The sequence below is a fragment of the Momordica charantia genome, assembly GCF_013281855.1.
Source record: "Momordica charantia cultivar OHB3-1 chromosome 8 unlocalized genomic scaffold, Mcharantia_2.0 BLBB01000008.1, whole genome shotgun sequence".
Taxonomy (NCBI): domain Eukaryota; kingdom Viridiplantae; phylum Streptophyta; class Magnoliopsida; order Cucurbitales; family Cucurbitaceae; genus Momordica; species Momordica charantia.
Window position 1 is genome coordinate 23,078,560 of NW_028275166.1, and position 72,089 is coordinate 23,150,648.

Genomic DNA, 72,089 nt, shown 5'->3' on the forward strand with positions numbered 1-72,089 from the left:
ATGATCGATGTAGTAGTAGTTATAAGTCTTATTATTAATATTCAAATTCAAAGTGATGATGTTTTTCATCTTTATATTTTGGGTAATTGCATTGGGTGGCAAATAAGTTTTATATATTTAACAATATAGCAGTCGATCTTCGCAATTTCAATTATAGCAATTTTTTGAAAATTCTGATTTTGAATATTTGAGTATTCTCAAATTGCCCTTCTCAGATCTCACACGCAATTATTCATCGTTCGCAACTTTTCTTCGTTCGTAACTTTTCTTTCGTATATCAATTCTTTGTCGTCTCCTTCGATTAATTCTTCATCTTCATGTTTTACTTCTTCTTCATAGTTTCGTATATCAATTCTTCATCTTCAGGTATTACGGCTTCTTCTTGTTTCGATTTTAGCTTCGTATTTTTCTATTCGTCTTCTTTTGATTTTTGTCCTTCTTCTTCTTTCGATTTTTCTGTTCGTACTTTTTCCAGATTTTTGATGTGATGAAATTGATATAGATGTAATAGAGGAATTGTAATATTGAATCATCGAGAGGATTTTGTTTGTTTTGAGCTTCGGTTTCAGTATTCGTGAAGCTTCTTCTTCGATTTTCTGCATGTTCGAAGTTCAACAAATTTATGTTCGTATTTTTACCAGAGTTTTGATGTGATGAAATTGATACAGATCTAATAAAGGAATTGTAATATTTAATAATAGAGAGGATTTTGGAATTGTAAGAAATGTTAGATTTTGGGATTGTCAGAAATTGTAATATTCAATTTATGTTCGGATTCACTTCTCAATTTCTATTCAATTTTACTTTTTCTACATCAGTGTATTAATTGCTAAATACATTGAATAATGTCTATCAGTGAGGTATATCACACTGACAGTTTAGGTATATCTATAACTGATATACTCAATATATGGTATATCTCCAACTAATATCCTCAATATATGGTATATCAGCTGGTTATATTAACTGATATATTTTGACTGTTTGTTTTCCGTTTAATAAAAAAGAGAATATAAGGAAATTAAAAAAAGAAAAAAAGAAAGAAAGGAAAATAAAATTGGAATTTTAGTTGGTAGGGTATTTTGGTCATTTCGCAAGAAAAAAAAAGAGAATCTTGGAGGTGACACGTGTGTGACATGTGTTTAGAAGAAAAGAAAAGAAAAGAAAAACGAAGAAAAGAAGAAAGAACGAAGAAAAGAAAGGGCGAAGAAAAGAAGAAAGAAGGAAGAAAAGAAAGAAAGAGTAACAGAGAGACAACGAAGGAAAATAGAAGAAAAGGAAAACGAACAGAGGGGAGTTTAGTTCGTGGGTGAGATTTTGTTTCAGAGAGAAGCAAAATTGATAAGTCAATGTGTTTGAGATTATGGAATTTGTGAAACAAGAACTAGAAAAGGTAGAAATTGAAAGTTTGGTTGTGGGTTTTTCTCCAATCTCTTGTATATTCAAGAATTTTGTTAGAAGAGTTGTTGATAGCAGATTTGTGTAATAAATGTTTTACTCTTAAGTTCTATGTTAGAATTCTGAACACGAATTTCGAATTTGTTGGGGCCATGGATAGCGAAAGATGAAAAATGGAATTAAGCTAAAAGGAACTGAAGATAGAAATTGAAGATGTAATTGAAGTCAAGTGGAAAGGGGTTCCTTAGTTGAGAAAAAGAAAAAGGAAATCAGGGCAGAGAAAGGAAATAAAAAAAAAATTGAAAAGGAAGGGAAGAAGTTGCAGAAGAATAAAATGAAAGGATGTGGGTTTTGGAAAAGAAAGAGGAAGAGGAAGATGGAGAAGAAGGGAAGAGAGAGAAAGATAATTTGAATAAAAATTAAATAAGAAATTAAAAGAAAAAGAAAAAGGTGAAATCGTATGAAGTGAAAGGAAGAGAAATTCAATGGGTTTTGGTGGGACCCACTTGTAAATAGTATGAGAGAGGAAAATGTGGGTTGTTAAAGAAGAGAGAGAATGAGTTATAAAATTGGATTTTTGTGGATTAATTTGGAAGATAATATAATTTCAATTGGAAACAAGAATATGTTGAAGTTAAATTGGATTAAAGCATGAATTAATTTGGTATTGAATCGATATTTTAGGTCGAGCAGAAATTGGAACAGAGGACGACCGAGTTTGAAGGATTTGTGAGTGGTTACTTTACTAAATGTTTTGGTTATTATTGACTTGTGAGTGGTTATTTTAGTAAACGTTTTTGGATATTATTATTGACTTGTGAGTGGTTACTTTATTAAACGTTTTCTATTACCAAGTATTACAGAATTTATGAGAAATTATATACTATGTATGATTTAGCATTTCTGCTAAGAATGAAAGAAAATGTGTTTGTTCTAGAATTTAGAATTGTTTATGAGAATTTAGAAATTCTTTATGAGTTTAAAGAAATGTTTAAAGTTTGTGAAGTGTTATTTAGAAAGAGATTTCAGAAAATGATTCTAGAATTTCATGAAATGTTCTTAGAAAGAATGATTTTAGAAATGATTTGAGAAAGAAAGAAATGTTCTTAGAAAGAAGAAAAGAAGAATTTTAGAACAGTTTATGAGATTGAGAAAGAAGTTTTCAAACCACCATGTTATTGTATCCAGGTGATTACCCGTATGCTATGTGAATTTGTTTCTATAGTATACCCAGAAATAGAAAGTCTTTGGGACCATTTTACTCCACCTGTTGAGAGAATTATTCTGCTATGCGTATTGAGATTACTCTATGCTAGTAGACCAAAATTATTCTGCTGTGTGTATTGAGATTACTCTGCCTCAGTAGACCAGAATAGAATATGGATACATGTGTGGTGTTCGATTTTATCGATCTGTTTTATGTTTGAAGAAGAATGTTTTATATGTTTTAAAATGTGTTTTGGAGCATGTTGAGAAGTTGGCGTAACTAGGTCGCAAGGGATGTAGTGGAATACCGGGGCGATAAGGGCCAAATCTGGATTCCGAATCCTGGTCCGAATCCTGGACTTGGGAGCGTTGTCTTTTCGGTTTGCCTAGAAAGAAATTGTTGTTACAAGTTTGATTTTGAGAAGTTTACTAAGTTTTATGAAATGTATAACGTTGCTCTAGTTTTACTCGAGTTTTATGGAATTTTAATGAGAATGTTTGTACTTCAGTTTTATGACGTTTGCTTTGAGAATTGAATTTTCAATTGTTTATGAAAGAAAGTTGATGAAATTATTTTTTTATTAACTTACCACTCACTGAACTTACCACTCACTAAGCTTCCCAGATCACTGTTTATGTTTTGTTTTTTCCCCCAGGCTGTACCTGAGTAACTGAGTTTTTGAGTTTCAAGAAGAATTTAGTTCAGCTTCTGCCACCCAGGATAGTTCAAGAGCTGCATATCACTTTGTATGTAATTTAGTTGGTTTGTAAGAAATTTTATCCGTATACTGTTGATAGGAAAAGAATGTATAGAATGGATGTAAGAATGGTTGTTCTGTAAGTTTACTACTCTTATTGTACATCCATATTCAGGGTTTGTTAGTCAAGGTTCAGGTCAAAGAAAGAAAGAAGTTGACCATTGACTTCGTAGTTAGTCGGGGTCTGTGGTCGGCGCGACTCGTTCTAGGACTAGTAGGTGTTTTGGGACGGGTCGTGTCATTATCGCTGCTATTTATTTTATGTTATTTGTTGATTGATATACTAATATCATTAATGTTTTATATTTTTGCAGTATCTGTAGTTATAGACAAATCTTGCAATACTTGTTTTTCACAGTGGTGAATGAGATGATAGTCATTGCTATATCAATTACAAAACTATTGGGATTTTAGTTGACGAAGATATGATTTTTCAGAATTTTAGGGATTTGATATTGAATGAAGTGAAGTTGGATCCATCAATGTGTTTTGTCCAGTTTTAGTTTTATTAAATTTTGGTAGTAATGAAGTTCAAACTGTTGTTGAAATTAATGAAAATAAAGATGTTGCTTGGTTTTTTACTTTGGTTAAGGATGAAAGTACAAGATATCTTTTAGTTTCTCATGTAATTACTATGCCTCTGGAGGAGCCTAGTGTTATTAATTCTAGAAGTGAAAATTTAAGGTTGGTTGTTGCTTCTTCTACTATAATTTTGAGAGATTTTCAAGTTTATAACAATGTTAATATTATTAGTATATCTTTTACATTTCATCTGAAGGAGAAGGATCTATTTGTAAATAAGAAACTTTATCAAAAGCTTTTCACTTTATGACTATAAAGAATAATTTTCAGTTCAAGACTTTGAGACTAAACTTCAAATTAGTTGAGTTTGAATGTGTTCAGAATGACTGCTAATGGTATGTTAAAGCATCTCGTTACAAAGGTAGTGAACTATGGATGATTAGAAAGTATGTTAGTGATCATAACTGTTGCATGGACATAGTTCAATCTTCTCATAGACAAGTTTCATAATCTTTTATTGGTGATTGTATGGTTGAGAAATTTAGATTTAGTTCTTCTTACTGTTAGACTCCAACATATATCATTCATCTTATGGGCATAAATTATAGAGTTGGTATTAGTTATAATAAAGCTTGGAGGATGTAGACACCGTATTTGGTTCGACTCAATATTTATTTATCTATTTATTTTTATTTTTTAATTATTACTTTATTAAGTTGTATTTTATTTGTTTTGGTTTAAATTATCATAAGTTTACTTTATTATAAGTTTTAATGTAAAGTTTTAATTAAAAGTAGATTATGTTTTGAAAGGAATTTGGTTATTATTATTTATTATTATTTTAACATTAAGATTTTATTGAAAAAAAAAAGGATTGTGAAGAGATTTTTTTCCCCTCTCTCTCCTTTCTTCTCCCTTCCCTATCTTTTCTAGTCAAAACCACTATAACGTGGCTTTTCTTCACGCTCTTCCTCCCTCTTTCTCTAATATTAGCATAAGTGACCGTTGTTTCTTTTAGTATTTAAGAAAGGAGGGAGCACACCGAAATGGGGAAAAAATAGAGAGAGCGATGCAGCAATAGGAAAACCCCTCTCCCAACTCATTCTTTCTTCATCTTCTTCTTCCTCCTTCCCACACTCAAACCCCTCTCCCAAGTTCACATCTCTGGCGAGTATATAAACCCTCGACAGCTCTCCTCCCATGACGGCAATGTGAGTTGCAGGTTGCGTAACCACGACTCCTCTCGAAACCCCAACAACCGACGCCTTGACGCGAACTACTCCTCCGACGGCACCAGATCTACAACACCCACAAAAGGTGACGCATTCCTGGTAGGTGACGAGTGGCGATGCAATCCTCCGACGACACCTGTAGCTTCCGACGACCAAGACTCCGGCAGCACGATGGCAAAGCCTCTGGCACCGACAGACCTATCAGCGACGTAGCAAACCAGAGAACCCCAACACCGACACGACAGGACTTCGGCACATGCCTTCATCTTTTGGGCTACCCATTTTCTGGCTACGGTGGGTTATGAAAGATAAGATCCTTTCAAAAAAGGAAAAAATTTTATTTTAAACCAGGTAAATAAAAGATGGTTTTATTTTAAGTTTTAAACTTTTTTTTATTAAAATGCAAATAAAGCAAAAAAAAAAAGGTCTTTTAAAAATAAATGGAAAATTTTCTAAATAAATTTCTTAAAAAAGGAGAAGAGTAGATTTTTTTTTTAAATGATAAGGTGGTAACAAGGTGAATTTTAAAATAAAAGCTTATTCTAAAGTTTTATTTTGTTTATTTTTTTTTTAAATTTCTTTATGGATAATGATGAAAGATCTTGTTTTGGTTTTTTTTTTAAATAAATATCTTTAAATTAGTAAATGAGCAAAAATAAAATTTTTTTTAAGGAAAGTCTTGAAATTAAAATATTTAGAAAAAGTAAGGTTTTAAAAGAAAATAGGACTTTGTTTTAAAATAAAAGAAATAGATTTTTTTTTAACTAAATTTTGTTTTGAGATAAAATGAATTTTAAATTTCAAATGGTTTTAAAATAGTTTATTTTTAAGAGGATTTCGTTTAAAAAATCTTTAAAATAAAAAATTTTCACTTAGAGTTTTCTTTAAACAAAGTTTATAAATTAAGGTTTTTATTTTAAAAAGAAAACTTAATTTACATCTTTAGGTATTAGCATAATGGCAATATGCTTGATTGTTGACACTTACAATCCAACTTTCAAGCCTTCTTATGCTCCTTATTTATTATTTTTTTAATCATTATTTTTACTAAATAATCATTTCAAAAACTCCAATGACGGGAATTGGAACCTTCCAATATTTTCGAGGTTTCAAAATTTTTCTAATGGCATTCGTGCCACTCATACCTATTAATTCATATCTTATTACAAGGTGTGAATTAATATAACATGGGACATTTCAATCAAAACACAAAAATATTTTTTTTTCTTGGACTAAATAAAATAATAGGATAATTTATGATAAAATGTGGTACCGTTTTCGAACGGGTGTCGTAGGGTGCTAGCACCTTCACAACGCTCAGTCGACTCCCGAACCAAAATCTGTTTTTTGCACACCAAGTTTTTAAAATAGATGACCAATCACACCTCGTAAATGATTGGTGGCGACTCCAAACCCTAATCTCGAAAGAGACTCTTCAGGGGATGACGTCGGCCGCTCCGCGTTGCGATGACGTTGCGACAGCTTGGCGACTCCACTGGGGACATATTGAGAGTCAAGCAATATTTTTGTCATTTATTATCTATTTTAAACTATTTTGGTCCATCATTTTCTTTTTGTGTGTGCACATATTGTCCTTATTATTTGCTTTTATAATTTCGCATTATCATGCATCTCACACAATACACGAGCCTGCTACCCAGGCTTTACCTTTAAGATTAGATCGGTGATTGAGTAGTGTGACCTTCATGGAATTTCGGTTCCCGTGCAGGCGCATGAAATTCTTCACTCAAGTTGACCATACTGTGAAATCGTATGGAAGATTTAGGGCCGTTTTTCTTCTAGGTTGTGTAGACATTAACTTTACACTCATTTTAGCATAGAATTTAGCTAACTATTTATTTTTTTATTTTGTTTGCGTTGGTGTTAGTAAAATGATTCATTTAAAATAGTTTCATGCATTTACATAAGTTTCTCATTTCTCACTTTATTTATTTTTACTATTATTATTAAAGTAATCGTTATTTAAAAAAAAAAGAGTTTCACAACTTTCCCTTTTCCTTTAAAATTATTTTCTTCCAAATTGAGCAAAAATTGACCTAAGTCTTAAATCATTAACATTGACAGTAAATTAAAGCATGAAATCTAGTAAGGCTCCTACACAAGAATGGAAAGAGCAAGACCAAGATTCTATCTGTCAATGGTCAGAAGGTATGCAGCATACTAATGGTGACGCATTATCACAGAATGTCATCACGCCATTTCAAAGTATAACGTTTTCAAAAAATCAGTTGGGTGTCTTGAAACGTTTATGGGAAGGCTTAAAACCAGACAGAAAGACCCAGTTCATAAAAAAATATGGCCACATAGCACAGCTTATGTACGTGCGAGTCAACTTCTCAGTGTTGAGAGCATTAGTTCGACATTAGGATCCGGCCTATAGATGCTTCACTTTTAGCTCAATCGATATAACCCCAAGTATCGAGGAATACAACATTCTCTTACAAATACCACTGCAAGAAAAAATTGAAGCTATTCCTATAATGATGGGTTTACATTGAAGAGGGTAACATCACTGCTTGTAGGGAAGATATCTACTGGTGAGGTTGAAAAACATGTGAAAAGGAAGGGAGAAAACACATGTTTGCCGATAGAATATATCTTAAGTCTTCAGCAGAGATTCGTTAATGAAGAAATGGAGCTATCGTTGTTAGCTCTATGCTTATTCAACTTGGTTTTGTTCCCTAAAGTTAGTAGGTACGTTGAAGAGCGAGTGGTCAAACTATTTGTCAAGGTAGAGATGGGGGTTAATCTCGTAATACCCATCCTTCCAGAAACCTTCCAAGCACTAAATTTTTGTAGATCGAGAGGAGCAGGAAAATTTATAAGCTGTGCTCAGCTGCTATACATTTGGGTCCTCAGCCATATAAATTGTCCAACAGAGTTTAAGTGTCCTCAGGTCAAATTTTCAAGATCGTGGAGTAGATTACAAAATCTCATCCTTGAATTCAACTAAGGGTATTGGAGTGAAATCCACCCAAGGAAAGAAGAGTGGAGCATTTTCTTCGCAAGACTAAGACCAGAACATGTGGAGTGGAGGGCCCAATGGATGTTAACCAAACCCATGATGTATAGGTATGGCAAATTTCACAGTTTACCGTTATTGGGTCTATGGGGATGCGTATCTTATGCCCCATTAATGGTGTTGTACCAGATATGGGTATGTCAGTTTATCCCAGCCACACATGATTTAAAAAACTCTAAATTTGCCTATGATGTTGGGTTTTGCAAAAACAAAATTCAAGAGATCGTAAAGGCGTGGAAAGTGATTGTCAGAATTCAAAGTGATAATTACCACGATAATACATTTGAAGGATATGAACAGTGGCATTCGCATAGGGGAAAAACTGTGGTGTACCTACCAACCGACAGGGCAAAGGGAAGCTAGAGGTTCCCACTAGGAGAATTCTTACCGAAATGAGCCCAAATCAGTCCACTCAGTGGAAGGTTTGCAGGATAGAATACGAGCTGCGAGAAAGGAACCCCACATTAGCTAAAGAAAGACTACAACTAGGATTCAATCAAAATCTACCTCGAAGCATTGAGCTAGAATTACAGTAGGCAAGAAGGGAGGTCAGTTACCAAGGTAAAGAAAACAGACCATTGGAAGTAGAAGTTCGGGACCCTAACAGAAGAATGTACGAAGAGAGCTCATAGGCAGCCCTAAGGGCACGAGACAATCAAATATCACAACAAATGGCTTCTCTACAAACAGAAATCATGTCCCTTCGTGAAAAAGCCATTGTGTTGGAGGAGAAGGAAGTATAGTTAGCTCAGTATGCTCAAGAAAATCAAAGATTAAGGGAAACTGTTCAGGCGCTTTTGAGTCGTCTCGACAAAACTCAAAATACTACTGATTGGTTAATGCAAGATTATGTCCATATCAAGGAACAATACAACCAAATAGGGTATGAATTAGACCATGCGAGACGTGATAACACATTATTACGTCATAATTCAGAACATGTGCTCACCCAAGTCAGACAGGCAGCTCGTACGGCAGATGGTTTAGTTGAAGAGGCATGAGCTCTCACGTCTGCCATTGCCCCTATGCAGCTGAATTGCAAAAGCACACTCAAGTTCTTGGGCAAACTTTGGCGAGATCTAGAGCATTGGGGACAGTTTTATTGACACTCTGCTTTAATGTACTTTCAGTTTCATGATTTAAGCATTAGGGTTCAAATTTGGCATAATTGTTGCTTTCTTGCAATCTTTATTTATTTTAATCCAATTTATAATAAAACCACAAACTTATTTATTTATGGTTTTCTTTCTCTTTCTTTTTGTCTTCTATTTTTCTAACAACAAAAGGGATTGTTCAAGATAACTTCTTGCTCACCAGTACCACATCGCCAGACACAGGGCAAGATTAATGATGGAAGATCGAAAAGTTGAGCAGGAGAAAACAAGGAAAGATATTGAGGAGTTGCATAAACAGTTAGATGTCATCCTCCTCGTATTGGAAAACGGCAAGGCGGCTGCGGATCCTGCTACATCTAGCAATCCCGTCCATGAGTCGCAAGAAATCTCGTCTTATCCACCTGGTGGTACGGTCCACCTCTTAGGTCAGTGGCAGAGGGTTTCATGCCACAATATACAACGTACAACCCTCTGTATGACGTCCCAGTTGGTCACTATCTGCATCCCTTTGTTAAGGGAGCTCAGCAAATCCCAACCAACATCATTTTTCGAAAGCCCGAGCAAATTATGTCACCCCCTACAGTGCTTAATCTAGGTGGTCTCCCAGCCAAGACAGACCCAGTCGGACAAAGTACCCCCAATAACAAGAAGTTCAAAGTTCTGAAGGAAAGATTAAGAGCAATAGAGGGGAGAGACGTTTTTGGGCAATATTGATGCCTCTCAATTATATTTGATATCTGGATTAGTCATCCCACAAAAATTCAAGGTGCCAGAATTTGAGAAATATGATGGTTCTTCTTGTCCTTAGAACCACTTTATAATGTACTGCCGGAAGATGACAGCGTACGTCCAAAATGACAAACTGTTGATACACTACTTTCAAGTTAGTCTATCTGGTCCAGCTTCTCGTTGGTACATGCAGTTAGATAGCTCTCATGTCGGTTGGTGGAAGAGTCTGACCGACTCCTTCCTGAAGCAGTATAAACATAACATAAACATGGCTCCAGACCGCTTAGATTTGCAAAGAATGGAGAAGAAGAGTACATAAAGCTTTAAAGAATACGCCTAAAGATGGAGGGACACGGAAGCTCAGGTTCAACCTCCTTTAACTGATAAGGAGCTATCTTCTATGTTTATCAACACTTTAAAGCAGCTCTTCTATGATTGGATGATAGGAAGCGCTTCCACTAATTACTCTGATATTATGACCATCGGAGAAAGAATTGAGTATGGGGTCAAACATGGTCGATTAACTGGTATAGCTAATGAGACATCAGCCACAAAAAAGGCAAGTTCCTCGAAAAAGGAGGGAGAGGTGCAAATGGTAGGAGCAGATCGACATTCTTGGAAACAACAGCCGTACGGTCGAACACCACGATACGCTATGTATTATTACCCAACGCTATACGCGTAATCATCCATATGTAAATAATGCAACTTCACATTACTCCCTTATGCCTCTCAAAATTTTCGACCCCCGGCCAGTCAAAATTTCCAACCTAAGAGTTAATAGCATAATACATTCTATACTCAAGGGCAGCAGACTAATAGAGGGACACGTAAACAGACTCAATTCGACCCAATCCCTATGACTTATACTGAGCTTCTACCTCAGTTATTTCAGAATAATCAGTTGGCGCTTGTACCTGTAGATCCGATCAAGTCTCCATACCCAAGATGATACGATGCAAATGCTCGTTATGACTATCACACAGGAGTTGTAGGACATTCAACAGAGAACTGCACTGCATTGAAGTATAGAGTTCAAGCTTTGATCAAGGCAGGTTGGTTGAACTTTAAAAGAGAAAATGGGCCTGATGTAAGTAATAATCCACTGCTGAATCATCAGAACCTCCAAATAAATGAAGTTGAATGCCAAGGGATCGAGTCAAAGAGTAAGACTGCATAAATTACAACCTGTATGGAGGAACTCTTTGAAGTTCTCTTGGGCGGTGGATATGTATTAGTGGAGTACCTATGCCCAAACCTCAAGTATAAAGGGTATAATTAAAGTCTGATGTGCCCGTTAAACGCTGGGGCAAAAAGACACTTCTTAGAGCAATGCAACCGTTTTCAAAGGAGAGTTCAAGAGTTGTTAGACTCAAAAGTCCTTATTATTGCAAATTCTCACCAGAAGGAAGGAATAAATGTTGTGGAGGATGTTTCGGCTGCTGAAAGCTCAAATTCCTCTCTTAAGCCAAAACCTCTCACCATCTTTTACCGTGAAAAGCCTGATGCACCCAGCAGCAATCGAAAATCGATCACTATCACAGTCTCAACTCCTTTCGTGTATAAAAGTTCTAAAGCAGTGCCTTGGAGATATGAGTGCAAGGTAACTGTCGGGCAAGAGGTATCATCTCCTTCACTCTTAGTTGACAATATCATCAGAGTAAGAAGTTTGACACGAATTGGGAGATGTTATACACCGGATAGCTTGCTTAAGCACACGTGAACGGGCCTACTAGTGAAAAGAATAAAGAGAAAGCAAGTGAGAAGAAGAAAGAGAAAGTTGAAGAGAATAAAAAAGAGAAGGCCAAACTCAACGATGATGTCTATGATGAACTGGTGAAAGCAGTTGTTGTAAAGGATGCAAGTCCTAAACAACTTGTGTTTGAAGAAGAGACTCAAGAGTTTCTAAAGCTAGTGAAGCAAAGTGAATACAAAGTTATTGAACAATTAGGTCAGACACCCGCAAAGATCTCTATATTGTCTTTGTTGTTATCCTCTGAAGCGCATCGGAATACACTATTGGAGGTCTTGAAGCAGGCTTTCGTTTCACAAGACATCACAGTGGAAAATTTGAGCAACGTTGTTGAGAACATAACGGCATCTAGCTTCATCACTTTTACAGATGAGGAGATACCACCAGAGGGTACAAGACATAACAAAGGCTTCTCCACATCTCAGTTAAGTGTAAAAACTTCCTAGTAGTAAAAGTCCTTGTTGACAATGGATCGTCTTTAAACATAATGCCGAGATCCATGCTAGAGAAGTTACCGGTCGATATGTCCCACATGAGGCCTAGTATTGTGATAGTAAGAGCTTTCGATGGAGCTCGCAGCGCTATTGTTGGGGATATTGAGATCTCGATCCAGATAGGTCCTTGCACCTTTGACATAACATTTCAGGTTATGGACATTACACCAGCTCATAGTTTCTTGCTGGGGCGACCGTGGATACATTCGGCAGGAGCAATTCCATCCACTTTACATCAAAAAATTAAGTTTGCAGTTGACCAAAAGTTGGTGATCATATTGGGACAAGAAGACATTTTGGTCTCAAGACTCGCTTCGATTCCATACATTGAAGCAGCATCAGAAGCTTTTGAGTCATCATTCCAATCATTTGAGATTTCAAATGCTACAACTCTATATGGGAGGTTTGGAGGACCTAAACCACGACTATTAAAGGCTGCCTTTAAGGGAGATAATGGAGCTTATACAAGCTGTTGAGGATGGCTAAGAACACGAGGAGGTTCGAGCTAGGGTATAAGCCAAATAGAGGTGCCATCACCAGAGTGCAGAGCCGTAAAAAAGCAAACGTCTGGCAAGATTTGAGAATAGGGAGTATGATTACCCAAGGAGGACTATTCCACCTCTCAGCCACCCTTTCAAAAATGCCGACATAATCCATCAGGAGTACGGTGAGAGTTCTGTAGTAGCAGCAGTGACAGAAGAAAGAGAGCAAATCAGACCTTTTGTCTTCCCGTGTCTAGACAGTTTCGAGTTGAGCAATTGGAGCGTGTTAGAGCTACTGTCTTTTGTAAATAATAAGTCAAAGTAATTGTTCATTCCCCCCCCCCCCCACCAATTTCTTAATTAATAAATTAATTTTCTATCCCCTGTACATTTTATTCAGACCTATCATTTATCTATAATTCTTCCATATCAATAAAGTTTAAGTTCATTCACTTTGTTTCTTTCCTTTGCTATTTTTTTGGGCCAAATTATTCATTTGTTTCATTTTCCTTTCTTTTCTCCCTTATTATGTCTTAAGCAGTAATACTGAAATTGAATGTTATAATGATTCGAAATACAAGCTTGATACACCTATATACAACGTCAAGTCTGATGAGGAAATGGATGATGAGCTCTTTGCTGAGTTATTAAAAATGCTAGAAGAAAAAGAAAAGATGTTGGGATCTCATGAAGAATTAACTGAGATAGTTAACTTGGATCACAAGCCAAGGCAAAAAAAGGTTAAAATAGGCACTAATATGTCTTCAGAGAGTCGCAAAAAGTTGATAGAGTTACTCCATGAATATGCTGTTGTTTTTGCTTGGTCCTATCAAGATATGTCTGGTTTATATACAGACATTGTAGTGCACAAATTGCCAATCAACCAAGAGTTCAAGCCGGTGAGGCAGAAGTTACGAAAAATGAGACCATATATGTTGATCAAGATAAAGGATGAAGTAAGGAAACAAATTGACACAAGATTCCTTATGGTATCTAATTACCCTGAGTGGGTGGCAAACATTGTCCCTGTATCAAATAAAAATGGACAAGTAAGAATGTGTGTGGATTATAGAGACTTGAATCGTGCAAGTCCAAAAGACAACTTCCCGTTTCCTCATATCATGTGTTGATGGATAATACTGCTGGATTCTCAACCTTCTCGTTTATGGATGGGTTCTTAGGATACAATCAAATCAAGATGGCACCTGAGGATCGTGAAAAAACCACATTCATTACGCTATGGGGAACTTTCTGCTACAAAGTTATGTCGTTCGAGCTAAAAAACGCTGGGGCAACCTACCAGCGTGCCATAGATACCCTCTTTCATGACTTGATGCATAAAGAAATTGAAGTTTACGTGGATGATATGATTGCCAAGTCAAAACATAGCGAGGAGCACACAGTTATTTTAAGGAAGCTATTTGATCGATTGAGGAAGTTCAAATTGAAACTCAATTCCAACAAATGTATATTTGGGACAACCACTGGAAAACTTCTGGGCTTTGTAGTAAGCCAAGAAGGTACTAAAGTTGACCCGGATAAAGTCAAAGCAATCTTAGAGATGCCACCTCCACAGACGCAGAAGAAGTTAGAGGGTTCCTAGGACGACTCAATTACATCGCAAGGTTCATATCTCACTTAACAGTAACTTGTGAACCCATCTTTAAATTGCTCCGCAAGAACAACGATGGTGTATGAAGTGAAGATTGTCAAGCAACATTTGATAAGATTAAGCAGTATTTATAGGACCCTCCAGTTCTTGTGCCACCAACTCCAGGACGACCCCTCATTTTATATCTCACAGTGACTGAAAACTCAATGGGATGTGTACTGGGGCAGCATGATGACTCAGGCAGGAAAGAGCACGCCATATATTATTTGAGTAAGAAGTTTACTGATTTTAAACTAGATACTCTCAAGTAGAAAAACCTTGTTGTGCTCTAGCTTGGGCTACCCGACGTCGAAGACAGTACATGTTGTATTATACCACATGGCTCATTTCAAAGATAGACCCCATAAAGTACATTTTTGAAAAGCCATCTCTCTCAGGTCGAATTGCAAGGTGGCAGGTTCTCTTGTCCGAATACGATATTGTCTATGTGACTCAAAAGGCCATTAAAGGGAGTGCTCTGGCTGACTACCTAGCTCAACAACCTATAAATGACTACATACCGGTGAAGTATGACTCTCCAGACGAGTATATCTCTACCATAACCATAGGTGAGGAAAGTTTAGACCCACAAACTTGGACCATGATGTTTGATGGTGCCTCTAACGAGCTAGCTCATGGCATAGGGGCTATCTTGATATCACCCAAACGAGATCTATACCCTCTTACCGCTAGGTTATGTTTTGACTGCACACATAATATGGTTGAGTATGAAGTATGTTTGATGGGTGTTCAGGCTGCTATTGATATGAAGGTCAAGAAACTCAATGTTTTTGGGGGATTCTATGCTAGTAATTCATCAGCTAAGAGGAGAATGGGAAACAAGAGACGCTAAGTTTTTGCCTTATAGACAGATCATAACATAATTGTCACAAGAATTTGATCAAATCTCATTTGATTATTTGCCAAGAGAAAATAATCAAGTAGCAGATGCATTGGCCACATTAGCAGTGATGTTCAATTTAAAACTGAATGAAGAGGTCCGTCCGATTAAATTTGGGAGGAGAGATGTCTCAGCTTCTTGTATGAGCATTGAGAAAGAACCCGACGGCAACCTTTGGTTTCAGGATATTAAGCAATATATCAAGAATAAATAATATCCACCCAATGCTTCAGAAAATGATAAACGCACCCTCCGCAAGTTGGCAATTAAGTTTTTATTAAACGGAGAGATACTTTACAAGAGAAACCATGTCACAAATGTGGAGACATTTGTATTAAATATGCAAGACTCATGTGTATTAAATATGCTAAGTTGGCAATTAAGCTCTTAAGTTTTTTTTAAGAGCTGGTTATAACTGGCTGACTGTAGAGACAGATTGTATTAAATATGCAAGAAAATGTCACAAATGTCAAATTTACTCAGACAAGACTCATGCTCCTGCTTCTCATTTGCATACTTTGACAGCTCCTTGGCCTTTCTCTATGTGAGGCATGGATGTGATAGGACCTATCGAACCTAAAGCATCAAATGGGCATCGATTTATTTTGGTAGCCATAGATTATTTTGCTAAGTGGGTAGAAGCAACTTCTTATCGAGATGTGACAAAATGAGATGTAGTCAAATTCATCAAGAAAGAAATTATTTGTTGTTATGGTCTTCCTGAAACCATAATTTCTGATAATGCAAGGAATTTGAACAATAAATTGATGAGCGAGCTTTACGAGTAGTTTAAGATCAAGCATCTCAACTCAACTCCTTATCGACCTAAGATGAGTGGTGTAGTGGAAGTTGCCAACAAAAACATAAAAAGAATCGTTGAAAATATGACTGTAACTTACAGGGACTGGCATGAAATGCTTTCGTTTGCCTTATATGGTTATCGCACCTCAGTCCGTACTTCAACTGGGGAAACGCCATTTTCATTAGTTTATGGTATGGAAGTTGTTCTCCCCGTTAAAGTAGAAATTCCATCATTGAGAGTTATCATGGAAGCTAAGTTACAAGAGGCTGAATGAGTCCAAAGGCGTTATGAGCAGCTAAATTTTGTAGAAGAAAAGAGGTTTACGACATTATGCAGATGACAACTTTACCAAAGAAGAATGATGAAAGCCTATGACAAGAAAGTGCACCAAGAAGGTTTAGAGAGGGGGATTTGGTTCTAAAAAGAATCCTTCAGTTGCAGAAAGATCATCGAGGCAAATGGACCACAAATTACGAAAGACCATTTGTGGTGAAAAAGGCTTTCTCTGGACGAGCATTAGTTCTGGCCAACATGGATGGCAGCGAGTTTTTAAATCCAGCCAACTCAAATCATGTTCGAAAGTATTATGCATAGTTTCCAATGTATTTCGGAAAATTTCACTTTGATCTCAGTATTTTACTTAAAAGACATTTTGTGTATCCATTCTCTATTATAACCTACAAATTCGAACACCATTTTTGAGATGTGTGTCCTTTGCCATAATTAGAAATATCATTTATAAAGTCTGTTCTCTCTTCATCCTTCCTATTTATGAATGACGGTAGTTTACATTAATGTTCTCCAAGGTCACTTGTTATTCGAGGGGCATAGGAAGCCTAAAGATAAAGATATTTGTTCTTTAGAATCATCGGGACAAATATGACGTTACAAAGTTATCAGGGGCAAAGTCATCATCCCATTTAAGGAGTTTGGCCAAGTCTCAGTTCGTCTGTGTACTCTCAATCCAGTAGGACTTTGAAGGGAAACGAAATGTGGTGACCTAGCTATCTGAATAATCCAAAGTTTATATTACAAAAGCAAGTGATTTCACTCTATTTTTCACATCCAAGATAAAATTTCTTGTTATTATCATGCATCAAACACACATTTCATGTATTGCTACATGCATTCTATACATTTTCCTTGAAGAAGTCTCTAGAAAGCCTTGGGGCAGGAAATTTCGTAACGGTTCATTTTTGCTCAAGCAAGCGTGTTTAATTAATTTGTTGGTTAAATCGAACCCGATCGAAGTTCGTGGTCGAAGCCGATGTCAAGCCAAGTTCGTTGCCTTTTAGTTTTCCGTTGGTTAAATCGAAGCCGATCTAAGATCGTGGTCGAAGCCTGTGTCAAGCCAGGTTCGTTGCCTTTTAGTTTTTTGTTGGTTAAATCGAACCCGATCAAAGATCATGGTTGAAGCCTGCATCAAGTCAGGTCCGTTGCCTTTTATTTTTCCATTGGTTAAATCGAACTCGATCAGAGATCGTGGTAGAAGCCTGTGTCAAGCCAAGTTTGTTACCTTTTAGTTTTCCATCGGTTAAATCAAACCCGATCAAAGATCATGGTCGAAGCCTGTGTCAAGCCAGGTCTATTGCCTTTTAGTTTTCCGTTGGTTAAATCGAACCCGATCTAAGATCGTGGTCGAAGCCTGTGTCAAGCCAGGTCTGTTGCCTTTTAGTTTTCCGTTGGTTAAATCGAACCCGATCTAAGATCGTGGTCGAAACCTGTGTCAAGCCAGGTCCATTGCCTTTTATTTTCACGTTGGTTAAATCGAACCCGATCAGAGATCGTGGTCGAAACCTATGTCAAGCCAGGTCCGTTACCTTTTAGTTTCCCGTCGGTTAAATCGAACCCGATCGAAGATCATGGTCGAAGCCTGTGTCAAGCCAGGTCCGTCGCCTTTTATCTTTTTTCGGTTAAATCGAACCCGATCCGAATCGAGGTCGAAGCCTGTGTCAAAATAGGTCCATTGCACTTGTCATGTTAGTTAAATAGAAACCGATCCAATATCGAGGTTAAAGCCTGCATTAAGCATGTTTGAGATCCCGCCTAGTGTCAAGTTGGGCCTTTCTCTATCTTGCATTCTTTAATAAAAAATTTTACCTTCCAAATACTTTGTCTTTTTTCCTTTGTGTACCCTTTCAGTTCTTCAAGAATACACAATGGGGGGCAAGCTTAGACACCGTATTTGGTCCGACTCAAAATTTATTTATCTATTTATTTTTATTTTTTATTATTACTTTATTAAGTTATATTTTATTTCTTTTGATTTAAATTATCATAAGTTTACTTTATTATAAGTTTTAATGTAAAGTTTTAATTAAAAGTAGATTATGTTTTGAAAGGAATTTGGTTATTATTATTTTTTATTATTTTAACATTAAGATTTTATTTTAAAAAAATTATGAAAATATGTATATCAACCCCCGGCGGCTCTCTTCTCACGGTGGCAACGTGAGTTGCAGGTTGCGTAACCGTGGCTCCTCTAGAAACCCCGACGGCCAACGCCTCGACGTGAGCTACTCCTCCGGCGGCACAAAATCTACAACACCCATGAAAGGCAACACATTCCTGGTAGGTGATGAGCGGCGATGCAATCCTCCGGCGACACCCGTAGCTTCCGATGACCGAGAATCCGACAGCACAATGGCAAATCCTCCGGCACCGGCAAACCTATCGACGACATAGCAAACCACAGAACCCCAACACAGGTACAAAAAAACTTGGGCACACGCCTTTATCTTTTGGGCTACCCATTTTCTAGCTAGGGTGGGTTATGAAAGAGGTCCTTTTTCAAAAAAGAAAAAGATTTTATTTTAAGTTTAAAACTTTTTTTTAACTAAAATGCAAATAAGGCAAAATAAAAGGTCTTTAAAAATAAACGAAAAGTTTTCTAAATAAATTTCTTAAAAAAGGAGAAGGGTAGATTTTTTTTTTTTAATGATAAGGTGGTAACAATGTGAATTTTAAAATAAAAGTTTATTCTGAAGTTTTATTTTTGTTTTGTTTTTTTTTTATTTTTTTAAATATCTTTATAGATAATGGTGAAAGATCTTGTTTTGGTTTTTTTTTTAAATAAATGTCTTTAAATTAGTAAATGAGTAAAAAGAAATTTTTTTTTTTTAAGGAAAGTCTTAAGATTAAAATATTTAGAAAATGTAAGGTTTTAAAATAAAATAGAACTTTGTTTTAAAATAAAAGAAATAGATTTTTTTTAAACTAAATTTTGTTTTGAGATAAAATGAATTTTAAATTTCAAATGGTTTTAAAATCGTTTATTTTTAAGAGGATTTCGTTTAAAAAATCTTTAAAATAAAAAATTTTCGCTTAGAGTTTTGTTTAAAAAAAGTTTAAAAATAAAGGTTTTTATTTTAAAAAGAAAACTTAATTGACATCTTTAGGTGTTGGCATAATGTTAATAGACTTGATTGTTGACCTTTGCAATCCAAGTTCAAGCCCTTTTATGCCCCTTATTTATTACTTTTTTTAATCATTGTTTTTACTCAATAATTATTTCAAAAACTCCAATGACGGGAATTGGAACCTCCAATATTTTCGAGGTGTCAAAATTTTTCCAATAGCTTTCATGCCACTCATATCTATTAATTCATATCTTATTACAATGCGTGAATTAATATAACATGGGGCATTTCAATCAAACACAAAAATATTTTTTTTCTTGGACCAAATAAAATAATAGGATAATTTATGATAAAATGTGGTATCGTTTTCGAACGGGTGTCGTAGGGTGCTAGCACCTTCCAAACGCTCAGTCGACTCCCGAACCAAAATCTGTCTTTCGCAAACCAAGTTTTTAAAATAGGTAACCAATCACACCTCGAAGATGATTGGTGGCGACTCCAAACCCTAAACTCGAAAGAGACCCTTCAGGGAATGACGTCAACCGCTCCACGTCGCGATGATGTTGCTGCAGAGGGCAAAAACAGCTGTTAATAAATTGTTGAAAGGAGATGTGTGATGATTATAATACATTGATTCCGAAGTTTTTTGTGAAGTTGAAAGAAATGAATCGGGGTTTGTTTCCTTTAATGATATACCAATAATATATGCTTTTGATATACGTGTAATATGTATGGGATGATCTATCTTCTTGATTTAACTATGATGTATGTGTTTTGATATACTGTTGATATACTACTGATATATATCTGATTATACTGCTGATATCATATCTGATTTTGATATACTTGACATGTTGCTGTGATATATTACTGATACATTTGACGTGTTGATGTGATATATTATTGATATATTTGACGTGCAATGATATGCTATTGACATAGTATTTATATTATTTTTGTAGGTACATACACTCATATGAAATTGATAAGACTGGACATTTTAAGTTTTATTTCATAACTCTATGTGCATCTATTGAGGGTTTCAGGTATTGCAGACCTAGTATATTTGTTGAATGGACATTTTTTACGAGTAAATATGGTCGTACACTATTAACTGCCTCAACGTGCAATGATAACAATAAGATTTTCCCTCTTGCTTTTAGTATAGTAGATTCAGAAAATGATGCATCATGGATATGGTTTTTTCAAAATTTAAAGAACAGTTTTGGAGATTGAGAAGGGTTAGCTATTATTTCTAATCGCCATTTAAGCATTGGAAAAAGTGTTCTAAAGATTTTTTCATATGTTCAATATTGTGTTTGTAAGCAACATTTGTTCAAGAATTTGAAATTGTCATACAAGGACTTCTTGATTGATAGACTTTTTGAAAACTATGAAAAATCTTACACAAATAATGAATTTGAGTTAAATATGAGGTTGATGGAATCAATATATCCTACTATAAGAGAATATCTTAGTAATGTTGGATTTGAGAAATTGGCTCGTGCACACACTAAAGAAAGAATATATCAAATGTTGACAACTAATATTTCTGAGAAGCTCAATGCAACTTTGAAAGAGCCAAGAGTTTTATCTGTTGCATCACTACTTGATTCAGTTAGACAATTATTTCAGAGGTAGTTTTATGATAGAAGTAAATCAGAATCTTCTATGAAGAGTTTTTTTAGTCGTTGGGCTGAGACTGAGATCCGGAAACAATTTAATGAATCCAAAAACTTGATGGTAAGTGTTTTTACTTTTGATTCTTTTATAATGTTTATTCTTCTTTTACAACATATTATTTATTATTATTATTTTCTTTTTAAGTTTTTTCAGGTTGATCTTATCAACAATGTTGAATATCAAGTAATTGATAAAGCGGAGAATTTTTTGGTAAATTTGGGTTCTAAAAGTTGCACTTGTCGTGTTTGGGATTTGGAAGAAATCTCTTGTGCTCATGCACTTGCTGTTATTTGTAGGTTTGATTTGAATCCTTATTCATATGTGTCTGAGTATTATTTTTCTAGTAAATTATTATCTACTTATAATGGTTTAGTTAATCTTGTTGGTAACCATTCTGATTGGGGATCTATAGTAATTGATGTTATTGTATTACCTCATATCATTAAACGTCCAGCAGGAAGACCTCGAAAACAAAAGATTCCTTCAATTGGTGAGGTGAGAAAGCACACAAGATGCGGATGTTGTTAGCGTTTTAGACACAATTGTAGAACTTGTAAATTTGCACATATTGAACAATGATATAAGTAGATACTTATAATTAGACATTCGCAGTATATGAAGGATGTATATCAAAATATTGCTTTTATAATTTGAATATTACAATGAAGTAGCTTCTTTATTACAACCCAATGTGTATACCCAACGGAGTTTGCTTATATTATTTGGCTTCTGTAAGTCAAAGTTGATGACATAATTTAAAGCATTACATTAGTCTGTATATCAGAGTATATCAAAAGTAAATTTGTATGTCAATAATATATAAGTAATATATCAAGTATACATCATACATATATCAGTAGTACAATTAAGTTTGATTTAAAGTTTCAGCCCCTTGGAGAGATAACTAAGTTTTGCAATGGCCAACGAATATGTATCAAGGAGAAGGAATATCAACATCAAATCAGCAGCAAACTCCTTCAACCAAAAAGTTATTAAATGTTTAAACATCAAAACGAACTCAAAGGCACCAAGAAAATAATTGTCATATCATTTAAAACCTTTAAGATGTTGTGTTGTAATCTAAACATGAAAAATTATAGAGTAGATTGTCATATTCATAAACCAAAAGTAGACTAACAATGTCATTCTTAAAAGTCTATTGAATTTTTGCAACAAGTAACAACAATTTCTTATCACACTCTTATTCTTTGAATCAATCAAACAACAACATGTGACTCCTAAACTAGCCTTCTCCGTATCTTCAAAGACAGAAAGTACACATCACAGAAAAACCCAAAAACATAAGCAGAAGGGGGCAAAGAGGAGCTATGAAATCAATTCTCTTTTTTTCCTTGTAGCTCCAGAAGCATCCCTAGTCGAAAGCAGTTGAGGTGATAGCAATAATAAGCGGGGAAGCTGAAGCAAGAGGTCTAGTACTAGTAGGTGGTTACCTTCAAATACGTTAATTTCCTTTTTTTTAGACCTTCTTGGTCAACAAAAACCCTACCTTGCTCTTCAATTTCCTTGAGCAGCTAGCGAGCATCCCTGCTTTCTTTGAAGCGTGCATTGGTCAGAACTAGAAGCATAAGTTTCAAAAGCATAAATTTCAAAAGCATAATTTCCAAAAGTCTAGAAAAGTAAAAGCATAAGTTCCAAAAGTTTTCATTCTTCATGAGTAACCTTCAAGTCAAAGCTTGGGCAATCATGATCAATTTTCTTTCTCGCTGATTGTCGTGTCTTAGGAGGTGATATCTTTGCAGCTTTTTGTTTTTCCATAAACAACACCTTTGGTGTTGGTTTATACTATCTTTTTGGACGCACGACGTCAACCTTCTGCAATGACTTTAGATTTCATTTTTTCTTGTTTGAACCATTGTTTTCATCTGAAAATTTTTTTTTGATATATTAGTAGTATATCAAAAAATATATTAGAGGTAATATGTTTGAAATAATTGGTAGATACCATAGTTATGTCAGAAATAAATAAGTTTTATATCGTATGTATATCAAACATATATCACACATATATCAGGAGTATATCTATCAATCATTAGTATATCAGAAGTAAATCAATGGCATATTAGAAGTCAATCAGTTCTATATCAGCAATAGTAGTAGATATCATAGTTATATCAAACGTAAATCAGTTATATATTATATGTATATAACACATATATCACATATATATTAGGAGTATATCTGTCAATCATTAGTATATCAGAAGTAAATCAATAGTATATCAGAAGTTAATCAGTTCTATATCGTATCTATATCAAACATATCTCAGGAGTATATCTGCAAATCAGTAGTATATTATAAGTAAATCTATATTATATCAAAAGTCAATCAGTTTTATATCATATGTATATCAAACATATATCAAGATTATATCTATAAACCGACAGTATATCAGAAGTAAATCAATAGTATATCTTAGATCAATCATTTATATATCAGTTGTACAACAGTAATCAATAGTATATCAGAAGTTAATAAGTTATATATCAGTTGTATAACAATAAATCACTATTTTACCTGTTTTGACCATTTGTCGTGGAATTTTTTTTTATCGTTTCTCTGTGTTTTTCTGTAATAAAATCATTGATGAGTTTCAATAAGTGAATAACACGAATAAATGATTAATAAAACTAACTATTGTCCCACTATACTTATAGTTTCATCTTCATTAGCTTTTTTCTCTTCTTTGTCTTCTGCTCCTTGTTCTTCTTCCTCACTTGCTGCTTCTTCTTCTTTCCCATTGTCTTGTTCATTCTTCTAATAAGAAGCATTCTAGAGATGAGAAAAGTAAATTGATGTAAGAAAAGTAAAGCAATTTAGATTTACCTCTTTTTCTTTCCTTTTTTATCCTCTTTCTAATGAGTGGTTGCATATTCCACAATTTTATCAATATCTACTTCTTCGTAAAGAAGCTCAAAACTTATTGTTGGAGGTACGTTCTTCTGAAGTGATTCTTGGAATTGTTTTTCAATATTTGATTTTGGTGGAAATCTATCATTGATTACTTCCAATATAGAAGTCAACATCCCCAAAATTTGTTTATGACACTTCTCATTTATTGTATTTCCTCCTCCAAAGTCAAGCTTTTACTTGAAACATGTGTTTCTCTTCCTTCTTCTTCCTCAATATTTTTTTCTTCTACCATATCATCCATATTGTTGGATTCAACCTCTTGCACAATGTCTTCTGCTTCTTACATCATCAAATTTGTGAAGATGCCACTAGATATTTATATTTTGTGAGAAGAATTGTAATTATTGAGAACTGTATAATAAGTAAAAAAAATGTAGTAAATAAATAGAAACAATAACGAGAGAGAGAGAGAGAGAGAATGATAATAACTTACATCACTTGCAAAGAAAATATTTTCTTGTAGATGGTGCCGATCCGACTGTGCTAGGATATCCCATTTCTTGGAATTTGATGTCCATCATTTTTTGTTGCAATTCCAACCCTTGGATCAGAGAGTTTGGGAATTATTTCACACGCCCAACAAATCGATGCAAGTGGGAAGCCTTGCAATGTATAATTTGATTATCTTTTTCGCAAAGCTTTTTTGATGTGTTCAATTGTGAGATCATATACCAATCTGCCCCATGATATTTCGGAAACAACTTTTCACTATCGACAATGTCAACATGCTTCCATTCTACCTTAGTGTGAAGTTGTTTGCAAATAGTAAGCATTCTAAGATATACAAGTTAGGAATTTTCACTATTATATTATCATTTTAAGACCAAATACGAAAAGCTGCTTGTACATCTCTTCTATCTATTGTCTCTCTAAGCTTAAAAAATGTCTCCCTAAGCTCATGGGTATTTGTTTCTTTATCCATAATTATCTCATCAACAGTGGGGTATTCATCACAACAATTAAAACTTGTCATCAAACTAAACTCTTTCAATCCAAATCTTTTTAAACTTTCCACCAAAGTTGAATACTAATGCATCTGTTGGACTTTTGTCAGATATTCTCCTAATTAGATGCACTAGTAATTGTAGTGGACATCTATTAACACTAAATGACAAGAAGTGTCCAACGGGTCCCTTTTCAAATATTTCTTTTTGAGTTGGTGAAAGCATTTTCAAGATGTTGTCAATTGTTTCTAGTTTAGAGTATTGTTGTACTCTAACCCCAAAATACCATATTTCATTACCTGTTAAACAAAATATAATATATCAAAATATATCATAGGTATATCAACAAAATATATAAAAGATAAATCAGCAGCATATCAGATGTATATGAGATACTCATATCACTAGTATATCACATTCATATTCCAGATATATCAGTATATCATATCAATAGTATATCAGACGTATATCAAACATATATTGTATAGAAACTCACATTAGGTATGTTAGAATATCATATCAATAGTAATCATTATCATATCAATAATATATCGAGCGTATATCAGACATATATACTACATAGAAACTCACATCAAGTTTGTCAGAATATCATATCAGCAGTAATCATATCATATCAATAATATATCAGACGTATATCAGACATATATATTACATAGAAACTCACATCAAGTATATTAGAATATCATATCAATAGTAATTATATCATACATATATCGGACGTATATCATACATATATATTGCATAAAAAATCACATCATGAATATCATAATATATATACATTCTTCAAATTAGTAGTGTATCACATACCTCGCTCTTTTCTTCTTTGTTCTTCTCTTGTTTCTTCCCTTTAGAAGATTCACCCTTCAACATTACTCGTACTCTTTTTTTTAACCATTTTAGTTTATTTCTTGTCCATATATGTTTATCTTGCATTAAAACATAGAAACAAATGAAAAAATAGAACCAAACTCAAAAAATATAAAGTTTAAACAAAATTAATGGCATATATCGAATGCCCGGGGAAATCGTAATCAGTGCACTCCCAATAATAATATGGTAGTAGTTCATTCAAAAGTATAAAACTAAACTCAAAAAATATAAAGTTTAAACAACATGCCATATAAATTGTTAAAGGAAATCAATGACAAAATGAAGAAACAATGACAGATATTAAAGACGGGGGAAATCGTAATCAGTGCATGTTAATGAAATGGAGGAATGTAATGGTAGTAGTTCATTCAAAAGTTATCTCTAAAAGAAACTAAAAGCAAAAATGGAATGGAGGAATGTAAATCGATGCTGACGAATTACATAAATTGAAGCCCAACAAAATGAAGCCAAAATGAAGATACTTACATTTACCAAAGTTCAATGGGAGGTTACACTGAAACCGTCAAATGGAGGTTATACTGAAAACTGCAAATGGCGGGAAATCAAAACAAAGTGCGAAGATAAAATTGAACGATGTTTGGGTTGGAAATCAGAAGTGAATGGAAACTATGGAGGAAGCTCGAAGGTCGGATGGGAATCGAGTGATGGGGATGAAGTTCAAATCGACAGAAATCGAACCGATAGGGATTTTGAAAAACTAGGTTTTCTTTTTGGTTTGGGCTTTGCATGTTAATATTAGGATTACATGATAATTAAGACTTTTAACAATGTAGGCCTCTGATTTTGTAAAAAAATTGTTATATTTGAAAATTTTGAACGTGGGTGCTATTTTGTTAAATTTGTGTAATCTTTTTTACCATACTTGCAAGCAACCCTTATATTTTTATGAGAAATCAAAGATATTAATGCACAGATGTTTTAATCTTGGGGTGTAATAGAGTCTCTTGCATAGATCAATATATCGCTCAAAAACCAAGTGCATTTTTAATTTACAGGTACTACTACATATTAAAAATTTTGATAAAAAGTTTTCCAATAGAGACTATTTCATTACGTACAGAAATAAAATGTTTTTTTTAACATTTACTAATTCATTACAGAAAGAAGTTGCATATCAAAATAAGCCCAACTAAAAATGTGTTTTAACCAAATTTTTGGTTTAAAACTAATAACTGTACTAATTATCGTACAAACCATTTCTGACAAAAAGGAAATCTAACGACAACTAAACTTCATTTACTTGTTGCTAGTCATCTAAGCAAAGCCGTTTCTGAATAGTTAGAATAGTAAACATTCTATGAGACACGCCCCAACTTTATCCAGCACAGGCCTTCAGAATGTATAAATCATAGTTCGAGTATGGTCCGTGGGCCGTTTTCCTTCTCTACCATGACGAATCAATGGATTAAAATGCCTCAATCTAGGGCATTCAATCAGAGATACAATGTTACAATGATTGGAAAGAAGGGAGTTCATCCAATTCAAGCTCTTTCATCCCCTTCACCCCACATGAGACTCCAAAGTTTTTGAAACGTCGATGCTATGAAACTCAATCGACATCCATGGTCTGTTCGTCTTTATTATTAACAGACCAGAGCTTTATGGTCCGATCGTGTGAGACTGTTGCGATACCCTGCCCGTCTATCATCGAACAAAAACAATATTTGAATATCAGCAGAATATGACAACTTTTCGAATCCATAAGAATGTTTAGATAATAGAGAAGCAAATTCCAAAAAGTATTTTAACATCAGCATACAAAGGCCATATGCATATATAAACTTACTCAGAGCTAACTGTTAATGATGCATCGGTGACCATTCACCTTAAAACCAAAGAAAACTGACTGGACGCTTATATGATTGAGATAAAGCCAAGAGAATTCCACTCAGACACCCTCTAACATTCTACTGTTCTCCAAGAAAGTTTCGATGTGTCCTTCAAATTTCCTAAAGACTTTATTTTTCCTTAATTTGTTCTCCCGGGTGGCTTTTTTTTATATTTGATAACCGTGAGTGTTCAGACCAACTTGCACACACCTTGACTAATCTCACGAGATAACCATCAGACTTCTAATTCGGAATGAAAGGGTTCGCTTTGACCTACTACATTTGGTTGTCAAGATAACTCGTAGGATATTAAATCTTTAGGTAGGTGGCCACCATTGTTTGAACTCATTCCCTCTAAATCCTTCGCTATTTTCATTGGCCCGTATTGACCACTAGGTCATACCATGATGGTTATAATGGGTGGCCTATTCTTATAAACAATTGAAGTTAGTATTCAGTCAAAAATCACATAACATTGATGTGATAAAATATTTATATATATATAAAGGGCAGAAGAAAGCCAACACCATGCTAATGGATGTTACAAAAAAGCCCCCTAAATAGCTAAAAGATCATTTAAGCAATAATTTGCAAGAGTGCATTTACACCATGATAAAGCAAGAACATAAACAGAATCCAAAAAACTGTCGAAGTAGGCAAATTTATCGTTGAACATGTGGTTGTTACTTTTCAACCATAAAGTTCATAAGAAAAAGCTTGTAATATGGAGCCAAAATTCTCATAATATAGTTTATAATAAGCTTAACATTTACAAGCTACCCATTGACAACCTCAAAAACAATTTCTAAAAACAAATTTTCGGCTGTGTCAAACGGTTCTTAAAAGCTAACCAATTTGTCATGACTTGAAAGTATACATTCAAATTTTATTTTGTTTTCTACACCCAAAATGAACACCACAAGCAGTCTAACATCCAAACTTCCAAATTTTCTCTTCAAAAAGTTTGACCCTTTATATTTGTAATACAAGGTCAAAAACTACTAAAATCATTCAACTATTCTAGCAACTCTCTTTTCCCAACCCTGCCCAAAACTACGTAATTTCAATTGTTCTTGATCTCGTAGTCGTCAAGACTTTTCTCAGGAAGTAGCTGTTAATTTCTTAGACAAATTTAGACTTATATAAGATTAGTTCTTTTGGGTTCTTGAGACTTCAGTTCAGATTTTCTCAGGTTCTGCTCTGGAGACATGTGGCCCGGAAATTCCATCCAGGAGCAATGGGTTTTCTTAGATAGGTCTGCAGATTTTGCAGTCGGGAAATCCCAGCAATGCCCTATCTTGTAGAAGATTGCAGACTAGGCAAATGATATCGAACCCAACAGATTATCATCCCTAACACTTAGCATGTGCTTTCAAGCACATCAGTTCATCATACCAATAAATTATTGCCATTGAAAAATTAAAACATTTTTATAAAAAGCATATGGTGCTATGTAACTACTGTCTATGCCATCCATTCTTTGCAACAGAGCTACAAGAACCAGCTCCACAGTAGCAAAGTTGAAACTTCTAAAGACACTTTCCCATGGAAAATAATCTATCAGAAATTATAGCAAGAACTTCATGACTAAGCAAAGATATGAGTATAGCATAAGCAACAATTTCTATGATTTTACCTACCACTCCCCACACCCGTTAGATTATCTCCAGTGATTTAAGCATTAGAGCATAAGATGTTAGTGGTGTTTATCAACGCAAGTTCATGCTAAATAGAGGTAATTTGTGGAAAAAACCATAGAAGCCTAGAAGGATTCAAAAATTGTGAATGATAATGACCTAGGAATCAGTAAATAACCAACCTGCAATGATGTCCAAAGATGTAACTTTTGCTTCGTGTCCAGAGAGTGTCTTCACTGGCTTAAAATCTCGAGCCGACCAAATCTGGAAAAACAATTTAGTATATGATAGAAAATGAAACATTATACTAAAAGTGGGATGAAGCAACAATCAAATTGAAATGTCAAGACTTGAACGATATTACTCTCATGGTGACGGTGTTCAAGCAATTAGATTACCTTTGCTGTCATATCAAATGATGCAGTTACCAAGAAGTATCCCTCTTGAGGCTCATATTTCACTTGTGAAACAAGGTTCGAGTGTGCAGGTATTATGTATAGAGATTTTTTCTTCCTTAAGTCCCATATTCTACAAGTGTTATCTTCACCACCAGTAGCTAAATGATAACCATTGGGTGAAAAGCTGACTCCAAGAACCTGGAAAATCATAGACATAAGAAATCCATTGAAAAGCAAGGCATCAGTAAGGAGCAAACTAATCAGTATTATTAAAAATAAATGTTCTACCATCACAACGAAATAAAGGAAAGATATTTACTGGCTTGACATGGCCCTCCAACGCAAGAATACTTCTGCCAGTTCGAAGGTCCCAAATACGAGCAAGTGCATCAAGTCCACAAGATGATACTAAGGATCCATCATGGTGAAAGGCTATCCCATAGACACTCCTACTATGACCTTCTTGAAGAAGCAACTCTACACCAGTTTCCACGTCCCATAATCTCCAAGTCTTGTCAAAGCTAGTTGTGCCCAAGTACTTCCCAGATGGATGGAAGGCAATTCGGGCAAGGCGATCCAGATGACCCTCGAATGTTCTAAGGAGAGATCCTTCAGCAGACCACAACCTTGCAGTTCGGTCAGCAGAGGCAGTTGCTAAACACTCATTCACAGGAGAAAACATTACATCGGTAACACGCTCCGTGTGTCCCTTAAAGTTGGAAACCTTCCTTACTTGAGGCATGCTCCACAATTTTGCAACTCCACTTAATGAACTAAAGAAATTAAACAAGCAGAAAAATACTAAAATCATCACAAACAAAACCAGTAAAACTATGCACAAACTACAAAGCCTATCAAGTATTAGAGATGGAAAATGGTTAAACCTTCACTTATATGTATCTTTGGCATCTTGTTTCTCAACTGACAAATTATTTTTCCTTTTTCTTTTGTCTTCTTTTCCTTTTTTTTTCCCTTTTATTATCAGGAGGTTTGAGGGTCGATGATACTAACAAGGACAAACTGGTATCAGTAACTAAAAATCTTTAACCTGCAATGATTAGAAGGGTACCTAGTGGCAAGGAATTTTCCATCAGACGAGAAAGAACAACCAGAAAGTGGTCGATCATCTCCTATCTCACTGCAGTCAAGGACCAAACTTCCAGCCTGTCTCAGTGCCCAATCCATTTCTGCTTCCACATCTTCATCTGGGTCATCCCTTTTCCTCTTTGCACGCTCAAGACGCGAAGCTGCTCTCACAATTGAATACTTTGCAATATCAAGTCTGGTATTCAAGAGAGCTTTGGACCCCTCAGTATAAAAGGGATACTGAAGCACCTCCTCCTCAGCATCCTCAGTTCCAGCAGTAGCTGCAGCCTCCTCTTCCTCATGAGCTTTCAGCAGCTTCTCTAATTGCCCTTCAGCATCCAATCTCGCCATTATTGACCGCAACCTGTCCCGTCTTTCCATTTCTCTTTCCCCGAAAAGAGTTATGGGTTCACCAAGACGACGAAGACGAGCCCGAACGGCCATGTCATTAGTAGGCACTGCTAGAGCAGAAGCACGACGCTTCATAAGAAATTCCTGCATCGCCTTTTCCTGACGCTCCCTCACCTGTCTGCTCTCTTCCGACACTTCATAATCTGCAGCTGAACCTGGAGCTGCTCGCGAAGGGGCTAAATCATCATGTTCCGAGTCTGAGTCACTTGTTCTCAACTCACCATTTTGTGCTACAGGGGGTCTGAAGAGGGGAGGTCGGCTTGGCAGAGGAGCCAATGGACGGATAACTGGAGGAGGAGGAATGGGAGCAATGGCAGGCACAATTGGAGGTGGAATAACTGATGAAGCTGCAGGTTGGATCGGTTCTGATGGGCTGTCAAGGTCCACCACATTTTCACCATCTGGAAGAGTTTCGGGAGATTCTGCAGAAGTTGATGCAGGGTTTTGATCATCAACTTCCATGATAGCTCGCGAATGAAACTTCAAAACAGAAATATGCTTATCCAAGAAATTGAGCTCTCTTAACTCAAAGCGTTGGCACCAGCAACAATCTCCAATATCTCGTCGCCGCCGCCGCCGCCCGCTGCCGAGAGAGAAAGACGCGTCTGGTTTGCCGCCGGCCACCTGCTGCCGAGAGAGGACTCTTAACCCTCAGAGAAGGGCGCACGTACGGGGTAGGGTTTTGTTTTCCTCTAATCCACGGTTTTGTTGGGTTAAAACCGAGAACCGAAACCGGTTCGGTTAGCGTCCGTTGCCTTTCAGTTTTCACCCGCTTGCTTTTACAAATCAGTGCCTCCGTCCGACGTTCGAACCACTGAGCTTGCAAAATTTGGTTTTTTTTTTTAATATTTTCACAATAAAATAATATTAAAAAATTTTGAAGTTTTATTTTTTCATTTAAAGTAAGTAATTTAGATTTCTTACATCTGTAACTATGTCTTCTATAATAAATTCATTCTTTTTCTTTTTTTGAAACATTAATGAATTCAAATTCACCTTATGTATGATTTTAAATGTTGTTATTGATGAAAATATCGAAGCCTCAATTTCATAGAAATGTCGATGATAATATCAACAAAATGTCGATATATATTGATAGATATTTTTTTAAAAAAATTATAAAAATAAAAAAATTCGTATATATAAATTGACAAATAAAATTTCACAATTTTTAGATAAGTTAAAAATATTAATATAATATTTTATCTATATTAGTAATATTTTGTTGATATTTTTTTATATTTTGTCAATTTTTTGTAATACTATAGAAACCTCGCTTTACCCCTTGTGTCATGTTGAACCGCTGAATATATGGAAATGTCGATGGACATGTTGACGAATATTTAATACCATGCCTTTGATAAAAATACAAAACAATAATAAATATATAATATTATAGTTTTTGTTTTGTTTTGTTTTCTTCTTTCAATTATTTATATCAAATTGTCCCGTGAGATTAGTCGATGTGTGCGTAAGCTGGCTCAGAGGATAAAAAAACTATTTATATCAAAACAAATTTATTTTATTAAAAAACTTTAACAAAATATTTCAAGTTTTATTATCTTTTTCTATTTATCATATTTTATTTTGAACAAACTAACACCAAGTTAGGTATATATAAAATCATAATTTTTTAGTATTTGTTTAAAAAGAATTTTAACCAGGGCGGTAACTAACCAAGACGGCAGGCTTTGCAGTTTTGTCACGAGGAGTCACACCTTTTGCCTATACAATTTGTCGAGAAAAGTGTAGAGATACTCCAAAGGATGCTTCGGCAATGGGATGCATGGCAACAACTTTAGGAGTTGTAAGCTGTTTTGTAAGTCCATAGTTATTCATCCCTAATCTTGGAAGAGTATCCAGTTAGAAATTCTTGAAAGATGAATTACTCGAAGAAAATTGGACAACGTCATCAAACTGCTTTTCCATGATAAAGTGGAAGATGCTTCATATAATGCAGATCCATCTTTATATGCTTTTGTAAAGTTGTTTGTTCGTTTGAAATTATGAGTGTTTACTTTTTCGCTTTTATTTTGAATGCTTTCATTGATGATAAGATTCGTCAGAGACTGTCTTATTGGTCACATCTTATCTTTACTTTTTAAAAATAAATTCCAAAGAGATAAGGTTGAGAGTCAGGGTTCTGTCCTATCGGCCTCAATCTTATCCCTATCTGCCCTTATGTATTCAATCATTGTCTTGGCTAGAGACTTAATTTCTTACCATCTAATGAATTATGACTTCCAAAGACGTTATCCTCTACCTTAGCTTGCCGCTTTAATTGCTACACAAAACTTTAACTATCTTGTTTCTATGAAGGTGTTGATTATGATGAAACATTTTGCCGTATTGTTAAGAATCTAAAAAAGCTGAGTGAGGAGGTAGCAGTAGCCCAAAGGTATCATTGGACTCTTCCTCTCCTAATCTTGATTCTAAGCTTTTGAATTCTCTATATGGTTTGGAAACAAAGCTCTTTTAGTTGAAGTGTTAGAGCAAATATATTTCCGTCTACTGCTCAATAATTTGCTTGCTGATATTTTCATGAAGTCTCTTACTTGTGATCGTTTTTGGATCTTGCGGTCCAAACTCACGCCTTGATGTGACTTTCATTTGCGGGAGGATATTATCTGATGTATAGGTTTAGCTAGTTTGTTAAGCATTGCGTTAAACTCTATTAGTCTTTAAATACTTCGTTAATGTCACAATACTATTGATTGGAGAATAAAATAGCTCTTTCCCGTCTCCCGAGCGTAAGCCGTCTTGTTTAGTTTATCGTCCTATAAATCAGGCTAAGTAAAAATTTCAATTGAATTTAGAAACCACCGTTGACATCGACGGTAAAAGAACATTGGTTTGGTTGTTCATATCAATTATTTTCACAACCCACGACCTCCGACAGATGCAGCAACCAATGGAAAAAGAACCAATATTCCCAGTTTGGGCGGGGAAACAGGAAAATGGAAAAATAACTGTCTACGTTATGTGAAGCCTTATTACCCTCCAGTAAATCCAAGGAGGTCACATATTTTCTAAGGCTTAAGAGCCAAGGCCAGACCGATCTTCGCACTCTTTTCGATAGCCCTGGTGTCCACTTCTCCTGAAATGGTGAACAAGGATTTCGGACGCCATTCGTGCTGAATTAGAGCACTTGCCCTGCCATAGTTGTTCACCCGAGCCTTCACCGAAGTCAGGGGGTCAAGAGCATGCTGTGTGCCTATTGTGAGAGTATTCTCGTTGCTCGAAAAGCTGTGAGACAGCTCCGCACCAACGGCTGTGTTGCTCAATGGGCTCACTAGGTGGTAGTAGGAAGCAGTAAGAGCATCGCCTTTGTCGTTCCTGCAATCGTCAAACACAAAATGCCCATCATATGCATGCTCTTGGTCATGACAAAAATGCCACAGGTTCAAATTGAGTTTTTTTTTCACATGGAAAGTTGTTTAACAAAGATTCTTACAAAGGGAGTTTGTTTGAAATAGCTCCTCCAAAATTTAGAGCAAATCATCTTTCCAAGAGAGCATAAATCCTATCTTAGACAATTTATCCAAAACCAACTCTCCTTTCTTGAAAAATATCTCTAAGAATAGATCTATTCTGATGGATAGGGTAAAAGTGATTTTTGTCAATTATTTTGAAAGTACATTCTGTTCAGAATGCATATTAAAAATAACAAAAATCCAAGTTCTATTGGGACTTGGGAAGAAATTCAAGAGTACCAAAACAAAACAGAAGTAAAATAAAAGAGCTTGATTTCTTACAAGGTAAGAGCAGCAATGAGATCAGAATGAGTGTAACTCAAGCCTGCATTCAACTTGGTAATGTTTCCTGAAGCAGTGTCGAACGACAAATCTGTGCCAAGTGACAGTTTATCATTTCCAACAACGCCGGAGAAATTGACAATGGGGCTGGCCGTCAGACCAATGCCAGTGCTTATTCCAGCATATTCATGTTGATATTGGAGATCAACCTGAACAGTGATCATAAATCAGATACCAGAGTGTTATTATGTGTCCGCAGAAGGTAATTTTGAGTTAATACATTAGCAGACTATGAAATCTTTTGTCCTAATTACATATTCGAAAAGTAACTTTGTTACTACCTTGCCAGATCTCTGATCAGGAACACGAAAGCTAAAAATTGTCTTCAATCCAGGAGCAGGTTCATCAATAGTAACAGTAGTGTGAACCTACAGCTCAAGCATATCAGTCAGCAAAATAATTAACGAAACTTATTGATTTGTAATATTAACTGATTATACAATTAAAACAATCTTTTAGCTTTAAGGCTTCACATCAACAATTGCACAGGCATGGTACATGCAAGCTGGTTTTCCTAAACACAATCCAAAGGAAACTTGTCTCAATTAGTCAAGTTCATCTTTCTTTTCCCCAAAATAATTCATGTCAAATTCCAAAGAGCTTAAACTCAACAACTATTTTAGATGTTAAACACTTCTGAGCACTTCATTACACAAACTCATTAAATGAAACTGTATTTTCATTATGTATGGAAATCTTCTGAAGCAATTAGAACTTACATTGGAGTTGGTGTCAACTTTTATATCAGTTGTGATGTTGTTGTTCTTCAGCTGAGTGCTAACATCTGCCAAAAATAGCTCACCTTTCTTAACTCCAGTTGAGCTGATAGCCTAATAAGCGAAACAAAGAGAAAGTTTTAGTAATAACAGAAGAGAAATACAAAGATGAAAGAAGCGCCATGGACTGCATCATCTAATGGTCATAAAATCAAATGTTAATCTCACAACAAATGCATAAAAAATATGGTCATGAATTAAGTGTTTTGCAAGACATTGTTTAGACAAATGAGGGTTTTCTAAACATATCCTTTTCTAAATTGCTCTCTACAGTGAGGATGCTAGGAGCTTTTCTTTAAGAGTGCTTGCTCAAAACATTGCAGTAGTGCCACTTATTTAACGTAATCCAGCATCACGACGAATATACCTAATTTGACATTGATACCATTTAACACAACGAAAAACATAACGCACATTGTTAAATCATTCAACACACTTCACACAGATTCCAAGAATCCTGTAGCACTCAACTCCTTCGTTTTAGAACTCAGAAAAACGAGAGATTAAAAACGAAAACAAGATCAACATCCGACAGAAATAAATTTCTTGAAGCCTCAAAACAAAGATTAGTCCCTCTCGACCTACCAACCAAGATACAAGTATTAAATACATAAAAAGAAGCGAGGTCGGTCGGTTTTCCATTGCGACGGTTTCTCAAGAACCAAACAGAAGCAATACACAAAAACAATACAGAATCCGATAGTGAAAAATCTAAAAGATAGAAACTCAGAGACTCACAACTCCGCCGGAAGTGTAAGTAGTGACGGTGAATTTGTGGTCGCTCTGGTAATCCTTGTAGAGAAGATCTGTGGAAGAAGAAACAATCTCAGAAGAAAAAACTAGATGAAGAAGAACATAGAGAAAAGGAAGAAGAAGAAGAGGAAATCAAAGAACCTCTGGCTTTCTTGCCGATGTCGGAGTAGAGACCAGGGCCCTTCCCCATGATCTGAGCTTGTGGCGTTGGAGAAGAGGAGAGGAGAGGAGCTTGGCGGAGAGCGGCGGAGGGAGGAGAAATGAGAAAATCGTGGTGCAGGCTGGACCTGAAATAAAAATAAAAAAAATAAAAAAATAAAAACCAAGGCCGAAGGAAGAAAAACAGAAACTTCATTCAGACCGTTGGATCTCGCATTGAAGATTGTGGCCGTTGATTTGCGACTGAGGAGATCACGGCTCTTATGAGGCCTCGAGAATCGGAACATCGGGCACGCATATTCGTCGTTCGACACCCTTCTGGTTTCCATTTCAAATTCTAACCTAATATTTGAGGAATTATTGCAATGTTAAAAGCTAAATTAATTCTATTTAAAAACTATTAATTAAGGGAAAGAGAGAAAATTATGATAATACAATTAATTTTGGCACATTAAATAATTTTTCAGTTAATTTATTTAGGCCCTATATATAATCACTTTGTTTTTTATTTTGACAAATTATATTGTTTTTAGTTTGGTTTTTTTTTCCTTCTTTTTTTTTGACAAATTTTTCGATTTTGGCTTATAAATTATACTTTCGTGATGTATGTCTTTGTTTTTTTTGGAACAACATGGATGCGTACGTGTTAAAAATATTTTCAAAATTCAAGAACTGAGTTTTTTTTAATTAATAATATTTTTTAAAAATTTTCAAAATTCAAGACCTAAGTTTTTTTTAAATTAATAATATTTTTAAAAAATTCATTTTTGTTTCTAAAATTTGGATGATAATTCAAATGTGTTTTTAAAAAAATCTAAAAAAACACACTAAAAGAAATTAATAGAAAATAAACATTAATTTTTAAAACATAAAACAAAAAATGAGAGGTATGCGTTATTTGTTTTTGGAAAGACTAGTAAGAAATACGGCACGTGGAACTCGAAAGTTTTATTTTTAAGTACAAAAGAATTAATTAAAAAAAGTGATAAATTATAACGTAACCTAATTTTATAAAATTGAAGATGTTGGTTTCAGCATTTTATTATTATTATATGAATATTTTAGGTATTCGTACTATATTATATTAATTTTAATTAATACAAAATATTGATTTAAACATATTTTCTATTCATTTATTTATGGTACCTTTTACGATTCCTAATTATTTATTTATGTGAATATTTTAGATAATTCTTTTTTTTTCATATGAATATTTTTTTAATTGGAATTTAAATCAACACATACGATGTTGCATGAATGCTGAACTACGTAATATATTTTATCATGATTTTTTATAAAAATATTTTATCAGGAGTAATTACAATTCTTCCTTTATCGTCAAAAAATATCATAATATATTATTTACTTACAACTTTTTTTGTAATTATAATTTAAAAATAAATGATAATTAATTATTCAACAAAATTGAAATTGAATTTAGTCAGGTTAATGAAATTAGTAATTGTTTTATATAATGCAATACATTATTTATTGGACTTTATTTCTAAATTAGAAGTGGGAAAGTTACTTAATAATTACCTACTATAGTTCTCACCTATTTTTACCTATACCGACCCAATATTATCATATGTAGCTCAACCATAAACTTCAGCTAATAACAAAGACCGACTACGAGGATTTTGTATTTCTAAACATAAATGCACAAATTATAGAAACCTATTTTTCTCTCCTCTCCCTTCACGCGTGTATCGCCTTTCACTATATGTCATCTTCTTCTATCCAATGCCGCTACTGTCTCAACAGCTTTCTCCTTCTGGCTCGCCACTACCGTTTTCTCTCTCGATCGCGCCCCTAGCATACAAGTTTAAAGTAACAACATTTTGCGACCTCGACTACGGCTGTTATGCCCTCTGTCTTCCCTGTAACGACTTCTACTATGCCCTTTGGTTAAGTATGGTGAGAACGAAAATCTCACTTTCTCGCAAGTTTTTTAGTGCTCTCCCCTTTGCATATTGTATTTATCTCACCCACTATGTATATATATATATTTCTCGAAAAGATGAAGAAGACGAAAGAGTTTTTAGAAGTTAAATGGAATAAAGATAACGGAACATTAATGATCTTCTAATTATAGTCTTGATTCATAGTATATGGCAAAATTGAAATAGGAAGATGAAATTATGGCATAAATGAAGGGAGAGGGGAATTTAGAAGGGGTGGGATCGCGAGGGAGAGAAGAGAGAAATGGAGAGAGATAAAATTTGTATCTAAATTACGCAATTACAATCCAAATTCAGACTTCAAAATTCTACAATTAAAAAACAGCATTAATTTGATTTCAAGTCTATAACAACATAGATTTTGTTTTGGGGAAAGAATACCCTGGACACGTGGAGGACAGCCATTGGTGCTCCAAGGTGACCCATGAGTCATGCCTCAGCTCGGACCACCGAGATCACCACCACTAGCGTTGACAGATGCTAAGTATGAGGGCCGAGGTGACCCTGGCCGAGGTCCGATCTACCGGGAAGCTCGGTGGGGGCCGACGTGAGCTACTATCAGCGACGAGATTACCGGGTGTAACCGACGGTCCGAGATTACCGGGTGTAACCGTCGCGAGATTAGCGGGACTACCACCCATAAGTAGAGGACCTCACTCCACGATCAGGTACGATGATTTCTGACCTCGAACTAAACTGGGAATCCGACCTATACTGACTTGATCGTCGGAGTGCTCACCTTTTTGTGCAGGTCCGCCCAAGTATTCAGATCGGTCCGGAGGCCGAGTTCGAGCTACAATCAGAAATACACTGTTGTGCATATCCTTGCATAAACAGATTTAAGGGAAAAAAAGTTTGAAATTATACCTACAAAGAACAGTAGAGAGACACGACAGTGACGACGATGGTGACAAATAAGCATGGGCACCTTGTGATTTCTAGATGACTATATTACTTTTAAAAAATTACAACAAAACAATTAAGAATTTTACCTCAAAGGAAGAAGAGTGGCAGTGGACAGATGATCACGATGGACCAACAAAGAGAGGAGGAGAAGTGGATGGAAGGAGAGAGGAGAAGAGTGGAGGGAGGGAGAAAGAGCGGATGGAAGGGAGAGGGCATGGTGACCGCAAAGGGAGGGAGAGGGAGAAAGGAAAAAGATGCAAAAATGTAAGGGAAAGGGATTGGGCTAGGTTTAATCGTGACCTATGTCGACGAAATAATTTTCATCGCCAAAGCCCCTAATTTCGTCCGCTTAATTCTCATTTAAAAAGTTTGGCGGTAAAATTCTCATTTTTTTTAAATTTTTGGAAACGAAAATTACATTTTGTCGCCAAAATTCACCTATGGCGATGAAATATAGCTTTCGTCGCCATAAGCTTTATCACGTTAATTTTCACTAAAAATTTGGCGATTAAATTCCCGCTCATTTCACAAAACTTTTAGCGACGAAATGTAATTTTTGTCGCCAAAAGTACTCTATGGCGACGAAATTTAACTTTAGTCGCCAGAAGTTTTGAATAAAAAAATTTCATTTCATTCGAAACTTTTGGCGATGAAATTTTAATTTGTCACCTTAAGATATTTTTGGCAACGACGTCGTCGCCAAAAATACCCTATGGCGACGAAATTTCTATTCGTCGCCATAAAATAAAATTCTTGTAGTGCTACCTTCTTATGAAAGCAACCACACCATTTGTCATGCAGAGAATAATTGATTTGTCCTCCACCCTAGGACATGTACTGCACTGCGTCGCTCTCTATTAAAGCATGGTGAATGAGTCGCCACTACCGTTCCCTCTCTCGATCACGCCCCTAGCATACAAGTTTAAAGCAACATCATTTTGCGACCTCGACTACAACTGTTATGCCCTCTGTCTTCTCTGTAATTACGACTTCTACTATGCACTTTGGTTAAGTATAGTGAGAACGAAAATCTCACTTTCTCGCAAGTTTTTTTAGTGCTCTCCCCTTTGTATTTTGTATTCATCTCACCCAGTACTATGTATATATATCTCTCTCGAAAAGATGACGAAGATGAAAGAGTTTTTAGAAGTTAAATGGAATAAAGATAATGGAGCATTAATGATCTTCTAATTATAGTCTTGATTTATAGTATACGGCAAAATTGAAATTAGGAAACACTAAAAGGTATTATATGGCATAAATGAAGGGAGAGGGGAATTTAGAGGGGGTGGGATCGTGAGGGAGAGAAGAGAGAAATGGAGAGAGAGAAAATTTGTATTTAAATTACACAATTACAATCAAGAGAATAGTGAAAAGAGTTAAAATGAGAGGGTAAAAATGAAACACAAAGTTTCTCCTAGTGGTTTTTTAAATTATAAGTAGATTTCAAAAATTAAAAAAAAAGTTATTCTTTCAAAAGTATTTTTTTTCTCTTCAACGTAGCTTTCTATCTAAAAAAACTATATCTCCCAATTTAAAATATGCATAGTCCATTTTGAGACCCCATTCATTACGATTGATAACCATTTCTGTTTTTTATTTCTATTGTTTTTAGTTTTTAGTTTCTGTTTTTAAAAAACAAAAACTAATATGTTTCATAACTATTTTTGTTTTTGTTTTTAGAAAATAGAAAACCAAACATGTTTGGTAACCATTTTTAATTTTATGTTTTTAAAAAGTTAGAAATTTGAAAATATATATTAAAGAGAGAAAATTCTATGTAAATAGAGATGAGTGAGGATGCTCTTCTCCATTTTCGTGCTAGTGAAAATTTTTAATCATCGTCTCCACCTCGTTTTTCGGTTCGAAAGACGTTCTCGAGAAACATTATCGGTTTTATAATTGTTTTTAATTATTTTTAGAATTTAAGTATAAAAAAGTGTAATAAATATATATTAATTATTTAAAAAAGAAGAGGGGACGGGGTCGGGACATGCATTTCCTATTTTTGGGCCGGTCGAAATTTTTGTCACCCCTAATGTAGATACATAAAAATACAATTTTAGGGAGATGTAAATAAATTTTTGGAAGATAAATTTTAGAAAGATAAATAAAAAGATTTAGAAAAGAAAATTAGTGAAATAAAAGTTAAAGTCAAAAAGATAAAAATTATAGAGAAAGAGAAGTAAAGTAAAGAGGAAAAGATATGTTAAAGAAAAAAAATTAGAAAGAAAGAAAAATGATAGTGAAAACAAATTTATAAATAAAAACAAGATTCAAAATATAATTTTTAGAGAAAATAAATAAAAGTTACTGAGAAAGAAAATTAAACTAGAAAATAATATATAATTTACAGAGGAAAAAATATGTTACGAAGAGAAATAAAAGTTATAATTAACAAAATTTTAGAGAAAAAAAAGTTAAGAAAAAATTAAAATTTTAGAGAGAGAAATGAAAGTGATTAGTTAGAAAAAAAATTATAGAAAAATTTGGAGAGAGAGAAATAATAATAAATATTCAAAATATGAAAATTGTAGAGAGAGAATAATAAATTTTGTAGAGTAAAATTTAGAAAGAAAAAAATTTTGGAATGAGAAAGGAATTTTTTGGAGATAAATACGAGAAAGAAAAAAAAGTTGAGTATTAGAACACCCAATCAAATTTTGAGAAGTAGAAATCTGTTTTTAGGATTTTTTTTTAATTTACATGGAAATTTCAAAATAGTTTTTAATAAACAAAAAATAAAAAATTATATTCGTTATCAAACCAACCTATTTTAAAAAAAAAAATTCGAAAAATGGAAGATAGAAAACGAAATTGTTATTAAAGGACCTTTCAAATTTATTCTGATCCATTTAAGAGAAAACCAAATAGAAATTACATGAGTGCCTATGGTAAGATATTTTTAATAAACAAATAAAATGTTGAAATCTAAAAAGGAAAAGAGAGAATTTAGAGAACCCATTTCATATACTTTCCTCCCTCAAACAATTCCTCTCAAATATATTACCCATTCCATATATAAAATTGCAACCCTAATTTCTTCTGAGTCCATTAGTTTCAATTTTCATGACCAGTGACAAAGGAAGCTTTGGTTTAGATTTTCACAGGCGAAACTTTGTTACCGATTTTCACCGGTGACAGTACATTGGAGTTTGTTTGATTTTCACCCACGGCAATCAATTTTCGTTCGTTTTCACCAGCTTTAGTCTATTAGTTTCGGGTCGCTTGGGTTTGTTTTTGGTTGTTTGGGTTCAATTTTAACTGGCGACAGTTTGATGACAGTACATTAGCGATTTTCACCAGCCGCGGTAGCTTTCCTTTAATTTAGATGGCCAGATATATTTTTTACATTTTGTCCATATACCATTGAATGATAGATGCCAAGCAAACCTGCGAGATTCGATCCCCATGGGACCCGACGTGATCGGGTCGGAGAATCCTTGGTTTGTCCACTGGGTCAAACCGGGGATCCTGGGAGATTGGACGTGGGTGGGGATGGGGATGGCCTCGGGCCCTGTCTCGCCCCATTGTCATCCCTAAATGATACTAAATGAAATGAACATTAATTTGGGTTTGTATATTGATGTTCTTATACCATTTATAAATGATATATGGTTATATATTAATGATACTATGAAGATTTGAGAGGGTCGATAACTCTCCATAACACAGTTATTTTAGTTTTTTTTGTTATATTTCTAGGGTCCTTTGTCCAAATTTTACCTTTATTTAGGGTTTATTTATGGAAGCATGAGAGTTGGCCCATTATACTAGTATGCAGTGAAACTGAGAAGTTGACTTAGTTCTTGCTATTTTTGATTTCTTATACACGTAGTGCTGGAGCATGAGGAATGGAGCAGCGTAGATGTACAGTTAAAGGCCAATCCATGCAATGTTGGGACATCGAAGTATGAAAAATTGCATTACAGTATCTAAATTTCACTTAAATTTTTACCTAATGTTGATACACCTATTGCCTACTGTCGTAAAATTAAAGAGTGATATAAAAGTGATAGGATGAAGGAGCCCACAATTATGGCATGCAGTGTGAAGGGCACCCTATGATTTCATAATCAAAAATGGAAAATTAGTTTCGTGCAACGCCTTTGCAGTAGGAAGAGGCTGTTGTCATTTGAAAGGAAAAGTCTCTTATTTGTAGCAGATATAAACATAGGCGCAAGAGAGCATTTATCCCAAAGATTGGTTGACTAGTTATCCTGTCTTGAAGCAGACTCAAAAGATCAACCGTATTGAGTTTTCACTATTATTTATATGTACTACCATATATGTATTACCTTAACACGGCCGATTGAGCAAAAATGAGTGGATGGTTAGAAACACCAAGATATACAAAGGATTAGTAATGGAGATTTTTAAAATTATCCAAAAGAGAGAGAAGGACATTTTTGCAAAATGCATAATATAAAAAAAATACGAATTGGGGCTTTAAGTTTGTAGAAATGATTAGGCAGTACTCATCAGGATTCTGATCCAGAATATGCGCCTATCTACCCATTAAATAAATGACTATCGGAAACGAAATAATCTTTTTTTAATATATTTGCTTTTGTTTGGTAGAAAATGATAGGGGTGTACATCAGTCGGTCGGGTCGATTTTTAAGCTAAAATCCCCACCGATCGACCGACATGGTGCTATTTTTTCCGATTGAACTTAATAGTTGGTTGGTTCGATCGGTTTTTGACAAACCGATATTTTTTTTTCGTTTCGTATATTCCATACACATGAATCCGGTCTCTCTCTGACCTTTACATTAAAAAAAATCATATTCATCAATGTAGAGAGAAGAAAAGTTGAAGTTGAGGATGAGAAAAGGAAAAAAAAGGAGAGAGTAGGAACACAAACCTGAAATGAAAATAGGGAGAAAAAAATACATATGAAAGTTGAAAGGGGAAAGAAACAAGATAGGGTCAGAGGAAAAATAAATAAGGTTGGGAAACAAAAAGATAGGGTTAGAGGAAAAATTGAGAAGGCTGATAAAAGGTCGAGAAATTGAAAGTAATTTACAAACCAATAAAATAATTATATAAAAAAACAAATAAGCCCCTAATAACGCGTGAATAAATTAATTAAATATTTTTTTTTTATAAATGTATATATGTCGGTCGGTTTTGAGGTTATTTTTCTGACCGACCGACCGACGGTCAGTTTTATATAAAACGATCGACCTCCGACCAACAATGATATAAACTGACCGACCGACATCAATTCGGTCGGTTGGATTGGTTTGTCGACCAATCTTGTACACCCCTAGAAAATGATGATCTTAGAGATTAGAATTTGTGTACGATTGGAGTAAAAAAGTTTAGAATTGTAAGCCTAATGATTTTGTTGTGATATAGTTTTCTTATATATTCGTACTTTCATTTGTTTAATTATGTTAGTAATTAATTGTATTTTACTGTTGACTAGGAAAAATCATGGATAAAAGTTGGATAAAAAATTCGGATAGATTAAACAAAGAATATATGGATGGAATTAAGTCATTCATTCAATTGTCGAAGAAGTATGTCGATAAGAGAGGGTTTACACGTTACCCAGGTAGAAAATGTCAAAATTTAGAATGCAAACAACCATGTGATGTGGATGATTATTCATACTCGTATGGGATGTGTCCTTATTATAGGATATGGACTTTCCACGGGGAAACTCGAGAGTTATCTTCTAAGGGGATACATACAAATATGGATCATAACATAGTGTAGAAACATGGAATGAATGAAATGTTAAATGATTTGACAAGTGAGAGATACACTGAATGTAGGGGGAAGACAAGTCAATTAGGGGTGAATCAAGTGACAATAGGCAAACTGTAAATACTAAGTCCCAATCAATGTTTCATGAACTTGACCAAGAATTATACCGTGGATGTACGAAATTTTCAATACTAACATTTATGGTTAAGTTAATGCATATCAAAGTAGTTAATCTATGGAGTAATAAGTCATTTAATATGTTGTTGAAATCTCTTCCTAATGTTATAAAATTCCCGAGTATCATTATGGTGCAAAAAAGATGTTGCGTGATTTGGGCTTAGGATATGAAAAAATACATGCCAAGAATAATTGTATATTTTGGAAAGAAAATGAACAAGTTAATGATTGGCCATAATGCAAGATAACGATAAAGAAAAAAGATTTCACAGACATTTCTCATGGAAGTCTAATTTACAAGGATTACGACGACAAAAGAAATAAGATGACATAAGGAAAATAGATTAAACATAGAAAGGATTTTAAGACCTCCAGCAGATGCCAAGGCGTCGAAACATTTTGATAGTTCGCAGAAAATTCAAAAAAGGTAAGATTACCCTTAGGCAATACGACAAATGGTCAAGCCGATTTTTTAGAATCTTTCTATACTCTAAACAACAATGTTCCTTCTTGGTTGGTTAATGTGGGGCATGAAGCCCACGTGTCTTTTGTAAACCCAAGTGGTTCTTCAATTATTTAATGAATTTACCTTCGGTCTTAAATATATATATATATATATATTTAACATTTCTCTTTTTAGTGGTAAAATATTTAATAATATAAAAATAAATATTTCCTTTTTAACTTGAGCCAACTTTTTTTCTTTGAAATAAGGCAACAAAAGATAAGAAAATAGCTTAGTGAATTGTTGATCGTGTAGTAGTTGAATAAAAAATAAGAGTAATTATGACTTCTAGGGAGAATCGATGACTACATTAAAGATGATCTAGATCTTAAAAACAAAACGCTTTCGAATAAGCATGAGTAATCAAATGAAATAAAGTAGTCCGAGATCCTACATCCATAGTTAACATCATATAAACCAATTGACGTTTCAAATAAGAAAATTATATTTACTTTTTTCTTTATTTTTTAATTATTAACTGCAATGCTATTATTAAACTTTTGATAAATATTTTTAAATGAATCCATGAATCTCAATGACCGAAAATTTGAAATTGAATTGATCGGAAAAAAGACGCACCTCTAGTCTACAATTATCGTGCCTACGATAAACGCTGGGTTTGAGTCATAATCCAGTATATATTACAAATTATCATAAAATACAAAGAAGACGGAACGAAACAAGAAATGATCGCCAAAAGAAAAGAAAACAAGATGCATTATATCTAAAATATAATAACATATATGGTAGTGATTTTGACTCAATTATTTTGAGTTTTTCTAAAATCACTTCTAAATTAAATGATGGTAAAATTTTTTAGAATTTTAAGTTAAAGTGAATTTTGTAACATAGTGTTTTACCATGATATTATTAAAAGGAATGATTTTAAAAAAAATGACCCTTTTGAAAATTTAAGATGTAGTTAAAACGATAATACTGGAGAAAAACAACTATTAATTGGTGATTAATGCTAGCTCCAGTCTCAAAATCCAATGTCATATTTTCACCATTTTCTAAATTTAGAGATTCAAAATCGACTCACTTCCAAATCTCACCATGTCTGTAAACCCAAAAATCATTGCACATAATTTGTTAAAAGTTATGCATTTTGATTTGTAAATGTTATATCTAATGTAGAAAATCTAAACATAAGCAGTTATTGTGAATGCATCTATTTTCTAAGGTCAAAATTCAATCTTCTTGAATTGAAACGAAAAGAAAAAAATATTACCTAATTAATGTATTAACTTTTAACCATTCAAGATTTTAAGATATAGACAAATGAGACGATCGCTTAAGACCTCGTAATTTGAAGAAGTCTCTATTTTCTACTTATATCATAAATTACATCAGCATGTTCCTATACATATTGACAAAAGTTTTATAAAACAACCAAATAAATATTTAGAACTATAAAAGTGATTTGCCTAAGAGATTGAAACTTATAATAAATATTAATTTTGTTTACGAAATTAAAGTAAAATATAAATTTTTATCTCATTTCTATTGTCTTAGGCCGGACGTAATTTTTCAATATATTCTCAACATTCATCCATTTATCTTATTTACCCATCTAAATGAGTCTAAGCTATTGAATCCCATCCGTGTGGTAAAAAAAAAAATACAAAAAACAAAAATACGAAAATAAAAACAAAACAAATTGAAAAATAAAAGGGATAATTTGATATGTTAGTTTGGAACTTTCCCTAGAATTAATAATAAACTCGAGTATAGTAATAAAATGTAATATAAAAAGATTGTATTTTGATTTTTGAGTTAGATTAAAAATAAGAATTAAAAATAAAATTTATATGAATACCATAAATATTTTTTTTAATAATAAAACTTGAATCTTTACCAATAAAAGTTTTTTTTTAATACAATAATTATAATGGATATTAATGATTACTTAGAAACAGAAGGAGAGTCTAAATGAATGTAGGCATTGCTTTTCCTCGATTCTTATATTTATAAAATTTTTACTCAAATCTTAAACAGAAATATGTGCCAAGTAAGTATGTAGGTATATAAATAAGGTAAAATTTCAAGTTTGGTCTATTAATTTTTAAATATGTATCTAATAAATTTTTAAACTTTAAAAATATTTAATAATTTTTTAACCTTTCAATTTTGTATTTAAAAAGTTTAGAGATCTACTTGACAAAACATTAAAAATTTGGTAATTTATTAGATATTCTTTTAAAGTTCAAAAAATAAAAAAAAATAATAATAAAGATCAAACTTGTTATTTAAATAAATAATTATATATTGATTTGGAAAAAATATATTAAGTTGAAAGGCAAATTAAAATATCTTTAATTGATTTGGTTACTACTCAATTTTTTTTTTCAAACTCCTACTCAATTTGAATCATTTATTTGGTATGTTGTTATATATTAGGCAGTATTAGAAGCTTTTCATGAATGTATTATAAAAAATCCACAACCAACTGAAAAAATCGTCATGTCAATATATTTATTTTGGATATCATACTAATAATTATATAAGAATAACCATATATAACTAAAAATATTAAGTATTTAAAAATCTATTTTGATTAAAATTATTTATAGAATAATCTTAAATATGAAACTCAATTCTTTTTTTATATTCCAGGCAGTTTAGGCACGACTAATCTTATGGATCAATTACTTGATCCTACAACATTTGGTGTCAAACACATATCAATTACTAATTTCTAAGGTACGTGGCCATGATGGGATATCAAAACTCAATTTTCAGTTTTATGTTTCTAAACATTATGTTTTATTTATTAACATCTTTTTCAAACTTATATTTAAAAAAAATTATTTTAAATTCCTAACCAAAATTCGATTTTTTAAGTAGGTTATTTTCTTTTATCTATTTTTAAAAGTGAAACACAACCTTAATTTAATAATAATTTAAACCAATTTTAAACTTAATTTAAAAAAGAAAAACATTTCACCAATTTAATTTAATAATACTTAACATTTCACCATGTTTTATTTATATATTAAAAAACATTTTACCTAAATTATTTTAAAAATAAGTTATTTTAAAATTTAAAAATATTGAACTGATGTTAATACAATTGTAGAATAAAATGTATGGGAGTGGTTTTGGCTTAATCAGTTTTGACGCTTTCTAAAATCAATTGTAAATTAAGTTATTTTAAAAGTTAGTATTTTAAAATAAAGTGAATTTTGGTACTGAAGTGTTTACCAAAAATTATTAGAAGAAATGATTAAAAAAAAAACCACCCTTTTGAAAATTTAAGATGCAGCAAGAACTATAATACTAAAGAAATACAACTATTGATTACTATCAAAATAATCCAAATTCTAAAAACAATCATGCTTTTTTTTCTTTTTTGATATAAAAAACAATAATGCTTTTGAATAACCACGAACAAAATAAAGCAGTTGAATAAGACCTAGACCATATACCGGCCCAGGCTAAAATCATATAACCCATGATGTTTATAATTACATGTTATGTTATTATTGAACTTTTCTTTTGATAAATATTTTCAAATATGAATTCATGAATGTCAGTGGCCTAGAATTATGTATTGGTTATTGTGCTCACATATATTGGATTTGAGTTATAATCCAAAAATAATTTCATGCATATATTTCAAATTATCATAAACATTGGACAAGTCCAAATGAGGAGAAATAATTGCCAAAAAAAAAAAGAACATTAGTATTTTAAATTAAAGTGAATTTTGGCATCATAGTGTTTTACCATGATAATATTATAAGGAACGATTAAAAAAAAAGAAAAAAAGAAAAATAGAAAAAACAACCTTTTGAAAATTTAAAATGTAGTGAAAACTAAAATCCTAAAGATAAGGAACTGATAATAGCTGTTGCCTAGAATCGGGGTGCAATCCACCCTCTCATCGTCGAAATCCAACAACCTTATTTCACCATTTTCTAAATTTAGAGCTTAAAAATAGACCCAATTCCAAATCTCACCATGTATATAAATCCCACAATCCTCCCACATTATCCTCAAGGCGGAACCATTTGCGTTTCGCCTACCGACTTCCTTCTGTTGATCGATTGAGCTTCTGCTGGTTTTGGCTTTGGGTTCATTTTCCTCTGCGCAAGACTCTGCATAAGATCTCATTGATCTTCACCCCCCCTTTTCTGACCATCCATCTTACTCTTTTTAAAAAAAAACAAAAAAACCCAAAAAAAAAAAAAAAAAACAATGGCCGCTTTTGGATTCCAAAACGGAATCTTGTTTGCATGTTTTCTGCTTTTGTGTGCGATCCCATATAATGTCCACAGCGAAGAGCTCGACGAATACTGGCAGGCTCGCGCCCTCGAAGCCCAAAAGAGGGCCCAAGAGGCCTACAATCCCGACCCCGAGTCTGTCACTGAAAATTTCAACGCCGCTGTCAGACAGTAAGTTCTCTATTTTTCTTTTTATTATTTCATCATGTTTATAAGATACCTGAACTATGTTGTACTTTCCTGCAGGGTGATTATGGGAAGCAACAGCACGAGGAGGAGCTTGAAGAAGTACAAAGGCCCCTGCATGGCAACGAACCCAATCGATCGATGCTGGAGGTGCGATCCAAACTGGTCGAAAAACCGAAAGAAGCTGGCGGACTGCGTGCTCGGATTCGGACACAAGACCACCGGCGGGAAGAAGGGAAGATTCTACAAGGTGACCGACGCATCGGACGACGACTTGGTGAACCCGAAGCCCGGAACCCTCCGGTACGGCGTGATCCAAAAGGGACCGCTGTGGATCGTGTTCACGCGCAGCATGGTGATCCGGCTAACACAGGAGCTGATGATCTCGAGCGACAAGACCATCGACGCCCGTGGGTACAACGTGCACGTGTCGTTCGGCGCGGGGCTGACCCTCCACTACGTGAACAACGTGATCATCCACGGGCTCCACGTGCACGACATCGCGTCGAAATCTGGCGGAATGATCCGCGACGAGGTGGACCACTACGGGTTGAGGACCCAGAGCGACGGCGACGGGATCTCGATCTTCGGGTCGACGAACGTGTGGATCGACCACGTGTCGATGTACAACTGCCAGGACGGGCTGATAGACGCGATCATGGGGTCGACGGCGATCACGATCTCGAACTCCCACTTCACGCACCACAACGAGGTGATGCTGTTCGGGGCGAGCGACAGCTACTCCGGGGACAAGGTGATGCAGATAACGCTGGCGTTCAACCACTTCGGGCGGGGGCTGGTGCAGAGGATGCCGCGGTGCCGGTGGGGGTTCTTCCACGTGGTGAACAACGACTACACGCATTGGCTTATGTACGCGATCGGGGGCAGCCAGCACCCGACCATCATCAGCCAGGGGAACCGGTTCATCGCGCCGCCCAACCCGAACGCGAAGCAGGTGACGAAGAGGGACTACGCGCCGGAGAGCGAGTGGAAGAAGTGGACGTGGAAATCGGAGGGGGATTTGATGATGAATGGGGCCTACTTCCAGAAGTCGGGAGACCAGAGGAAGAGCATGCACGGTTTCTCAAAGGACGACATGATCGCGTACAAGCCCGGATCCTACGTCAGGAGACTCGTACGCTTCGCTGGCACCCTTGAGTGCCGCAAGGGCAAACCCTGCTAGCCACCTTCTCTTCCACTTAATTAATTTCCCCCTTTGTACATTTTTTCCCCTTCTTCTTCTTCTTCCTTCTTCTTCTTCTTCTTCTTCTCAATTCTGTTCTTTCCTTTTTTCTTTTTTTTTTCCCCTTCCCCTTCCCCTTCCTCTTCCCCTTCCTTTAGAAATAAGCTCCAACCAACACTCTAAAATTTTGAAATCCACCCACACCCTCCCTCTCCCTCTACTCCTCCACCCTTCTATTCTATAGGGACAGCAAACACAACTCTTTTTCTTTTTACTTTACCATTTGTTTGATGTTCTCTGTGTTCTCTTCAGTTTGTTGGCGAATTTGGAATCTCAAAGGAAAATAAAATATTGCCATGGATTATTCAACGAAACTACTGCTCTCTTTTTCTCTCTCTCTCTCTCTTTCTTTTTCCTTTTTACACGTGCTATATATATATATAACAATATGGTTTATCTTGCTAATGTGTTAATCATATATTAAATTCAAACATTGATTAACACATTAGCAAGATAAACCATATTGTTATATATATATATAGCACGTGTAAAAAGGAAAAAGAAAGAGAGAGAGAGAGAGAAAAAGAATACTACACCCGTTGAAAATGCAAAATACGGAATTTGCAAATGTATTCTTTTATAAGAATACTACACCCGTTGAAGGGTTTCTTATAAAATTAATAACTCAAATGATCTGAAAAATCTAATACAATTTAGAGACTCAATTTGTATTGGCTAGATTTGATTTAAATTAATTGAAGTATTGTAGTGTTCTGTTCATAAAGTTTTTATTTTATTTTCTATGTAACATTTACTAACCGTTGTTGTAGTTGTAGATAAAATATTTAAATATTATTCTTTTTTTTTTCAAATAGTACCAACATATTGAAAAATATTAATGTTTGGAAATGAAAATAAAAAAATGATGGGGTGGGAATGTAATGAAAATTATGAATAGTTTTGACTTATTTCTGCACCTTCAAAACGTGACATATTCACTCTCTTTTTTCTAATTTTTTTTTTATAAATTTTTTTTTTGTAACTTTTTTCTTGCTAAGCCAGCCGCTCACTTACATGCAAGCATGTATTAGAATGACTCAGGGGACGCACGTGCTCACAATTTTTGGAGCACCTTGACGATCTTCTTGCTTGCACAGCTTTTGCAGCGTGGACCTCACAAAATTAGTTTTTCTTTTTGAAATTAAAATTTTGTTGAATTATTTAAAAAACTTAATGGTTTCTAATTTAGAATAAATGGAATATCTTGTTTAGATTTATCCATTAAGATCATAATTTATGTAATTCAAAATTTTATTTTAGATATTTCGATTTATTTTTATTTTTTAAAAATTTCAAATAATTCATTTTTTCTGTAGATAATCTTATTTCATTTAGTTTTTAAGTTGCTGATTTCTTTAAAAGATTTATTTTTATAAAACTTAGTTTAATTTTTTAATAACAAATCATTCAAATTAATTTTTGAATATGTTATTTTATAACTTAGAATTTGAATTTGAAAAAAAATGAACTTTTATGTTAAGCTGATTAAATTTTTATGATAATTTAAATTTATAATTTAATAATCTACATTATAGTACCTAATCTCTTGCCAACTCAAATAAAGACAGCTAGAAATTAAATGGTTACCATTTAATATATGAAATGTTCGGACTAATTGAAAATTTTATAACATAATTTAATTACAAATTGGAATCTAAACGCATCTTTTAATATCTTGGAAAAAATGGATAATAATAATTATAAAAAAAAAATCAGTTGGTGGGATTTTCAGTGCGAGAAAGCTGAGAAAGGAAACCAAGAAGATAATCAAGTGAAGAGCCATCCGTCAAGAGGTCATCAATCTCTATATGATTCAATCTGCATTTTCTTTTTCACATTTACTGCAAAAATATTTCATTAGTATTATTAAGAGATGAATTATCGATTTCTTCCCTCTGAAAAATATTATATTGTTGGTGTTATTATGTCAAACATTTTTACATTTCAATAATGGTATAATATTGTTTATTTTATACCGTAAACTTACATGATTTTTGTAAGATTGAAGAGATATTATAAAGCTTTTTAAGAAACACTACTTTTTTTTTTTTTGAAACAGTTAAGAAACACTTAAAAAGAAAAGGATAGTTAATGTATTTATATTTATATCTAACAAGGTACACTTTTTTAATTGGTCCATTCATAGGTAGGGATGCTCGAGATGATATTGGGCTTTAGACAAAATTTTGATAGGAAAACCTTAATAATATAGAATATATTATCTAGAATTTTAATTTTCATCTAGAATTTTAATTTTCTATTCTTCTATATGAATATGATAAAGTAAGTAAATATTGATGTATGGAACAATCAATATGAAATAAATTTTTTAAGTAGTAAAAAAAAATATAATGAAAAAATCTGGAACTTTGAAGTGGTTAGATTAATTTTGAAGATTTGATTTCTATTCTAGCAATTATATATATATATGTATTATTATATTGTATTTTCAATATTATAAGCAAAAGAACATATATTATTTTATATTCTAAATTATATATTGTAATTAAAAACTAAAATAAATAGATAAGAACACTAGAGAGTATAGATATTATATGGAAAAGAACGAGGCTTTCTAGACTTGGGGCTTTAGGATCGCCTCATCCGCCTAGCAATCCTATATATGGAGTGTCATTTTAAAGAATTTTCTTAAGGACATATATCCAAAATACTAATAGTTTTATTTTGGTTAAAATACTATTTGGGTACCTACTTTCAGCTTTTGTTTATTTTGGACGTTGTGCTCTCAATATTAGTTCATTTTAGTTTCTATGCTTTTAGAATATTCATTTCGGTCTGTACTTTTAAAAAAGTGATCATTTTGATTCTTATTTTTAAAATTTTAACACAAGTTTTATATATAACAGAAACCTATTGTTCACACGAAATTTCCGGAGAAATTAAATTTCGTGGAGTTGAACTTTTATATTTGTAGTATGTGTTGTTTAGTGGATTCAATCTCTAATCTTTATCCTCTGATTCTTTCTCTCGAACTTGATGTGAAGATTGAGATGCTTGTTCTTGAATTTGGATCGAAGTTATATGTTCTTCGAAAGTTTTCAAGTCTTCAAGTTGGTCTTCGAATCTTCAAGTCTTCAAGAGAGTCTTCAATTTGGCACTACAAGAAACAGAGCTTTCAGAGACAAATTTTTAGCGACGTATATGCTATAATGTCACTAAAACATACTTTCAGCGACATTGTCTTTTGACAATGTCGCTGAATATCATTTTCGCTGAATATCATTTTTAGCGACGTATATGCTGTAATGTCGCTAAAACTGAGTTTCAGTGACATCTGCTCTTGTTCCTGAAAATGATTTTCAGCGACATAATACAAGAAGTCGCTGAAAAGTATTTTCAGCGACAGGAGCATATGTCACTGAAACTCAGTTTTAGCGACATTCTGCTCTTGTCGCTGAAACGTTAAACGACGTGTTATCTGCGATGTCCTTAGCGACGAATTGAGATTCGTCGCTGAAACTTTTAGCGACAAAATTGGACTTTCAGCGACATGTTTTAGGTGTCTCTGAAACTCATTTTTCTTGTAGTGTGGTGTGAATTCTCTCAATTCTGAATCTCCAAAATGAATGAGGTCACCTCTATTTATAGAGGTTTCCATAGGTTTTGGTGGGCCATTGGGCTTGGGTAATTTTGGGCCAAGCCCAATTCTTTAAATGGATTTATTTAAATTTAAATATTAATCCACTTTATTTCATGATAAATTAGGTTTTGGGCCAAGATTGTGAACCAAATCGATTCCAAGCCCAATACTCATATGATCCAATTACATATTTTACTTGTCAAATTATCTTTAATTTTAATTTAGGGTTAATATATAATTAATCCGTAAATAAAATAGATAATGACGTGACCGTTTATGATTGGCCCAAATTTTTTGGTTCTACACCTATTAATATAAAGTTACGGTTACATTTCAAGAAATATATTGCGTGAGTATTGTGTTCTTGTGATAGAAAAATGGAATTAAAATAAAATAAGTGACCAAAAATTGTAACTTTTTAAAAGTAGAGAACCCAAAACAAATATTTTGAAATTCATGGACTCAATTAACCAAAGTTGAAAGTACACGAATGAACATTTCGAAGATAGGGGACCAAAATAAACCCTACTATTATAACCTTTTGATGGATAATATACATACATGCGTAGCGGAAGTGAGCAAGAATCGAAATAACAATCTAGATGCATAATACAACCTAGGATTAAACATGCATGATCATACATTATGATGCTTAGAGATAAGTAGAGAAAAATACAAACCTTTGTAGCTTTTCAAAAATCTTCAAATAGCTCCAATGAAGGACCACCAAGAGATCTTCCTAGCTATTCTCAAGGCTTGGAATAGAGTGGTGGGACTCTTTTTAGAGAAGGAAAAATTTAGAGAAAAGTGGAGCTAAAAAGAGTTATGTAAGCTTTTTTTTTTAAAAAAAAGCCAATGGTTCCAAACCCTTTAATGTTTGAACAAAGACCTTCTTAAATAAGCAAATTACATGCAACTCTTGCATGTCAAAGTTCACCAAAAGCTTACAACACATATTTCATTTATGCATGACATGACTAAGTGTCAAAATGCATGTCTAAGTTCACCGAAAGCTTACAACACACATTCCACTTATGCATGCATGGCTAAGTGTCAAAAAGTGGATTTTTGAGCTTACTTAAATGTTCCACTCAACAAGTTAGTGGAATTTTCCACCAACTTGGTTAAAAACATTATTTTAATCTACTTTAGTCAACCTTTGACTTTCTCTGGTCAAAGTCAACTATTTGACTTTTTCCAAAATCCGATGTTTGATGAAATCCATGCCTCCGATTATGAATCCACATTCATAATTTTAATATTTAAATCCTATTTAAATATTTTGTTCAAATTTCTCAAATTGATATCATATATCAATTACTTAATCATATCTCATATGATTAACCTAATTCGTACAATTCGAATTATTCCTTCAAAATATTCCAAGTTTATTCCTATATGAGCTAGCTAGAGGATCTTATGGACCTACAAATTATGAGCTCCAACGATCCGAGATTAACCGGTTAAACTCTTTAACCTAGTTAACCAACATTCGTTAACTACCGGGTCACTCTACTAAAGCCCGTAGCTGCACTCTCTTCACTGTAGATATATTATGTCCATTTGATATAACTATGATCGGTAAGTCGACCTTTCACAAGTTGTTCGTAATTACAGCTAGGTCAAAATACCGCTTTACCCATGTAATTACCTCTTGTTCCTTAAGTCCCACTGATCCTCTAATGAACAATTATTTGTAGTCCAACTATAAAATCAAAAATCCTCTCAAACCTTTTGATGAGGGTGGCGCCTATTGTTCAAGACCTGGATTCAGCCCTTAAGAGAACAATCTTTCTACTATCCTAAAATTGGGTAGAAGTGAATTTCTTCTTGCACCTTATGTCCCTAGCTATCTACCGGGCCTTACCCCTGAAATGAGAGGCTTATTGAGCCAGCGCTGTTGAGCTGCTCTCACCCATGCAGATCTAAGGGTAATCCCGAGTAAACAGAAGTTCATAATTAGCTCAGGATTAAGATTGAGTTACCTAGGCCATCAAAGTCGAGATAGTCAGTTTCAAACAGTAAACGGTGTTATAAAGTAAAAGTGACTATCTCATGGTCCGGTCTTATGCAAACTCTTTACACGGGACACCCCCACTCGCATGTCTTCACATGAACGAATTAGGATCACATCGTTTGTACTAGCTACAAAGTGGGCCGCATCCATAGTGTCCCCATAATAAGGTGCCCAACCTTATTCCTATACTATAGACCATTTAGACTGTTAACTCAAACTTAATCCATATTTATGTCTCTTACATAGAGTTTGAGTCTCAGGTAACAGTCTAGGATCCTTTATTTTATTGGATTTAGATCTAGTAAGAACATTTTATTGGATCAATAACTACATATTGATTAAAACCTTCAATAACAACTTTATTGAAAGATAAAAGTATATCTGTCATTTTCAAACTATGAGTTTCAGGACATAAAACCCAACACCTTTTATTATATATATATATATATATATATATATATTTATGTTTGACCTTCTTAGAATAAAAAAAATGTTTATTGTAAATGGGGATTGAGTGCCAACATGAGACTAACTCAACGATAATTGGCATTTGCTCATTCCGTTGAAGATTCAAACACTCGTACGCCTAATTTGTCGTGCTAAAAAAGAATATGGAAGTTGAGTTTTAAATCTCTTTTAGCAAGAATTTAAAGAATAGAGTAGAGAAGAATTTAATCCTTTTAATTAAGATTTAATTTTGATGTGTAGGTTTTCTTCGAAGATGAAGACAATACAAAAGGAAGAGAGAGCAGTAGGTCCTCGTTCAAACCCTAAAAGCTCTTTCCTGTCAAAGGAGAAGCCATGCAAGTAAATTCACAACCATACTAAAATTGGCTATTGTCAGAAACAAGAAAGTAGAACTCAGAAATGGTGTTGGTTCAGTTGGTGGTGGGTCTGAAAATACAAGTACTGGAAAGACAAATCAAGCATCCGAATTCAAAACTCTGCTAATTGGTGGTGGGTCTGCAAATGCCACTGGAAACACAAGTCAAGTATCCGAATTCAAAACTCCGCCACCAATGTCACTCAATAAGACTGCCCGAGTAATGGGTTTGAAAGCTAGATTTGGTACTATGATTTTGAAAGCTCAACAGGCACTTTTTAATTCTGGAAATACTGCCCCTGCCCCCTGTGTTGCAGTTGCCCATGCCCTCTGTGTTGCAGTTCCCAAGACAAGCTCTATTGAAGAACAAAGACGAGTTGCTAGAGAAGCCTTAGAGAATGTCAAACCAGTGTTCGATTTTAATGAGAATCTCGATTCCATGAGGGACTTCGAACAACTAATTAGAGGGGGTCAACAAGTAGCTAGCTAGGTTACTAGAGATAGTTAGAAAATATTGATGGTGTACTTCGATACATACATTTTCCTACTCTTTCCATGTTTAATGACATATATTTTGGTGTGGGTTAGATGATGAGGATGTTATGATTGTGCCAATATAGTTAGGATGATGGGGTGCATCTACTGATTTCTTATCACCAAAAAATTATTTTGTCCCTATAATTGAGAATGAGTGACAGAGATGGAATGAGCAAGAAATAGATTGAATTTTTGAGAAAAGTGGGGAGAATGGTCAAAGTAGAAAAAAAGATGATGGAAATTGGAATTTTTTGTCAGTTGCATGCAGAAGGACTACAATGACATGCTCTCCATGGAGATTGGTCAAAGTATATATTTTGATGTGTACTTCGATATATACATTATTTCTTATTCTTTTCATGTTTAGTGACATATATTTTGGGTGAGTTAGATGATGAGAGTGCTAAGATTGTGCGAACATAGTTCGGATGGTTGGTCCATATATTGATTTCTCATGACAAAAAATTTATTTTGTCCCTATGAATTGAGAATGTGGAAAGAACAAGAAATAGATTGAAGTTGGGAGGAAAGTGGGGGTACTTTTTCATTTGCAGGACAATAGCGACACCCTCTCAGTATGGAGAGCTCCCATTTCCTGAATAAGGCAACGTATAGTGTTAAGAATTAAGAATCATTTAAAAGATCCTTTGCAGGCAGCCGTAATTGTCTAAAGCTTTAAGCTTAGCGGTCGGTTGATAATGTCTTTTTAAAAAATCTAATACAATCTATATATTTGATTTTATTTAAATGAATTGAAACTATTGAGTTGGTTTATTGAGAATGTGGACATAGAATTGTAGAATCATTTCAAGTGTTCTTATTGTATTCTCAATATGTTAGCTTTACTAACCGCTATAGTTGTAGACATGATTCTTTTTTTTCTCAAATAGTACGTAGATTTTTTTTTCTTTTTTGAAGCAAATAGTACAAAGATATTGAAGAATATTAATGTGCGAGGAAACCAAAATTAGAACTTATAAAATATTGAAGATGGAAGTGGGAATGTAATGAAAATTATGAATGATTTTGAACTTATTCGTGCACCTTCAAAATTATTTTGAAGAACATAATGTCACATAATTACTCTTATTTTATTTTCTTCTTTTAAAAGATAATTTACAAAGTCTAATGTACTATAACGTTTATGATTGTGGACTTCACAAATTAGTTATTTTTTTTTAAATTAAAATTTTGTTGAATTATTTAAAAAACTTAATAGTTTCCCATTCAAAATAAATCAAATATCTTATTCAGATCTATCCATTAAGATCATAATTGAAGTGATTCAAATTTTATTTTAGATAATTTGATTTATTTTAATTTTTTAATAATTTCAACTAATTCAATTGTTTTTTTATAGATAATAATGTTATTTCATTCCTCTTTTTTTTTTTTTTGAAAATTGTTGATTTCTTTAAAAGATTTCTTTTTATAAAACTCAGTTTAATTTTTTATTAACAAATAATTCAAATGAATTTTTAATGTGTTATTTCATAGCTTGAATTTGAATTTAAAAAACGAACTTTTATGTTAAGCAAATGACTAAATTTTTATGATAATTTAAATTTATAATTTAATAATTTAATAATTTACATTATAGTATCTATTGCCAACTCAAATAAATTCATAGATAGAGATTATGTCGTTACAATTTAACTATATACTAAATGAAAATTATATAACATAATTTAATTTTTAAAATTTATGAAATGAATTCTAATTGTAAATTGGAATCTAAAAGCATCTTTTAATATCTCGGTAAAAACGGATAATAATAATTATAAAAAAAAGTCGAATAAGATTAGAAGAGTTGGTAGGATTTTCAGTGCGAAAAAGCAGAGAAGAAAAGCAAGAAGATCATCGAGGGAAGAACCATCAGTCAAGAAGGTCTAAAAAAGCTCAGAAATCTCTATTACGATTCACTATGCATTTTCCTTTTTGCTTTACTGTCGAATTCTTTCATTCATGTTCTTAAGAGATGGATCATCGATTTCTTCGCTCGAGACTTGATATGTGGCCTTAGAAAATTTTTTTAAGAAAAATACTTTAATATAATCTAGATTTTTTTTTGGATCGATTCAAGTTTGTTTGATTGGATGCTTTATTTTCAACCATAATCATTATCTACTGTTTTTGTTTTATCTTTATATTTTTCAATATCTTACGTTTTTTTTACTATTTTATTATTTTTATTTTACCCCCACTAAAAACAACTTTATGGATAACATCTTTTTGAGATTCAATCCGTCACATTTTTTTAGATTCAATTAATTTTTATAGCACATTTTTTTAATATTCAATAAATTTTATATTTTATTTTTCTTAAGGTTTTTATATCCATATTCATATTTCTTATAGACACATTAATATTCTATATTGATACAAATAAACAAACCTAAACAAATCTCAAATATTAACGGACAATATGAAATACATTTTTTAAAAAGTAGAAGAAAGGGAACCAAAATACTTGAACTTTAATTAGATTAAATACTAAAGCTTTGGTTTTTACTCTACCTCATTGGGAGGGTCTAAAATTTTGAGAGAGTTTTGATGGTTATATTAATGGTTTGTGTTTATGCAAGAAATTGCACAACGTCAATCTAGCTTGATCTCGGTCCTTGCTCCGACCCGAAACGCTAAGGGAATACCTGTACAAGAGGGCAAAATCTTCAACGCTCAAGTCAGTAAACAACTCAGACTCAATATTAGGTTCGAGGAGAAATTCGATACTTGATGGTGAAATGAGGTCCCCTATTTATAGGTTAAGGTTTCAACAGGGGTTGCGACAGGTGGTTACCTTGGTCGGATTTGAGGTCGGACGTGTCCGGCTCAAGCAGATCGAACTCGGACACTTTCCTGGAAATAACAAATTAATCCTTAATAGGAAATGGCAAGTCTTCCATCTCGGAAGGTTCCAAGATGGAGCTCCGTAAGATTGTTCCTTCAAATCTTCTGTCAGCGGCGAATCCCTGTCCTCCACGCGGAAATTGGATATTTCATCCCCAAACATTGGCCCCCTCTCTATCGGGTTCGTTCTCGATCTGGCAGAGAAGTTTATTATCCTTGGGGGAAACCAATCCACCTGGTGACTTCCGAAGCTGACACGATTAATATTACTGTTGGAAAAATCTCGAAAATGGAACCGACGTTCGGCGCACACTCGATTACCTCTGACGTTCGGACTTCTTCCGATCTGGGTCGTCCAAATTTGAACACGTGTGCGGTCAAGATTAAATTTTAGGGCACTATAAATACCCCCAAGGCTCTGTTTCTATTTTTTATGCTTTATGAAATCTTGGAGTCCGACCTAAGCAGCTCAGAATCTTTCTCTAGGTCAATCTTGCTCCTTTGTTTTTGTATTTTCAATCTTTCAAGTCATGTCGACGTCTTCGAATTCCCCAAGTTCATCTTGTAGGTAGCACATCTAGTAGTGTAGCTTGGAGTCGGAACTCTTCCCCTAAGAAGGCTGATTCCGTGGAGGAATTTGCGAGTAGGCTAGACTACGAATTGAAGGAGATAGAAAACTTTAGGTTCTCCAAGGATGATAGAGATGATAGTGATACCTCGACTGTGGGTCAAGGTTTAGAATATGTTTCCTAAATACTTGAGAACTACCTCGGCCATCTTCGTAGGAGGGATGACATCCTTCTTAGGCTTCCCAAGGATTGAGAGCGAGCTGATAATCCACCTGAAGGGTGCGTGACCCTTTAGTTAAAAATGTTTGAGTATGGCATCTGCCTGCCCGTCCACCCTTTGGCACTGGAGTTCTTGGTCTGAACTGGGTTAGCTCCTGCGTAAGTGACCCCCAACGGATGGGGAGTCATATTTGGTTTAGCCGTTCTATTCTGGCTAAAGTGTAGAGAAGTGGACGATCTGGACCTCCTCGGAGTGGACTAGCTTTTGGCTTGCTTCGAGGTTATGCGAATCTCTAGGAAGCCAGGGAGGTATTACCTGTGTGCTAGAAAGAGTGCAGGAGGCATTCTAAAGGGTCTAATGGGTTGGAAAGTGGTTCTTTGCCTCTGGTGCGTGGTTAGCCAGGAACGAGTCCGACCTGCCTTTCTTCAACGTCCCTTGTAGGTTTGGGAACTTAGGTAAGGAGTAGAGTCTTTACTTGCTTTCAATTGTTTCTTTTCATGGTTTAATTCGCAATTCTGATCTTTTAAGTTACTATAAGGCCGATCCCCCAACTTTCCGAGCTGACCTTCAACGTTTTGAAGTTCTTCAAAGGCAGGTTCAAGAGTGGTAAGCAAATCAACACGCTCATAACAGACAAACTTCTTTTTGCCTCCGGACTGCTCGACTACAATCCGCTTCTAGCCCTTCTCGAATCTCGGAGACCAAACTCGGAACTAGGTTGGTTGCCTTTGGGGTATTTCGTACTTGACTTTTCGGTGCTTTCCTTTGCGTTTAACCACTTGCATTCTTTACAGCCATGGTGTGTGACTTCTCCTAGGACGTTAGGCGCAAGTGCCCTCGCGCTGGGCAAGCTTCCAAGACTAAAGAGGCGCCAAGCCTTGCTGTTGTTGACCCTCCCACCAAGGTCGAGGTGGTTGAGGTTGAACATGGAGCAATTTCACCGCAGGGAGTGGCTGCGGCTAGAACCTCTCAAGGTCAAGAGATCCTTGAGGTCTCTCCCTTTAGGGAGATTCGGAGGAAGGTCTCCTCCAAGAAGTTCAAGAAGAAGAAGCGTAAGGCCCACCATTCCAAGGACAAGGTGAGGGAGGTCCGCGCTGAACGACGAGTTAGTCCCTTCGGGGATCTAATCGATGATCCTGAGGCTAGAATGGGCGGTACCACGGATATCGACATGAGGTTCAAGGTCGAACCTTCAAGTGTCGGGGCGAGGGAAAATGCTATGAAGATGTCCAGCACTTGCTTCGATTGTTGCTGGCGGAGGGCGTCTAAGTTTGTTAGCGCTCCGGGGTCGGCCATCCAACAGATGTTGAACTACTCAGCTGAGGTAAGATCTGACGTTACTTATTTTTGCGCGATTTTTCTAGGCTAACTCTTGTTTGCTTTTGATTTTCTTTTTCAGACTCACGCTGCTCTCTGCCAAGCCATCCTCATGATGAAGGCCGAGCTGGAGGGGCACGACCTTCTCACTGTGAAGGTCTTTGGGTCGATGCCTGGCATGTCTTCATGGGACCACGCGAAAACTTCCGAGTTGGACCTGAGGAAGTCAATCAGCTCCTCCCTATCAGTGGCCCCCAGCTTGGTTCCTATCCTTACTTGTCTTTCAGGGCTAAGCAAAGGAACAAGCTCGAGTTTTTCGGTTGGTGCTGAGAACTCCCTTTTACCTGACTTCGGCAGGTCGGCCTCGAGCTTCGGCAACTTGTCCCCGTCAGCTTGTCCTTCCAGGGTGCACACTGATGACCCTTTAATTGCAGAGGCATAACACTCCCTTGAAGCTTTTTGCTCTCCTCGGACCGTGCCCACTCCATTAGGAGTTGAGTACTTCAGGACTTGATGAAGTGTGGAGGGAACGGCCCGGAACGAATGGATGATGGGTCTCCCGAAGATAACATTGTAGGCCGACCTGCCGTCGATCACGACGAACTCGGCCATCTGGGTTACCTGTGTATCATCTTGCCCAATCGTGACTGGCAAGTCAATACACCCTTCTGGGGAGACCGATTCTCGAGAGAATCCAACCAAGGGCGTGGAACTCTTCTTCAACTGCGCTCTGGTCCATCCCAAGGCAAGATATGCTGGAAAGGACAAGATGTTGGCGGATGCGCCTCCATCTACCAGCACTCTCCTGACCACGACATGATCAATCAGATGAGCAATCACAAGCGCGTCATTATGGGGCAAGTGGACCCCTTCCAGGTCAGTATCGTCGAAGGTAATGGAGCAGGTCGGTCTCTGCTCCCTGATGATGCACATCTTGCGCCTGGCTTCACGAGCTAGTTCTTTTCTTTTATTTCCAGATTGGCCCCCACTTGGGCCTCCAAAAATAGTGTTGATGACCGCTGGTCGGTCCTCTCGTCGAGGCGGCGTCCTTGAACGCTTCCTCTCCTCTTTCTTTTCCACCGAGTTAGACCTCAGTTTTCCCACAAACTTCTTGAAGTAGCCATCTTGAATGAGATCTTCAATCTGGCGCTTCAGTTCCCAGCAATTTGACGTATTATGGCCGTGATCGCGATGAAAACGACAATATTTATCTTTGTTGCGCTTTTCTGGGTCTCCTTGGAGCATCTCAGGTCGCTTGAGGAGCTTTTCCATCCCACTTTCCTTGATATTTGTAAGTATCTCAGAGATGGGGATGGTGGTTGGAGTATAACGCTCATAAGGTCGGCTTCAGTTGTGACTGCTATCCGACCTTCGATAATCAGCTCGGCTGCTAGAGAAGGATGGTCCCTTGTCTTTGGACTTGGAATCAGTCTTTCCTTTATCTTTGTCAGCTCTCCCCTGGTCGATCTTTTTTTCTGGTCGGCCAGTTTTGGTTCGGAGGAGCTCTTCTTCATCAATGACTTTCTTTGCCTTCTGTAATACTTCGGCGAAGGTGGCTGGAGCCTCCTCTCCGAGCTTCACTGTGAGGGTCTAGTCGGTCAGGCCGGTGAGGAAGTAGCACATGGCCGAGTCATCGGAGCAGTGTGCGACCTTCAGCTGCTCCTCCTGGAACCTTGTGACATATTCTCTCAACGTCTCACCTTCCTTCTGTCTGATGGTGGCAAGGTGAGTTGTTGTCTTCCTATCGTAGTGCCGAGAAGAGAATTGAGTGATGAACTCTTTCCTCAGCTGAGAGTAGGTCGAGATCGACCCGGCCGATAGCCTTCGATACCACAAGCGCGCGCTGCCGGTGAGCGCGATCTGGAAGGCACGACACTTGATTGCATCGTTGTCGCTTGAAAGTCCATGAGGCCTTCGAAGACCTCAACATCGTCTTTTGGGTCCTTAGACCCGTCATAAGGCTTCATGGTGGGAGTCTTGAATTTTGGAGGGATCAGAGCCTCTAGAATGTCCGAGGTGAATGGCGATTCTCCCAGGTCGTCATCATCAAACGGACTTTCTTTTTTCTCGCACCTAGCCTTCAAGGCCTCAACCTGGGCATCAAACTTGCTCTTTAGCTGGTCGAACTCCTCCCTTGTGGTCACTCATTCGGGAGTTATTGGATTGTAGGAGGACTCTGCCTGTTGATTGGAGTTCCTGTGTGAGCAGGACGGAGACTGTCCCTTTCGGAGGGACGAGCTTCTCTTTCTATTGAGATGCTCGCGGAGGCCACCCCTCTGGTGAGGGTACTCCTCGTCCTCACCTCCCTCAGGGTACCCTTCCTCGACTAGACCGAGGTGATGACCCCTTTGCTCCCGCATGTCATCGCGTGCCACTCGATTTTCAGACCGAGATCCAGCGCTCGCAGCTTGCACCATCTTGCTGTACATCTCTTCCATGGTGTGCATCTGAGTGCGCATTGCCTCCATTTCTTTCTGGAGTGCATCGAAATTCTCCCTTGTTGGAGCTGGGGCTGGTCCTCGGGTGGTTCTCTTCGAAGCCCTACCTCTGCCGCGATTGGCCTTGGATGGCTTTGGATGTGCTGGTGGCAGAACGGGCGTGGTGATGCGCGCCGACCTGCGGAGAGGCTCTGTCCCCAGGCCTTCATGACCCTGTCCTTTTACCACCTCTGCCGCGACCTCCCTCTGGTGGCCATCATTGGCCGCTAGAGCTCTTCGGTCGGCCATGTTGGTTGAGTTTGCTGGCTGAACCATTTTTGTTCACACTTTTAAATCGGGATGACTTAGATCGTTCTCCCCACAGACGGCGCCAAATGTTTATGCAAAGATCTGCACAACGATATTTCTTGAACCAAGCTCGAACCCGATCTCCGGTCTCGACCTGAACACTAGAGTGGACCTGCACAAGAGGGTAAAACACTCCGACGCTCAAGTCAGTATAGGTCGGACTCCGTATTCAGTTCGAGGTGAGATTCGATACCTGAGCGTGAAATGAGGCCCTCTATTTATAGGTGGTGGATCCAACAGTACTCGCGACCGGCGGTTATATGTTTTTTTTCATGTCGAACCTGTCGGGTTCCGAGCAGATCGAGCCCCAGCTAGGTCGAACCTTGGCATCTATACTTAGCATTTTTCAATGGGCGAACCCGGTCTCCTCAGCAGGGCCGAAGTGGACCTGGACAATTCCTTTTATTTAATTCTTCAAACACCCATAAGTGTCTTCCACGTGTCCTAGGTATTTTTACCCCCAAACAAGAGACATATATTAAAGTGGGCCCTCCAAAAGCGCTAATTTTGCCCAAACCCCAGAAAGTAATAGATACCTTTACCACTAAATTATGTTAGGTGGGTGAATTTAATTTTTTTTAAATGTCACCAACTTTAAAAAATTGAAACAATTTTCAATATTGGCGGTTAGAATTGCTTATGCAAGGTCCAAGTCAAGTTTTAATACAATAGTAAATAAATAAGGTCCTATTTACTTCAAAGAGAATCATAATCCAAAAATCGAAATCAAAATTTTCATCCTCCACCACCTCATCAATCTTATTCACATCCAATATCAGGTAGGCACCGAAAAAACTTTACCATTTCTCTTTCATCTTTTAATAACACCCATAACTTTTAATTAATTGTTTAACACTTTTGTTATTTTTTATTTATTTATATTACTAACAATTTTCGAGAAATCAGCATAATGACTACAGGTTCAATAGTTTTTTGCCCCATTTTTTAAAACATAAATTTTCTATATTTGACTGATGTCATCATGAATGCTAAATTACCTCATTTGTCCTTCTACTAACTTCATGCCCCAAACCAATTTTCTTTGGAAATCGAAAGACTATAATTGCCTCTCCCTTTCCTCGAGAAATATGTATCTTTCGAACTCGTTTGGAAAAATAAATTACATGATCCCAACAAACTTATTTTGGTTGTTTCCAAAATTTCTATACAATTTTAAGAAGGTTCCCAATAAAGGAGAAGTAAGAAATATAATTAGTTGCAAAATGCTTTGATTTATTAAGAAATTTGGAAACAAAAAATAAGAAACAAGAATCTTACCAAACGAGCCCGTCATTTTTAGTTTCCCTTGGCTCTCATTCCTCTGCAATTATTATTTTCGTTTTCTTCTCTCTTCCTCTCTTATAAAAAAAATTATGATTTTCTTCTCTCTCCCTTCCTCTCTCTCTCATTTTCCAATTATTCTTCCTCGCAAAATCCATCGTTTGTAGGTCATGAGCAACAGTTTGAAGTAGCAGTTGGTTTATCCAATTGTGTCTTTGTTGGGAATGACAAATATTAAAACTTGTTTTTGTCCCACATCGGAAGCATAACATTTGGGAGGTGGGTTTATAAGCATCGACTGTATATTGGACTTATAAATTTGGTGTGAGGTAAGTCAAGACCAAGGCCCACACATGTGCCGCTGACTTTTGCTTAGCCATAAAATGACCCAGTCTCGAGGCAGAGTCAGATGCTTGGATAGGGATGAGTCGGGACACGTTAGGAGCCATCGCAGTGAAATGCAGAACTTGTTGGAAATGCATTAATTTTAGAAAATAAAAATACTAAAAATAAAAAAATGGAGCAAATAAAAACACAGAGAATTTAAATGTTATAAATCAAAATGATAAAAGTAAAAATACATAAAATTTCTATGCAGAAAATAAAAATAAAGAAACTTGAAATGCTAGAAATTAAAATGCAAATAATTTAAATGCATAAAATAAAATGCAGAAAATTTAGATGTAGAAGATAAAAAATGCAGTAAATCTAAATGCAGAAAATTCAAATGCAAAAAACTAAAATTTTAGAAGATAAATTGCAGAAAATAAAAGTAAATTCGAATACAAAAATTGAAATGCAAAAAACTAAAGTAAAGATTAAAATGAAAAAATAAATATGCAGAAAATTTAAAAAATATCAAATGCAAAAATGGTAATATAGAGTGCAGAAAATTAAATTTATAATGCAAAAATAAATACACAGCAAAGTAAAATAATAAAAATTAAAATGCAGAAAAAAAGATAATTTAAATGCTGAAACTTTAAATTAAAAAAAATTCAAATACAGAAAATTGAAAGGCAGAAAAGTAAATCTAGAAAATTAAAATGCAGAAAATTAAAATAAATTGAAATGTAGAAAACTAAAATGCAGAAAATTAAAATAAATTGAAATGTAGAAAACTAAAATGCAGAAAATAATATGCATAAAATTTAAATTTAGAAAATTAAAATGTAAGAAAATAAAAACAAAAATAGATAATTTAAATATAAAAATATTAATGAAAAAAAATCAAATGCATAAAATTTTTGTCAAATAATTTTGCAAATGCAAAATTTTGTTGGTATTCCATTTTGGTTGTGTTTAAAAAAAATCATTCCAACAACTTTTTCAAATTTCTTTTGAAAACAAAAAATCTTCTTAAATTCTTGATAAAAAAAGAAAAAGAAAAGTATAATAAAATGTGGAAAACATGATGAAAACACATAATACATTGATCAAGACATTGATCTTTCAATTAGAAGGTCCATTTTCTTGACTTATTCATAAAGTAAAATATTAAAAAATTGAATAGAAAACACAATCGAAAAAACTTGAGAAGATAGAAACATAAGGAAAATGATGAAAATAGAAAGAAAATTAATGTGAAATAAATGCCTAATATCAGAGAATGATGCAGAGAAAATTGAAGAAAGACTACGAGTAGATTATGAGAGCTTGAAAATTGAGTGACAAAGAAGAATGAGTCGACTGGTAGAAAAGAAAAATATTGTTATATTAATATAATAGGGTTGGGGGTAAATTTGGTCATTTGATGATTCCTGATAGGAGGGAATCTAAAAAATTCATCTTTTAAAGAGTAATCAAAATGACTACAAATGAGGGACTCGATGCCTGCATTTTTAGATGTCTTGTCATTTTAGGATTACCACAATCCATACAAGGTAATCCAAATGCCCATGGAATGGGCACCATAAATTACCACCAAACAAACGACAACTTATGTTAAAATTAAGATGAAAATAGATGGTCGCAGTTGATAGTACACTATATGAGCTACATTTCATGAGACTTATTTTAGAATTATTTGTTAATTTCGTTTATTTATTATAGATTTACTAATAGCGCACTATGTGAGCTACATTTCATGAGATTTTGTTGCGCCTCTGCTTAATAGCAAGAGGGACGAGTGCAAGTGCACACTGTCACAAGTAATAATCTGGAAATATTCCAAGTTCGTCTCCACAGGGACTAGTTTTCTTTTAAAATTGATTTTGCAAATTGTTGGAATGAGCAATCGAGTTTGGGAATAAAAATAATTGATTGGTTGAAATGCACGTTTTATAATTTAATAAAATAGAATTTTGAAACCAACCCTCATACTACTGACTAATTTGAAGAGAAATGAATTACACCTATCAGAATCTCACACTAAATTTACTCTCTAATTGCAAACTGATTCAACTCCTATTCCATACCGCTTTTGGTTTGTTTAGAAGATTAGGCCAGTATTTAAAACATGTCTGTAAAATACTAGAAGAATCCTAACTAATTAAAACTCCAACTTACGTTTAATGGGTAAGAGAGCCTATGTCTAGGATCTTGTTTAAGTTCTTATGTCTAAGTAACTTCCCATTTTATCTTGATGAACTCCGTTGACTCTAACCTTTTCAGAATTAAACTCAAATGTTGTGATTTAAACAGGTGGCCAGCAAGTAAAATCAACTAGATTAATTAACTCAATCAAGATAAGCAATTTGAGCGTAAACGTCGTGCTATCTGATAGATGTAATTAAAATGATGGAAACTAAGTCATTCGTAGGAGGGTTGGAAAAATTAATTTAGCTACCCATGGAATTAAAATAAATGCAATAGCAAAAGAAGATAACAAAAGAATTCATTTTCATTGAATCGGGAAAGAAGAACATAAATTAGAATAACTAGAGTTGCAATAAAATAAGCAAGGAAAAATTGTAAAAACAATAAAGGAAGAACAAAACTTAAAGCTGAAATTAAAACTTAAAAGCTAAAGTTGACAAGAATTTTGAAAGGGAAAGCAAAAACATGGAAATGAGGTGTGTAGAAGTGATGCAGGCTCCTTTTATAGGCCATGGAAGTAACAAGGATTTGAGAAATTCAACGAAAGTTGACAACCACTTGTTGTAGAGATATTAGGAGTAAAACCAAATCTTTGACCAATTACTTGGTCAGAAGTGGTTACTTTCGTTTTGACAATCTAGGCATCGAATGTGGTTGAAGCATTGTGAAGCTGGAAAAATTTTGGCCTTGCAATGTGTCTGACGCATTGTGATCATAAATCTTCATTTTTCCTTACAAAATAAACATATTTAAACAAATTAGCCTTCATTTACCTATAACTGAATTCCAAAGTCCCTAATCACAAATTATGCACATTTTTCCTAAATTATATGCATGAACATACATTTTCATCCCAAATATAAGTTACTTAAGCATGCAAACCTACCTTTTTTTAGCCTTAAATCAAGTCTTATCAGATTTATATTGTGATTATTTGTTAATTCTCATTTCTTTATGATAGATTTACACACATAAGATATATTTTACAGGAATGAATAATCTATAGGAAATGGGACATAATTGGATCAAATTGAAAAGGAAATCATAGTTCGAGTGAGTAAAAAAGACATTACAACACTTATTGGAGCCCAAATATTCGAGAGAACAGCACTAGGCCACCCGAAGACACGCCACAAAATCGACAGCCAAAGAAAATAGATAGGGGAAATTTGGCCCAAGAGGCCAGCACCTAGTCCCGGTGCCTAGGTGCCGACCGTAGCATCGCGACGCTACCAAACTTTTTTCCGCCCGATTTTTTTCTTGTAGTGCCATGGCGCTCATTTATGACACCATAGTGATATCGCGAATGTTTCCCTTTTAAAATTAGGTTTTTTAACCGTCATTTGGGAAGCTTTTACACACTTTTGGGAGAGAGACATGAGATAACTCGAAAAATAGAAAGAAAATGAGCATCAAGGAGCTTAGATAAGGGAATTTCAAGGCTCGGAATTGTGGAGATTGGCTTGGGGCACTAGTAGAAATTCAGTCTTCAATTACAGTTAAAAATTGTCATTAACATAATTCGTGACAGTTATCTAATTGTCATCTATTAAGGTATCAAGAAATAGGACATGACAATTTTGAAAAATTGTCATTAATGTATTTACAACTGTTATAATTTGTCACAAATAGATCTTCCATCACAATTAAAAAATGTCACACAAACTCATTTGATGACAATTTATAACTATCACTGAAATAATCAAATATTTTATTCTTCTGTTAATAAAAACTTAATGACGACAGTTTATAAATGTCACGAAATATTTTTTAACGACAGTTTATGATTGTCTTGAAATGTTTTTTAACGACTGTTTATAAATGTCAAGAAAAATAGAACAATTACTAT

General features: G+C 34.7%; 3 protein-coding genes and 2 pseudogenes across 3 annotated transcripts; 3 read left to right on the plus strand and 2 right to left on the minus strand.

Annotated features, from left to right (window-relative positions):
- The first annotated feature begins 9,509 nt into the window (after positions 1 to 9,509).
- LOC148209807 (uncharacterized) lies at positions 9,510 to 10,688 on the plus strand (annotated as a pseudogene).
- A 603-nt stretch (positions 10,689 to 11,291) lies between these two features.
- LOC148209808 (uncharacterized) lies at positions 11,292 to 12,726 on the plus strand (annotated as a pseudogene).
- A 14,244-nt stretch (positions 12,727 to 26,970) lies between these two features.
- LIS (WD-40 repeat family protein / small nuclear ribonucleoprotein Prp4p-like protein) lies at positions 26,971 to 31,966 on the minus strand. The gene is made up of 5 exons (XM_022295628.2): positions 30,849 to 31,966; positions 30,099 to 30,552; positions 29,780 to 29,977; positions 29,564 to 29,645; positions 26,971 to 27,556 (listed from the first exon to the last, which is right to left on the minus strand). The coding sequence occupies exons 1-5, from the start codon at positions 31,736 to 31,738 to the stop codon at positions 27,465 to 27,467; spliced, it is 1,716 nt and encodes a 571-aa protein (XP_022151320.1). The 5' UTR covers positions 31,739 to 31,966; the 3' UTR covers positions 26,971 to 27,464.
- A 2,100-nt stretch (positions 31,967 to 34,066) lies between these two features.
- LOC111019304 (mitochondrial outer membrane protein porin of 36 kDa) lies at positions 34,067 to 36,907 on the minus strand. Its single transcript, XM_022295648.2, has 6 exons — positions 36,762 to 36,907; positions 36,606 to 36,673; positions 35,811 to 35,921; positions 35,373 to 35,459; positions 35,032 to 35,240; positions 34,067 to 34,612 (listed from the first exon to the last, which is right to left on the minus strand). Exons 1-6 carry the CDS (start codon positions 36,808 to 36,810, stop codon positions 34,306 to 34,308), a joined length of 831 nt encoding a protein of 276 aa, XP_022151340.1. The 5' UTR covers positions 36,811 to 36,907; the 3' UTR covers positions 34,067 to 34,305.
- A 13,125-nt stretch (positions 36,908 to 50,032) lies between these two features.
- On the plus strand, positions 50,033 to 52,015 carry LOC148209809 (pectate lyase-like). The gene is made up of 2 exons (XM_088128123.1): positions 50,033 to 50,443; positions 50,519 to 52,015. Exons 1-2 carry the CDS (start codon positions 50,247 to 50,249, stop codon positions 51,639 to 51,641), a joined length of 1,320 nt encoding a protein of 439 aa, XP_087984249.1. The 5' UTR covers positions 50,033 to 50,246; the 3' UTR covers positions 51,642 to 52,015.
- Positions 52,016 to 72,089: the final 20,074 nt, after the last annotated feature.

Excerpts from the sequence above, each read along its gene's own strand:
- LOC111019304 (XM_022295648.2), bottom strand. The coding sequence starts at position 36,810 with ATGGGGAAGGGCCCTGGTCTCTACTCCGACATCGGCAAGAAAGCCAGA. Across the intron at positions 35,241-35,372 it reads CTGATCAGAGATCTGGCAAG|GTTGATCTCCAATATCAACA; the intron begins GTAGTAACAAAG and ends ATCACTGTTCAG. Across the intron at positions 34,613-35,031 it reads CTCATTGCTGCTCTTACCTT|GAACGACAAAGGCGATGCTC; the intron begins GTAAGAAATCAA and ends TGACGATTGCAG.
- LOC148209809 (XM_088128123.1), top strand. The coding sequence starts at position 50,247 with ATGGCCGCTTTTGGATTCCAAAACGGAATCTTGTTTGCATGTTTTCTG. Across the intron at positions 50,444-50,518 it reads TTCAACGCCGCTGTCAGACA|GGTGATTATGGGAAGCAACA; the intron begins GTAAGTTCTCTA and ends ACTTTCCTGCAG.
- LIS (XM_022295628.2), bottom strand. The coding sequence starts at position 31,738 with ATGGAAGTTGATGATCAAAACCCTGCATCAACTTCTGCAGAATCTCCC. Across the intron at positions 29,978-30,098 it reads TGGAGGGCCATGTCAAGCCA|GTTCTTGGAGTCAGCTTTTC; the intron begins GTAAATATCTTT and ends ATGATTTTCCAG. Across the intron at positions 29,646-29,779 it reads CATTTGATATGACAGCAAAG|ATTTGGTCGGCTCGAGATTT; the intron begins GTAATCTAATTG and ends TTGTTTTTCCAG.